Here is a 72,089-nt window from a genome sequence, read left to right on the forward strand (position 1 = left end):
AAACCCTGCCTTCCCCAGGCTGCAGGCTCAAGTGACCCCACCTGAGTCTAAGGTTTCCTCTTATTTTAAGCATTCATTTTATTTCTTCTGTCTCAATAAAAATTTATATTACTGAGTACTCTCTACTCTGTTGGATCTGATCAAAGTGATTCGCATCAAAGCATAAATGGGTTTAAAATAGAATTTGCTACACCAAATTGCTCTCTAGAGTAATTTGGGTAATTTGGGCTCAGTCTGGGAGATTTCTTTGCATCTGGGTCCCCAGGTCCCTTGCACATGCAAACCTGTCCCCTCCCCTGGTCTGGTCTGTGGCCAAGAGTGAATATTCTTGAACTGACCTTATAAAGTTGTTCTTGGCCTTTGTTTGGATAAAACTAATAGATGCCATTAGGATCTGTATATTTTGGGGTTAGCATTAATTAGTTCATTGCTGAAAAAATACCCCAAATTTCTATGAAACTAACATAGAGAATTATCTCTCCAGATTCAGAAGTCCAACGCATGCTCAACAGTTCTACTCAGAAATCTCAAGTCTCACCTGGAAAGGATTATGCTAAGAGAAATAAGTCAGAAGGAGAAAGATAAATACCAGATGGTGTTATTTGTACTTGGAATATAGAGAAACCAAAGGGTCAGATAAAGACAAACATTAAAACCAATCCTTGAAAGCTGACCATAGATGGAAGGCATTCAGAGAGGGGGTGGAGAGGTAAGAAGCAGGGAGAAGGAAGCACGATCCCCTGGTCCTCCAGTTCCCCTGTTCTCACCTCATTGATTTTTTCACAGAATCATCAGTTTTAATTTCTTCATATTTTCAGAATTTCTTAAACAATAAGAGAGTGAATGTGCGAAATTGGAGAAAATCAGTGGGGGGTCACAGGTCACCAGCTGCAGCACAAGCAGAGCTCCCAGCCATGCCAGCTTATGGGGAGGGGGTGGTGGCAGGGCTCCTGAGGGCCGGCAGCACTGTCCCGCTGGCTGAATCAGCAGGTTCATGAAGGAGGCAGCAGCTGAGACCCCAACCCTGAGTGTCCTTGGTAACTGTGAAAAAAAAAAAAAAAGCTATTCAATAACTACTGTTTGTCAGAAAACTTTGCTAAGTATTTTATATATTTCACTTTAGAAGCAAAATTATTATCTCATTTCACAGAGGAGGAAAAATAAGAGAAACTTACTAATTTGCCTAAGGGCATACAGTCCAGTAAATGGGAAGGTTGAATTTGAGTCCAGGCCATTTTACTCCAAAATCTATAATGGACTGTTTTGTAGTAGTTTTATAACAGCTCCACAAGATTCCAGTTCAATTGCATGAACCATTATAAATTTTCAAATATCTTTAAAGAAAAATGTCACAGTGCACTTTACTACATTGCTGTTGCTGTTCTAAAACTTCACTCATAATTAAAAAAGTACAATTGGGAAAAATTATAGCTTATTATATAGGACTGAAGGTTGTCGTCAAATGGCTGAAAAAGAAACATCTTTAACAGGAATAATCAGCATATCCTACTGAGACTTCATCCCGCTGAGTCATCTCTCCTGGATTCTTTTGGTCTTTGGGGTGGTATTGCAGTTCTCCCAAGTCAACACACGGTGGCACAATTTGCACATGCTTTTATAGCCAGTTTCCAACAAGTGATTATTGCTACTTTGAACTGTATTCAGATACTGGAAACATTTTTCATTCATAACTGAACTTTTCACATAAAAGTGATATATCTCACTATTTTGTACACAGAGTAGCCCCCAAATTCAGCATAGTGTAAAGTTAGATCTGTAGCATTAACATGTTTAATAACAGATATCTTTCACAACCACTTGAGAACACAATTATTTTGATGAACATTACTTTTCCAAAGAAACAGAAAGATATGGAACTTTTCCTCTAGTTACCTTTGAATGAAAGAGAAACCCATTCTACAAACTTGACTTAGTGAACTCCTAGTGTGTATTTTATTGGACTGCTTGCAGATGACTTGATTCCATCCTGTAAATGTTCTTTTTTTTTTTTTTTAAGATTTATTTATTTATTTATTTATTTATTTATTTATTTATTTATTTATTTATTTATACAAGCACTGGGTACAGTCAGAAGCGTGGGAGGGTGAGAGAATTCACCAGAGCCAGAGCGGGGAGCAGAGCAGGCAGAAGGACCAAAGTACACTGCTGAGGGGAGCAGCGGGCGGCAGGAGAGGTCTGCGCGCCATGTGGGACCCTCCTCCGGTGGCCGGGGAGCAGCCGGGGATCGAACCGGCGCCGCAGAGGCTGCGGGCAGCTTCGCAACCCAGCGCTCAACCGCTGCGCCACCGGGGAGGCCCCTGTAAATGTTCTTTTCATAACTATATCCCATTAATACACCCAGTTAGGAATAAAGAGTTGTGAACTGAATTTATACCATTCACTATTTGCACATTCATTCAACAAATATTTATGGAGTAGCTTCTCTGCACCAGAGTCTGGAGATATAGCCATGAACATAATAGACAGAACCCTATGACAGAATTTATATGCAAAGAGAGGGAAGTAAAGGAGTAAAGGAGTAAAGAAGTGGCCAATGTGCAGGAAATAAGTCATTGCTGATGTAATATTAGATGGGATCTAGAACTGGAGAATATCCAGGACAAGAGTCTGAGACAGTACCAGGGTAAGATTGGGCAGCTACCTCACTGGGCAGGGGGCAAATAAAGGCCTGGAGACAAGACGGACTGGTCAGGGGCTTTCTGGAAAAACAGCACTGTTGATAAAAAGTAGCAAGACATGTTTGGGATAGTTCAGGGAGTGTAAGGGGCCAGAGAGGAAGGAAGGATGGAGATACTGTCTAGACGAGTGAGACCAAGACTCTCCTTCCTTTATAAAGATCCATCCCAAACCAGGCAATGTTCTCATGTGTCTGAAAGTCTTCAGGGGCACATCTCTTGCTTAAATACAGCTTGCATTGACCGGTGAGATTGGAAGTTCAACAAATGTTAATGAAGAGGATAAAGTAGTCACAGGCTATAAGGTCATTTTCCAGTCCACCATTGCACTCAGGTTGCAAAGGCAGCGGCAAGACCCATTTTCTCCAGATTCTCATGGAGGTGAATAGATAGGCAGAATAACAACACCTTGGTAGGATCACATGCTAGGCAAGAGATACAAATGATAAGTCAGATGGAGAAAGAATTTAATAAAACAAAAAGTAAACTTTTTTTAAAGATTTATTTATTTATGCATACAAGAGCTGGGGGTACAGGCCAGAGATGCGGGAGGGGGAGAGGACTCACCAGAGACAGAATGGGGGACAGAACAGGCAGATTGACCTGCTGAGGGGAGCAACGGGTGAGTCAGGAGAGGTCTGCTTCTCCATGTGGGGGATCGAACTCATGCTGCAGAGGCTGCGGATTGCTTCATAATGCGTTGCTTAACCCCTTGAACCACCAGGAAAGCCCACAAAAAGTAAACTTTAGGGCTATAAGACCAACTTATGGTTACCAGAAGGGGAAGAGGGAGGGGAAGCATTGGGTAGCAAAGGCTTCAATGGTATGATGAAGGATAGAATTGAACTTTAAGGGTAAACGTAATGTGATATATACAGTCATTGATAAATAATGATGCACAGAAACTTATATAATGTTATAATGCAATTGCATTTTGATTTAAAAAAAAAAGATTTAAAAACTAAACAAGATCACGAGAGAACCTCAATCACAAACATCCGGTAGTAGGGTCCAGCAAATCCCAGATGCGAGCCAGCAGCCCCTGTCCTGCACTTCCCTCTCCTGCCACTGCGGGGAGCTCTAGGCACACAGCTGTGCTGGAGGAGGGTGCAGACTCAGAAACGGGGTGGAATAAGAAAGCATTTAGCACTGCTCACATTTGAAAAGAGACCTTCCAGGTCTGAAAAAAGTAAAAACCAAAAACAAACAAAAAATCTCTTCTTCCCAGTCCCCAACAAAATCAGGGATGAAAGAAGATGGTTTTAGCCCGGCAAATAAGAAAATAAACAAGAGCTTGCAATGGATAAGTTTTTCCTTTTCAATTTGTTTTTGCAAAGGGTTTTTCTTCCTTGAAAAACAAAATACTAAAATAGCAAGCTATGTTTTCATTTATAAATCCTTCTCAAGAGGAAATCTAATAATAACAAAGGGTTCCCATTGGATTCCAGCTTATTTCAAAATGTAAATCTATTTCTATCCTCTGGGGGAAAGAAATCTATCCTGAGCCAGGTAGTTCTCATTTAAATTGGTGATTTTATTCATTTGTCATTTTTTTCCTCTCTTTCCCTAAAAGAACCTCTTAAACTGAAGAGAAGTTTTAGGTTCTACTGCTGTATATTGGACCTGGCCTCTGCAATTAGTGATGCAAAGTCAGGAATGATGGTGACCACGTGATTTGCTGTGCTTTATTCTACATCCTGTCAGGAAAGCAGTTTGCCTCTCAACACAATTGATCTTATTATACCAAATGTTCCATGTTGAGAGAGAAGCGCTGTGTACTGGAAAGAGAGAAGGTTAAGTTAGAGTTAATACTTTCCAACCTCAGGTGTGTTTCTTATATGATATAATGGATTTGGTTTCTCTGGTTCCTCTTCCATTAATAAGAATAATAAAAATGTGGTGGACTAGAAAATGGTGGTTGAGGGCCTCCCAGGTGGCGCAGCGGTTTGAGGCAGCGCTGTGAATCTGTCTGCAGCCTCTGCAGTGCCTGTTTGATTCCCAACCCGGCCAGGGAAATTCCCACATGGTAGGGCAGACCTCTCCTGTCGCGCCCGATGCTCCCCTCAGCAGTGTATTTCATCAGTCTGCCTGTTCTGTTCCCCTCTCTGTCTCTGGTGAATCCTTTCACCCTCCCACGCATCTGGCATATACCCCAGCTCTTGTATAAATAAAAATAAAAATCTTTAAAAAAAATGGTGGTTCAATCTCTGACAACCCTCCACTAAGAGTTGGGGTAGGTCACTGCTCCCCTGAACCTGAATGAGTCCTGCGACTGCTTTGACCAATAAGATGTGGAAGAAATGATGCTGTCCTAGGGCACAGACAGTTGCCTGTTCTGCCACACTTGGAACCCTGAGCAGCTCCACTGCCCTGAGGCAGCCATGCTGTAGGGATACAGCTACAGCTGTATCCCTAAGCTAACCAGGAGAGGATTCGTGCTTGGAAGCAAAGAGCCAGCCCTCAGCTTCTGTACATGGCCGATCATGCCGGCCATCTCAGCAGAACCTCTGGATATTATGAAGAAGTGAGCTCCTCTGACTGTGTCCCATCCAAGTTCCTACCTACACTGTCATGCGATATAATAACAGCAAATTGTAATTTCAAGTCACTGAGCTTGAACATTGGTAAGTGCTCAAGTGCATCTTGTGGCACTACCATCAATTCTACAAATAATACCTCCAAGTCTTCTAGTCCAGCGGTGACACAGAGTGAGCACTCCTTAAATAGTAGCCACCATCATGATGGCTATTTTTATTTTCTTTCCATAAGACAGCTTTTTAGAAATGTGGGCCGAGAATCCTCTCCAAGCTTTCAGAAGATATTGAAATCCCTTGCAGCTGACTCATGTGAGAGCCCAGGGGCTTCAGGATTGTAAAGCCTCTCTGGCCTACACAAGTCAGATGCAAGGAGAATCATTAAGTCCAGCCACTGCTGGCACCTCCACCAAACACGTGCTTTCATGAGCAAGACGTGCTAGGTCCCGCATTCCAGGGACATCACCGCTCATGTGGTACAGCTCCACACTCATCTTTATTTTTCTCCTATAAATCTCCCTAACTACCTAAAGCCAGGAACTAGACACAATTGGTTTAAAGAAGGCACTGTGGCCTAAGAGATCTCCAGATGCAGCTGCTGATGTCAGATTGAGAGCCTCTCAGCACTCATGGTCCCCAAAAGACCTCATCTTCTGGTCACTTCCAGTGATGCCACTAGATCCTGGTACTACTGAGGCACTGGTAATATTAGAATAGAAAATATTTTGAATGTATTGAACTTTCGGACTCAGAATGCCAAGAAAAGGTGCTTGCCCATTCCCTGAGCTCCCCAGTCGGCCTGTTCTTGCATTGCCATTGCCCTCCTGAGCCATCTGCTTGGACTCCTGGGCTATCTGCTGTTACTGGTCAGCCCTGGGTCCCCACTGTGACTCTGTAGAAGCCATTGTCCACTCTGCAGCACAGTCTCTTCGAACACAAATGTCACTTTGTGATGACAACACACCTGCCCCAGCTGCTCCAGTGGCTCCCTGTGGACAGAAGAAAGTGCAGCAACCCCAGAGAGCTGGGGCCTCAGCCTCCCAGGCCTACGTCCTGTTTCACCCCTACCTGCTCTGACCGATGGCGTGGTTCCATGCTTTGCCCATCCCCAGAGAGGAGGGAATTCTGGAAAAGTGGGGGATGAAGGTGAGGATGGCGCAACCCAAAGGTGACAGAATCAGAGAGATCAGTTGGGGGCCAGGGGTAGGGAGGATCTGTTGCTTAAGGACTCCTTAATGTCTCTCAGAGTGCTCCTATGGGTCCTGACCTGAGAATGTCCAGGTAGGTTAAAGCTACCAGAACGAGGTCAGATATGATGTCTTCCCTGCTATTGATAGTTCTTTAATTTATTTATTTTTTACAGATTTATTTATTTATACAAGCATTGGGTACAGTCAGAAGTGTGGGAGGGTAAGAGAATTCACCAGAGCCAGAGCAGGGAGCAGAACAGACAGACCGATGAAATACACTGCTGAGGGGAGCAGCGGGCGGCAGGAGAGGTCTGTGCTCCATGTGGGACCCTCACCCTGTGGCCGGGGATCCAAACGGCGCTGCAGAGGCTGCAGGCAGCTTCGCAGCCCAGTGCTCAACTGCTGTGCCACCGGGAAGGCCCTATTGATAGTTCTGCTTGAAAAAAGAAAGAAAGAGCTGAAAGCAAAATGTATAAAATCCAAAACTGGGAGAGGAGAGACTTCTAGTCAAGATTCATGTATTGCCAGCCAAGCTGGAACCTGTGCTTTAGTTCCTGTGCAGATGCTTCAAACATCTCTGCTCCCCAAGGCATCAACTCTGCCCCAGGGACCCCATGCAGTCACGGTGACCTTCCACTCCCACCTGCGAACCAGACTTCTCTTCCCTGCTCTGCTCCTCCCATTGTTTTGTTCTCCCTGTTTCAGGTTTCCGCCCATCATTCTGGCTAATGTTCCGCCTTCCTATCCACAGCTCACACCTCCAAGTCCCCACAAGGCTGACTGTGGTTTCTGTTGTCTACTTGGCTAGCAGGCCCAGCTCACTTTGTTCTCCCGCTGGCCTCATTACCTTAGGAAGGACTCTTCCCATGTGGCTTTGTGTTGCCCTTGCTTGGCTTTCTGCCACCCACCAAGTGTTCCCGGAGACAGAAAGGCAGATGAGCCGGCAGCTTCCATGTAGTGGATGACGCAGGCAACACTGAGCGCCCAGCTCAGATGGGCTGATAGGAGGGTGTGCTGTGCTCATGGAGGGTTCTGGGTAAAGCTTCTACCTTAGCAATGATTTATTCAAACTCTCTCCAACTCCAGAGATCAATGCTGAACCTGCACACAGAGGAAGCGCCTGCTCTGGCGGTGCAGTGTGAGGAAGCAGCAGAGTCTTCTGAACATGCAGGGCTCCCCTGAGCACGCCTGGAGCTTCCACTTTAGAGTCGCTCCCCAGCATCTGTGACACCATCGCAGAATTTTAATTTTATGGTTTTTGACTTTTAAGCCCATGACTGGCTCTATAATTTAGATAAACATCAACCCAGAAGAGAATCTCAAGTCTAAATCACAGGGTACATCTTTGATGTTCTAAATTGTCTTTCAAATTAACCCTCTTATTGAATTATAATCTATATATCATTTATTAAAAATAAAGATTATAAAAGAGGAAAACACTAAGATTAAGTGTAACATAAGTATCAGTTTCTTAAGACTTTTGCGTGTCAGCAGAAGCCTTTACTGTTCGCGTGGCCCTTGCCTTGGACTGTCAAGTTCGACAGGGCTAGAGCGCTTTGTTCTTTGGGCATTGAATAAAAGAGACATAGATCTCCTGGGACTATCTGTGTGTGATTTTCCCAGACAAGATTCTTCTCTCTGCCTCCTGAGGAAAGGATCATCACTGTGTTTCTTGGGCATGCACTGGATGTCTTTGTAGAGAGGAGCACTTCCAATTAACTTTGTTTCTGACAAGGGTTTCAGATGAACAATTATAGTAACATTCTCCTTAGCCAAAAAAGTCTATATGTTTTATACATACCCCAACATACTGAATTGAATCAAAAGAGTTTCTTGAAGCTAGGATTCTCTTGATTATATTGCCAGAGCTATGGGGAAATCTGTTAACTTGATGTTCAAATTTTGTGATATTCTGTAACCGTGAATTCAATCTAGGGCGGTTTTTAATGAAACCGGGCACTACCATTGCTGGGAGGAAACAGATAGCACATTGGATGTTTACTTTCTGCTCTAGAACATGTTTGCAAAGCACTGGCTCCATGGTGGGGACCCACGCTGGGTGAGTAGACATGGTCCTTTCCTTGGAGGCGCTCACTCTGTATCAAAGTGACAGATATGAAATAGCATCCAAAAAAAAAAAAAAAAAAGATGAAAAATGCCTCCAAAGAGGTGGAGCTTGCCAGGGGGAGGCTGTGAAGTGGGTTTGGGTGGGACAGGGCAGTTGTAATCTCAGATCAGTTAGGGAGAGGAGGCTCTGGTAAGATGCCCGTGAGCGCCATCTATACTTCAGGAGTGGAAATGGAACACTGCACCAGGCCCCCAAGTGAAGGACATTTTGTTAGCAGATTACAGGTTACACCCCAAATCCTGAAAAGTTGGAAGAAAAGGAATAACAATATAAGAATAATTATGTTACATATAATAATTTATAAGGATAATAAATAAAAGAAGTAGGGGGATATTATATAAGAAATAGAAATAATAATATAAGAAATAGGAATGATAATATAAGAAATGAAGGAAAGATATATTCAGCTAAATTAGTATGTTTTACAGTGGAAGTTTGTTTTTTTTAGAACAATTGATATTTGAGTGACTCGTAGGTAATTCCTATGTGGCTCTTGTAATTTACACAAGATGAACTGGGACATGTATTGGGGGAAGGGAATAGAGGAGGGCGACTGGAAAGACTGGAAAGAAAATGGGCTTTTTTGGTTTGACTCTTGGATTTTTTTTGCAATTCCAGAGAAGGGGCATGAGATGTATCCTAACACTACTAAAAAGAAAAACACAGTGCTCGCAGCATGCCTGCTTCTAGTGATGAGATCCTCCCTCGTTCAGGCCGTGCCAGTGCAGAAACGGAGGAGGATGTGAAGAACTCACTTTTCAAGTCATTTTGAACTCATTTGGGTCCATTCCCCAGCCACTCAGCTCCTGTTTGGGAGCGAACGGTGAGCTAGCCAAGAACGAACCTGCTACTATAGCCCAAGACAGTAGTTTGTAGGACAAAGGGCAAGTTTTATGATGCAAAACACACACACACAATACACACACGTATTGCAATATAGATACATAGCACATTATACACAGAATAAAACATATTATACACAGACACATTATGCACATAACCCAATACACATATGCATGACACACAGGCACACGTACATGCATTACACAGAGACACACATCACACATAACACACATGTATTACACATGCCCATTACAGGAACACATTACACACATTATCTATTCACACACCACATGTGAATGTGCACGCGCATCACACACATATTTAACAAACACACATGCACACATAAATACCCTTTTCCCAATGAAGAACAAGGATTTCCCAGAGAAGTTGGCCTGGATTGAGGACGTTAAAAAAACCTCTCTGCAAGAAAAGAGAATTAAAGAAAGGGAAAAGATAGGAAAGCCAGGAGAAGCAGAGACGAGGGCTTGATTCTAGAAGTCCCATCATTTACTGTGTAGTACAAATTAGTGTTTCTGATATTCATCACTTTTCTGAGACGCACCTGTGTCTTCTTTTTATTATTATTATTTATTTATACAAGCACTGGGTACAGTCAGAAGCACGGGAGCTTGGGAGAATTCACCAGAGCCAGAGCGGGGAACAGAACAGGCAGACTGACGAAACACACTGCTGAGGGGAGCAGTGGGTGTGGCAGGAGAGGTCTGTCATGCCATGTGGGACACTTGCAGACACCTGGGGATCGAACCAGTGCTTCAGAGGCCGCGGGCAGCCTCGCAGCCCAGTGCTCAACCACTGTGCCACCAGGGGAGGCCCCTCACCTGTGTCTTCATAAGGAGGTAACATCATGCTTTGAGAAAATGGATCAATCAGGGTTAGACCATCTCAGCAGGAGCCATTTGGAGAAAACCTGACTCCCCACTGCCAACCACTTTATGAGAGGTCGAAGACGGGACACCCACACCCACACAGTTCACCATCTGGAGAGAAGGAGGCCAGAGGCTGGCCAGTGCAAAACCCACCTGGCTGAGATGAACCCCAACTCCTCCCTCCACAGTGGAATATATCTACAAAGGCATACATACCTCTGCTTGGAGGTTACACAATAAATGGTTTTTCTATAAAGATGTCAAGCAGTTTAGGGCTTGGTACATGGATAGGCTTAACAAAAAACACCAGATCAAATGCCCAGACTGTACTTGCTGCTTTATGCTTCGGACTGCCTATTTTGGCATTTATTGACACCTGATAATAGCTGACTGTAATTATGGGAAAGCTCTGGGGACAGATAATTAAGAGCCTTTGATGGGAATGCAGCCTCCTGTTTATGACTTGTGTAACTGGGAGACAACCTGCCTTTCATTAGCACATAATAATGTCGCACTTTTATGGGGCATTTCTTCAGCTGATTTTCTTAATTAGATTTAACTGAAGGATGAAAGTCAAATCTTGCTGCACAAAGAAAGGAAGGCTGCTGTGTTTACCATGGTAATTGAACACGAAAGCCACATACATCAAAGGTACACACAAATGAGAGAACTATGTTTTCCAAAGATGCGTGGACCAGTGAGGGCTAATTTCAGAGGGGCCCTGGCTTTTAAAATGGAAGTAAAAACTTCCACACTTGGACTGACTGCACAGCAGACATCCTTACTGCACCTTCTAAAAAATACATCCACAGCATCCAGCTCAGTGTCATGTGCAAAGATTATTAAATCTCTGCATTCCTGAATGGAAATGAGGAATAAATAGGTGCATTCTTACTTATTAAAGAAATTTCCAGGAGGAGACTCTGCTTTCAGATTCAGATTTTCTTTTTCCTGAGAAATTAAAATTATTCAAGTCAGATGGAGATTTGTCATGTTACCACTTTGACTTCTAGAAAGCCTGACGTTAAATATGGTTCTTCTCCATCACAAAGCCAGGCTTTGCCATCACATCCTGAGAGCTCCAGGTCATGTCTGGATTGTTCTTGTATATTTTACATTTTGTTTGCCCAGATGTACTCTGCAATTTTTATGTTCTATTTGGGTTCATTGAATTGTAGTTATTTCCATAAACTGCCTTGAATCATTTTTGGAATAAAGAGCAATATAAATAAGTAAATAAAGAAATGTTAATTGTAAATTAAAGAACTCAAACAATGCTTGAGTCATATTAAACTAACATTAAACTAACTTTCAGAGCACAAGCAATAAAGCACTAAGATAAGCAAGATATATGTTACTGACCACTTCTCTATGCTAAATGAAACACTTGCTATTAGATCAAAATGATATCCCCTATTTATCTTACCTTGAAAAGATATAAAATTCTTGAAACTTCCTGATCCTTCACGAAATGAAACCCAGTGGTCCTACCTCTGGTGATTCTCAAACATGCCTAATATCTTGTCCTGCACACCAAGTTGGTTGTTCCATTGCAATCAATTATCTTCTGCAGCCTTTGATTTGCCAAAGGTAAAATATTGTAACAAGTATCTTCAGGCAGTGTCCATAATTTTGTGCATAATATATTACATATGCCTTAGTTGCCAGACATGAGGGAGGTAAAGAAGAGATTGCATTGGAATAGCTTCTAAATAGACATAATTCACATGCAAATCATTCTTTATGAAACATATTAAATCTTCTCAAGTTGCTTCTTCTTGCAATGGTATGTTGAGTCCTGACACTTCTATGGTGTGTGACACAAAAGAGACTTTAGTTTCTAAATTTCTTAATCCAAATTGAATGTAAGTCTTTTTTTTAAAAAGATTTATTTATTTATACAAGAACCGGGTACAGGCCAGATGCGCGGGAGGGTGAGAGGATTCACCAGAGACAGAGTGGGATACAGAACAGGCAGATTGATGAAATACACTGCTGAAGGGAGCAGTGGACGAGACAGGAGATGTCTGCCACTTCATGTGGGATTCTTGCCAGCCAGCTGGCCGGGATCAAACCCACGCTGCAGAGGCTGCGGACAGCTTCACTGTGGGGCGCTCAATCACCTGTGCCACCAGGGAGGCCCTGAATGTACATCTTATTCTTAAAATTATGACTTATTGATTCCACCAGAACTGGTCCAATAAAAGGGAAAAGGGTGGTACTAATATTATTTGCATTGGTCTACGTATGGTATTTTCTCAACATTTTAAAAGCAATGTTAATTTGTCAAACTGGAGATTGGCTAAAATGGAGTGATTTGAGGCATTGCTTTCCAAAGCAATACAAAAGTGAGAAGAAACTTTAACAAAGAACAAAATTTGGAAGAATGGTTTTTGGAAGTCTAGCAAGTGAAGGAAGAATCTAATTTATTCTACCAGAACTAGAGCCATGGGTGGAAACTGACTGATTTCAATCAAGTTTAGGAAGACTTTTTAAAGAATGGCCAGTGTTCAGAAATGGAATCACATGTCTTGGAGATTTGAGCAATGTATGTGGAAGTGTTCAAGCCAACACCGCATGTCCTTCTCTGGCATGAGGAGATCACTGTGTTGGCTCTAGAGTAGGGCTAGGAAAATTTGAATGTTCTTTGAGTATAAAATCCTCTATTTGTTGCAATGTCCTTGCTCTTCCCAGTGGTGGAAAAGCTTAATCTAAACATTCATCTTACTTAATGTTGGTCATGTAAAAATAAGTGACTAGCTATTAAAATAAATATTTGAACTTTAGAATAATTGATTTGGCCCCATCTAGGAATATATTTTTGTAAGGAAATAGCTATCAAAATGCATAGGTAACAGCTTGATAATTATTTCCATTACTTTATCAATACTCAGCTGCAAACTCTGGGAAGCCAAAATCAGGGTATTGATAATTTTACTTAATAATTTTCCTTTTTTTAAATATCAGCTCTGAAATTATTTACACAACTACAGCAAAAAGAACAGTAAGTTTGGGAATTAAATTTATTATTCATGGCCATATACCTCAGCTGGTGGTGGCAGAAATTTGAGGTGTGCTATCGAGTAGAATAAAGTCACACCTCTCCAACTGTAATGCACGCAAATCACCTAGAGGAAGATCTTGAAATGCAGGCTCTGACTCAGAGGGCTGGAATAGGACCTGAACATGCATTTCTAACAAACTCCCAGGTGACACAGGGCTTCTACTCAGGGGTCAGTGGAACAAGGCAAGGATGCCAGGCATGGGCATCAAAAGGCTTGTTTGCCTTGGGGAATGAGAGCTTCCAAAAATGCAGGTCTATTGTGATAGCTCCTGTTCCACTGGGTTATAATTCTCATTAGGTAAGTAAGGAAGTTGAGCACAGTGAAGCTGAAGGACTTACCCAAGAGGGCAAGTGAGCAACAGACAAGCAGGAATCCAGATGCAGATGCATTTGTTTCCAAAGCCCATGCTAGCTCCTCTGAAGGCCTAGGGAGGCTGAGCAGAGAGCACAGGAGCCTGTGGAAGGGCTGTGGGAGGCCATGGGGATTCTGTACAACTTGCTCAGTTGGTGCAACAAAGGTAAAAGAATTTTCCAAGGCAAGGTCTGTGACATTCTGACCTTCTTACAAATCATTAAAAGGGTCTGCTAAAGGTAGGACACTTTACATTCTCTTCCTGAAACTTCCATGTTGTCCCTAGGACTCGAGTTTCCAGAATTCTTATTCCATTTTATTTATTTTTATCACCACCAATGTCACTAACATCTGGGTGTTCTTCAGGTGAGTTGAAACTGAAAAGTGAACTTATTGGGTCTCTGCTGCCTGGAAAAATGATCAGAAACAAGTAAACAACTGGGTAAAGTAGGTATGTTAGTGCCTTAATCTTTCCCTAAGAGAAAGGTTGCTCCAGAAATAGAAAGTATTGTTTTTTGTTTTTTAAATCAGGTTGCTCATTTGAATTCATATTCACTGCTTCATTATGTTGAAAATTGCACATGACTTCTTTGGATCTTTGGCTCAATAATCACTTTGATGTTTTATTTATTGATGCAAAAAAGCACTTGCCTTTCAAGTTTGTTATCTCTCATTTCAATTGAATTTTTCAAAGTATTAAGAAACTAGCTCCATAGGATTGTCTACCCAGTTTGAAATTGGCACAAGATTCTGAAGTGTTATTGGTGCCCCTGGGTGTTTCCTGCCATTTAGTTTCAAGCTAATAAGGAAATGCAGAAGTTGGCTAGAATTTGCTATGAATACTGTAGATAGACATTTGTGCTGGAACACATTCAAAGAAGGTTCTTTAGAGAATGTATTTTATCGTACCAGGGCTTTGTTTTCTTGGCTATAGAAATGATTTGTATTTGGAAATCAGAGCTATTTCTCATCTTTGACCAACTCTTTTGTGAAGTCTGAACTTCCATGTTTATGCAATCCATCTGTGACATCATATATTTTGTTTCCATGGCTAAAAAGTAGTAAAGGGAGAGAGCATAAAATACAATATTTTGAGAAATATCTATTCCAGTCCTTTGTGTATTTTAACAACTGAATTATTTGCTTTTTGAAAATTGACTTCTAGGACTTGCTTTTATATTTTGAACATTAACTTCTTTTTAGATACTTGATTTGCAGAATTTTCCGTTTCATAGGTGCTTTTTCACCAACTGATGGTTTTCTTTACTATGTATAAAGCTGATAGTTTCCTTTGCTATGTATAAGCTTATTTAATTTGATGTAGCCTTACTTGTTTATTTTTGCTTTGTTGCCTGTGCTTTTGGAGTCTGATCCAAAAACTCATTGCCAAGATCAAAGTTACTAAAGCTTTCCCCTGACATTCTTCTTAGGAGTTTTACAGTTTCAGGTCTTATGTTTAAGCTTTTAATCTATTTTGACTTGATCTTTGTAATAGTGGAAGAGTCCAATTTCATTATTTTGTGTATGGATATCCACTTTTCCCAACACCATCTTTTGAAGATACCATCTTTGTGTATTCTTGGCATCTGTGTCAAAGACCAGTTGACTATAAAGTAGGGGATTATTCCTGTACTCTTTCTTCTGTTCCATTATCTGTGGGTATGTCTTCATGCCAGTACCACACTGTTTTAATTACTGTGACTTTGCAATATATTTTGAAATCGGGAAAATATGATGCCTCCAGCTTTGTTCTTCTTTTCCCAGATAACTTTGGCTATTCAGGGTGCTTTGTGATTCCATATAAATTTTAGGATTTCTGTTTCATATTTATGAAAAAAATGCCATTGAAATGTTAATAGAAATTGCATTGACTCTGTAGATCTCTTTGGGTAGTATGGACAATTTGACAATATTAATTCTTCTAATATTGCATGAGTTGGCATTGAACTTTTCATGTTGAAAATAAGAGTTCCAATTAGTTCAAAGTAATAGCGACTACTTATTTATGGGAAATTGATAGAAAATGGCAAATATAGAAAATAGCATGGGGTAAAAATAAAAAATACATGATATGAATTAAATTATCAGCTATATTCCTCCCCCAAATGAAGAGTGAAATCTGTATAATATGGAAAATATTTTTCCTTTAACAAGCTTTCACAGAATCTCAGCAGCTTGGCTTCTTGTTTATACCTTCCTTTCTCATTTGTTCATGCGCTTGTCCAGCAGCTAACCACAGAAACAGAGTCTGTGTGTGAAGGAAGACCATGCTTGTGAGCATCCAGTCAGTGAAAAGACTTTACTGTTTGTAAAAGGAAATACCTCCTCAGAAAGAGAGCCACCAAAGATGATTGGATGTCCTAGAAGCATTAAGGCATTATCTGAAAAGTTAATTCATAATCATATTTATCTGTTCATTTTATTTAGATTGATGTGGTACAGTGAGAGATTCAAAAACTGATCAAGAGGGGAAAATGAAGATTATTCATTAAAACATTACCAAAAATGTGGGAAAAGCAACAAGAGTCACCCGTCAGCCTGAAGGTGACGGACAGTATGGTTACTGTAGCCCAGACAGGGCAACTGCTTGACAGGAGCTGTGGCTTCACCCAGACAGGGCAACTGCTTGACAGGAGCTGTGGCTTCTTGCAGTCAACCGATGGTGACCCAGCAGCTGAAGGCAAGAAGATAAATACCCCTCCTCATCTCCTCCTGCCTCTGGGCCAAGAGTACCTACAATTTCCCAGTTAGCTGACAGGGCAGAAAGGCCAGGGAGACCACGGCTGCAGTCTGTGTGGGGAAGCAGTGGACTGACCAACTGGGCTGACCAACGGAAGATAGGCCTGGAGTGCTTCTCTGGATTTCCCTCTTTGCCTGTTCAGCAGAGTGTGGCTCCACCTTCTGAGCACTTCATTCTCAAGATGGAAACAAACCTATATTGAAATGACAAGATTATGATCTGGCTGACACCACCCCATACATGGATACCAGGGCTAAACTTTTGACTTGGGTATAAAACTTGGGAGAAACTATGGAGAGCCTGGTGCCTTATGGACTGGGCAGTGGGTGAGTTTATTAACCACATGCAAAGTGGCTTTACTTGGATGATGTGATAAGCCAGGGTCAAGGTAGTAGTGTATGATAACCTCAACTCAATGACATATACTGCTAGCGTGCAAGTGTAGAGACACTAGTACACACACTTCCATCCAGAGGATAACTCACTGGCACACATGAAGTCATCTACACAGTTTCACTGAGCACATGACATCTCTCTGCAGCTTGACCCAAGGTGCTCAAATTACTGTCAAGTAAGCTTGGGATATCAAGGTGTGCACTGGGCAGGAACCAGCCAGACAACACCTTTAATCACTGGTTTAGGGACTGAGGACCAGGAATGATCTGGAAGAAACACTTGTATTAAATGAGCAACTGAGGATCACTAATGCCTGAGAATATCTGGAATTTGAACTTGTAGCCTGTTGCAAAGAGGGCACTTGTTCTCCCCACATGATTCCCAAAGCCTTCTGGAGGAAAGAGATTCTCCTGGCCTTCCTAAATATGGGTGGGGAGAGTAGTATTAGGGTGGGGGGTTTCTTCTATGTAACTGAAAACCAAAGATCTACATCTTGCTAGTGTCTGCTTTCCTGAAGTCGGGAACTAGATATAAGCTTTATAAGTCTTGCTGTCTCTCTCTGTTCTGAAGGGTGGTTGATAAAGGCCTTCAAGGAGTTAAACTGAGCACACTATAAACCATAACTGGAGTTTTCTGTAAGAATTCTAAACTGTAAAGTACCACACTAGATTCTTGGGAAAATTAAAGAAGATAATGCACATTTAGAACCAAGTAGGGTGCTACTTATTTAGCATGGTAAGGTGGAAAGTCAGGCTGAAATTCTAGGGATTAAAAGGTAAATAATAGCACTTGGGTTACCTAATCCTAAACCTGAAGCAGCTTCCCTCCTATCATCTATAAAGTGAAATGTGTAATACTTTCTTGGTTTTCATTAGAGTAAGCAAAAGCTTCCAAAGAATTTAATGCTCCATTAATTAGCCTTATTTTAGTAAACATTTTTACAAGTAGTCAGATTTCTTGGGCAATGCAATCTGGAACATGTACTGGGGAAGGAGACTTGATCTGTGCATTGACAAAATACATGCATAATTGCGAAACAAAAAGATCTTCAAGTTGATATGGTGCTAAAAATGTACTGAAAATAGGTAAAGGTTTAAACTGGAGAGTAGATACTGATTGCTTCTCTTTCTACATAAATGGCAGAGAACTCTATAAAGTACTGTTTTGCTTTTTTAGCTGACCATGGACTTGCAGTGCATAGCAGGGGAGGAGGAAGGGCCAGAATAGGGAAGGGAAGAGCACAAGGGATTGTGGTGATAGGTCAGGTGGTGGGAGAACTACGGGGACTACACCTGAGGGGAGAAATCAAATATTATACAAAAATGAACAACAATGTAAGAAAATACATTATTAAAAAATATAATTGTTTTTTAATAGATTTTAAGTTCTGGTCTTGTGCTCTCCATTAGGAAAAAAAAAATCATCTCAAAAGCTTAACATGTGCAAAGGCTTTTTAAGGCAAGTCAGCCCTGTTTTACGAAGGTCCCTTTATTTCCAGTTATATTAAGGCAGCTGTAGTGGAGGAATAAACACTATGTTCTCATTACAATTCACAGGATTCATTCATTCATTCCATAGAATTCTGGTCTACCTTATTTTACCCTGCCAAGCTGCTTGCTTCTAATACAATCCACATTTACTTAATGCTGTACTTACAAAGCTATAAGGGAGCATCAATCTATAGATTGTTTACTTTGTATCAGAAACACTCATTTGAAGAATCAGTGTTTCAGACATATAAATCTCCTGCTGGTGAGAAAAGAATGCATATGTTTCTCCCCTCAACTCTAGAAATTTGTGGAAGGCATTGCAGCTACCTTTGTTTTTTGATGCAAATGTATGCTTAGGAAAATTTCTCAAAAGAGCCAGAAGAGTCTATGTGGGGCAGAGGACTCTGTGTTGTAGCAGACACCCTCTCCTTCCAGCCCATTCAATACTCCCTTCTCAAGAACCTACCTCTGGCTGTCCAGCATTTCCCTCGAGGACAGTGTCCTGAGATGCCTAATTACATGCTATGTATCTGCTGGTCTTATCTTCCACTGCCATGTACCTCCTATGTCTTATAGGGCTCGGATGTACCTTTTAAAATAAAACACCACAATGTCTGTGAGGACTATTATGAACATCATCTTTGTTTTCAAGAATATGTTTAAAGAGTTGGCAGAATAGAGAAAGACTCTTTTATTATCATTTAAGCTTTCCTTCAACCAGGAACTGCAAGAGTCTGACATTGAAGTCGTATCATAAATTGTTTGGGGTGAGGCTGAGCTACCCTTTAGAGGCCACAGCCCTCTGATACTGCAGTGGGCTTAAGGATGCACATCAGCTGGATGCCACAGATAGTGAAGATGAGGTGCTGTCCCCCTGCAGCCCATGGTTTGAACAAACTACCTTCTCCTGTACTGGGTAGACTGAGATTCCAAGGAGCTCCTTTGTGAGCCATCGGGATTTGTAGGCTTTAGGGTGCGTGAAGCCTAGATTATATCCAGATTTTATTTTTGTTCAAGAATAGCTTGTAGTTCCAGGAGGCCACCAAGGATTCTCAGAGCCACCAATTTTGTGCTCACTACTTTCATCTAGTATTTACCAGAACTCAGGGTTTACTTGCCCGCACCTGGGTGCCTATTATGGACTGATCTAATTATAAAATACTCTAATCAGTCATGCTTTCCTCAGAAATGTCATGGGCTTAAGTTAAACTTCTGATTCTAAAACTTGAATGGATTTTAAAAACAGATCAACTGGTCCCAGGTTTCTTCAGGGTAATGGGTTATTTATGAAGATTTTCAAGGGCTTATTCAGGCAGTTTACTTTTAGAACCCCTTACTCATGTTAACATGACATAACCAAGATAAGATACAAAATACATGAAACAGTAAGCAAGAGGCATAAATCTAAAAATGTCAGAAATTTGTGAATTAATTATAATGGTCACTCTAATTTACAGTGTGTCCAAAAACGATGTGAATTTCATATCATCCTTAAATATATATTTAATAAAACATTGTGTACATGTCAATAACTATATACTTGACTGTATGTATGTACATGTCATTTTATTAGGTATGACCAGCTAGGTCTAAATGAAAGCTTTGAATTAAGTGGCTATTAACTTATCATTTTTACAGTAAATCACTGAGGTATCCCTTAGCAGTGAACATAGTTTTTCATATAATTTTATTAGAGCCTTTAAAGACAAAATTAGTATTAATTAAATAGATCCACAGGTAAAATGTATTTTGTGGGAGTATTTTTGACATCTTTGTTTATTTAACTTGGCAGACAGACATTAAGTTAGTATTTGCATTTGAATAAACCCCCTCAATATGCACCACAACTTAAAATATAATCTAAAGATAAAGCACTTTGGTACTCCATGCCGTCTGTCCTTATTATAACTTAACACCACACTGAATGCTACAGCATTTTATAAAGTTAATTCTTAAATACAAGTATGACTCTTGACCTTGATCCTAGTTTCCATGTTTGCTTTTCAGGACATCCAGGCTTTCGGTCACCACTTCTTCCCTCCAGTAGTCTCCACCCGCACTAGCACTCAGTGTTCAGAGAGCACCATCTCCAATAATCCAAAGCAAGGGCAGACATGCCTCAAGCACCCTCCCAATGCCGGTGAGGAAGAAAGTCACGGGCTCTGTCCAAGGGGACCCTGAGACACTGCGTGACAGAGCCAAGGCAACAGCAGGACAGAGACCGAGTCAAACTGGCATGTCCGGCGACCAGGGGCTTTCACAGGAAGCCTGAGTGTTACATAAGTGCAGGGCCTAACGCAGCACCCAACTTGGCTACCCTGACTGCTCTGTCTGCAAGCCAAGCGTGGTGCGCGTAGTCATCAGTGAAGGTAGCAGAGATGCCAGGGTAAAGCTCCCTCTGCCCAGCCCTAATCAGACACGCATGGGCCAGGGCAAGGGTCGCATGCAGAGGAAACTTCAAAGTGAAGGGCATTGGCACTTAACTCACGGTCCCAAGCCAGGGCACCGCTGCTTGCAAGCCGGGCTGCTTTTGGCATCTGCTTGACCGTTCTTATCTACCACCACCCAGAACCAGCACTAACAAATGTCTCTTTTCCCAACAAGTTAAAACAACAATAGTTTAAATTACTTTGAAATTTTAATTACAGAAACATTTCTACTCAACATTTGAAGTTTGGATTCTCTCCTTTTTCTGCATGAAGGCTGTCACGGTGGCTACACTAAGCTTTGTGTCTTTTCCTATGTACATATCTACACCCACGTCTCTTCTTTATTAACAAAAGGTATCTTATGTGATCCCAAACCAACTCTGTACTAGGTTCTGGATTGCAAATCTCAGAGTAAAACAGTTTCACAAAAGGGTAGGAAGCAACTGCGGTAAAGTGGCAGGAAGAGCTGCAGCTTGATAACTGTTTCTTCTAAGTTCAACTCAGAAAGACAGTAACTCAGAGGAAGTGAAGAAGAAGACCTAGTTTTCACCCCTGCTCCCTATACCCAAACACACTAGCCCAAAACCCTCTGGTCTTAAAGTGCAAGGACTACTGTAAAGGCCCCTAGGCCAGGGATCCCACTGGGTGTTGTTCAGAGTAGAGACTTCAAACAGTGCTCTCATGACTCAGGCGGGGGTGGGGGTGGGTGGGAAGGCTGAAGAAAATAGGGCCATTCCAAACATTCAAGTGCATCATAATATCCTTTCTTTTGTTAAAAACACAGAGCTGTCAAATTGTAAGGAATCCTGACTTGGAAAAATAAAACTTTTTAAAAACTTCTATCTGAAGATGTTCCAGTGCAGCAGAGTCAAAAGGCCGGTGAGCAAGGTGAGGAGCAGAGGGTGAGCACTCCCCACCGAGGCCCTGCTCCCATACTGGGAGCCCCTGTGGTCTTCGGGGAAGTCCTCAGCTCTGGGCACGGAAGACGCACACTGGACCAAGGGCATCTGGTAGGATGTAGCTCTCTTCTCGGGCCTGTCTGGACTGGACCCGTCACTGGGCCTCTGGCCATTGAAGAGCAGGTAGCGGCCGCGGGTGTCCTGCTCCATTTTGAAGATCTCATACTCTGTGTGAGGTAGTTTGATTCCCAGCGCCACGCAGCCATTGGTGTGTGTCACGTCCTGCTGGACACCCACCTGCCAGGAGCCCTCGGCCCCACATTCATTCCCGTTGAAGACATTAAGCAACGAGGCCGTGGCAGCATCCATGGGGGTCACCTTCATGTGGTTCACTGTGAGGGAGAGAGAGTGGCTTTGTGACTTAGAGGGAGTTTGCAGGCAGCACAGAAAGCCCACAGAGAAAACACAGGTAGCACCTATCTCCGCACACTTCCCCACCACCCCAAAACACCCAACGGCCACGGTCTTCTTAAGCATGCTCACGGAGAAAGAGTCCCTCGTGTTCATTCAAATGGGGGTCAGACCAGGTGTACTGCAGGTGTGAGCAAAAGAAAGTCTACATTTAGCTCATAAACACTGAGCTGTCATGTCTGTTACACACAGACAAACACAAAAGTGTCTCCAAGGAGTTGTCTTTGGTAACACTGACTCTTTGGGACTGACAAAATATTCACCAAAAACGGGCATCCTATTTTTATAAAAAGGCTTTAAGGTTTGATTTTTTTTTTAATTGTTAAGGTGTCTTAGACTAGTTAACATTTTTGCAAATTAATACTGGTCTATGAATCAGATATCTAAAACAAATTAGGCTGCAAGCAAAAAAATGTGAGTAAATATAGAAAATAAGATCCCAGCACTTGCACAGTGAAGCTATTGAAGTCCCTCTGCAGGCACTACATTCTGTGTCTACCACAGGGCTTGGGGTAGAGTTAGATAAAGTTGGCTATTTTCTAGGCCACTTTCTTCCTGGCGTGAATCTTCCTAAGAAAAGGGCCAGATTAGCTGGGACTTAGCTGCGTTGCAGAAATAGTTTATACTATATAGACTGAACCACAAAATGCTATCCCAGGAAGGGTCCCAGCCAGCATCTAGGATACCCCACTTTATTTGGCCATGACAGGGCAACCACAAGACCTCCCTGGCTGACCACAGCCCAAAGAACCTCATCCCTCACCACTCTCATGCAGGTCATTATTAGGTAGCCTGAACTTCCATCGTCGAGCACAAGACAACTTTCCAAGAACATGACAAACTCTAGAAATGACAACTCCGAGGTGTAACTAATACCTGCTGTGTTCCCCACTGAGAAAAGCATACTCTAGTCTCCAAGTGTGAGGGCACCTTAGGGGCAGCTCAGGACCAGCCATTATTAAAACATGCAGACTTGAGATTCCCTTCCCGGGAACACTCTCCGTGGCCACACCCACGGGTGAGCAGGAGGACTCCTGGTCACTGGTATCGGGCTGAGCCATCCATCCCCTGGCCCCACCCACAGTGAGAAACTCAAAGGACAGCCTTGAGGCAGAGGGTTCTCCAGAATCTTTCCCCCACACCTCAGGCAGAAAGAAGGCCCGAGGCTCTGCTTCATCAAAAAAACCTCACATCACTGCTCCCTGCCCCAACCGTTGGCTGTGACCCGGAGATCTGAGGCCAGAGTCCTACCTTTGAAGACAAACTCCGTTCCTCCCATGACTCTGGATGAGTGCACGCCCCGGCTGTAGCGGCCTTTGGCGTAGATGGTAAAGGTGGGGTGCTTGCAGATGGGGTCAGAATAGTGGTAGTAGTGCCCCTCCCAGGTGTTGTTGTTGTCATGGAAGATGAAGTGGCGTGTGAGAAAGAGAACTTCGGGCCGCACCTCACAGCGCTGGCTCACCCACTCGCCGTGCAGCCCAACAGTCAGGTCGGCCTTGGGGGGCAGCAGGGGCGGGCGGTGCTCGTCTGAGCGGTGGATGATGCGGCAGGCTATGCAGGCGTGGTCGTGGTTCTGAAGCCAAGAAACAAACACACTGAGACTGTTGTCATTAAGGGAGAGACGTGTCCATGTGTTTCCCTCTAGGGGCTCACCCCGAGGCCTGGGCAAGCCCTACCCCCCGCACTGGCATGGACATTCAGGGTATTGCTGAGGCACCTGGGCACACAGAAGAGGGGCAAGCAGTGTGCATGTGCTTGCGTGAGTGCTCACATGTGCTTGGCTGACTTTAGAGCCTGCCTAATGTCCTGCAATGATATGGAATCTCTTTAGAATTCTTTACACTTTCACTCCTAGGTATCTCCCAAAGAACACAAAAACGCGAAGTTGAAAGGAAACCTGCACTCTATGTTTACAGAAGCACTATTTCCAATGGTCAAGATACAGAAACAACCTAAGCACCCAAAACAGATGTGGTATATACACACACAGTGGACTACTACTCAACAATCAAAAAAGATAACTTGTTCCATTTATGACATAGAAATGAGCCAAAGAGAAAGAGAAATACTGGATAGTTTCACTTATATGTGGAATCCAGAGAAACCAAGCAAAGGATTAGACACAGATGAACTTTAAGACAGATCCGTGAAAGCCAACCATAGATCTGAGGCTTTCAGGAGGGGAGGGGAGCAGACGGGGTCGGGGAGAACACAGTGGACTATGGTGGAAGACTAAGGGTGGGAAAAGTATGGCAACCAGACCTCAGGGGAGAAACCCTATATTGTGAAAAGATAAACAAGGACGTAAGATAATGATACTTGTTAATAAAAATAATAAATAAAATTAGAGAAAAAGATCCCATTCCATTTTGAGACCACAAGTGCTGGACACTAGATTTCAAAATGAAAGGTCACCTCAAGCTGTAAAAAGTTCTATAAATAGACCTCACTCTCATTAGGATGGTTACTATAAAAGGAAAAAAAAAACCCCAAAATCCAGAAAATAACAGTGTTGGGGAGGATGTGGAGATATTGGAGCCTTTGTGCTGCTGCTGGTGGGAATGTGAAACTGTGCAGCTGCTGTGGAAAAGTTAACACGTGACCAGGGATTCTACTTCTGGTTCATGCCCAAAAGAATTGAAATCGGTCTCAAAGAGATATTCAAACAGCCATGTACACCAGCATTATTCACAATCAGCCAAAAGCACCCAGTGCCCATCAACAGATGAATGAATAAACAAAATGTGGCGTATCTACAGAATGGAATATTATTCAGCTTCCAAAAAAGAAATTCTGACATCCTACAGCATGGATGAGCCTTGCATTCACCATGCTAAGGGAGATAAGCCAGTCACGACAGGGAAATACCATGGGGTTCTGCTTACAGGAGGCACCCAGAGTGGTCAAATTCACAGAGAAGAGAGCGGAATGGAAGCTGCCAGAGGTAAGGGGTGGGGAGTTAGTGCTGAGTGGGTGCGGAGCTTTGGTTAGGGAAGATGAACAGTTCCAGGCACTGAGGGTGCACTGAAGCCGTACAACTAGCACTGGCTGAGATGGCAAGTGTTACATGTATTTTCTCACAATTAATTTTCCATGAAATTATGAGATGAACATGCAAAAGGATGGCCTCCTAGCTGCTGTGAATGAAGGGGTGGCTAGAAAGGCAGGGGTCTGCTCAAAGGAAGGGTGGAAGGGGGCCTTAAAGAAGGCCCAAGGTCACTGAGAAGCTGGTGTGCACACCAGCCACCCATGTGTGTCTGCTGGCCTCGAGGGTTAGAAGGCTTCACGGGCTTGAATTTGCTTCTGGTTTTATAGTTTCAAGCCATTTAATTAGTGCATGATAGTGGTGGCTCTGTCTCAGGAGGCCTCTCACTCAGTCATTTCCATAATGTTAACAAATCCTGGAACCAGGGTTATGCAGGTTTTGAGCTAGCCAGGTAGCTATACAGGCGGGGTCGTGGTTCTACAGGCAGCAAAGACACTGAGCATGGGTCCTCACGGTAGAGCAGTGTCCACGTGCTTCCCCTACAGAGGCTTATGTAAATGCTGTTTGGAAAAGTCAATGCTTGGAAAGCAGGAGTGGGTCCTTGACCTCAATGTCACTGTCAGCTGTCTGGCCTGTTATAGGGCCTATGAGCCAGGGGCTGCCTCCCCTGAATTGGGGGGGGGGGGCATCCATCCACTCTTCCCTCTCTCACGTGAGGTGCTGTGAGGCGGACTGTGCTCATACACACACTGTGGTCCTAGTGCATTTGGTGGCCTGTGGTTTCCTACAAAGGACTCTGGGGGCACATGGAGAAAGTGGCCTGCAGCATTGTGGTCAGCACTGAGGTACTACATGCAAGCTACTGGGAGGAAACAGGGAAAAGCACCTGCACACAGGACAATGGCATTCTGGCTGGTCCCAGTGAGCAAGAATGCTCAGATGTGCAGAAGACCCTGGGGAAGAGAGAGGACTTCCTAGGAACACACTCAAGTCAGTATTAGAAGTGCGGTGCCAGAAGATGTCCATGTTACCCCTGAGGACCCACACTGGCAGCTTGCTAACTGTTGCTCCTGCTCACCTACCAAACAGCCCAAGGAGACTGCCAGCCCGGCTTCCCCACCCCCTCCGGCTTCCACACCTGGTTTACTATAGGTAATTTGGGAATTTAGAAACATCAGTTGTGATCATTTCATTCCTGGTCCTTCTAGAAAGGTGTGAGTCTTAATCCTTGAAGAGATGTTTTTGTTTCCTCAATACCAATAAATCACTTTAGGAATTTCCCAGAAAGCTTTTAGGTAGGGTGGGAGGACAGGAGGGGGAGAACAGAAGGTCATAATTTTTGTAAGAGCTGCTTCTGGGGTAACCGCAGGGATCAGCTGCTCTTTGGTTAGTCAAGAAACAGGCTTGGTGAGGAAAGGTGGGCACAGGCGCCAGGTCCACGCTGTTCCAGAAGGCGCCATGCCCAGGGCATAGCATATGGTGTTCTATGGGTGCCTTTCTTTAAGAACAACAAGGCGTGGTCCTAAATCCCAAGATGAAAATCCAGTACTGACTGGTTTCAGGAGCATGGCGGTCCTGAGGAAAGAGCAGAGGCAGCAGAGGAAAGCATGCTAGGCAGTCCTCATTTGGGTCTGTGAGAATTCAGCAAGGGCAGGGAGCTACTGGGTGCTCAGGTATTGGTCTTGCCAAATTCCTGTACTGGTTATGTCATTTAATCTTGGTAAAATACACCTCGGATAAACCATCTTAACCATCTCAGGTGTTAAGGTTCAGTGGCATTCAGGACACTCACATGGTGGAGCCATCAGCACCACCCTCTCCAAAACTCCTTCCCCTCCTGAAACTCTCCATCCATTAAACACTAGCTCCCCTCCCTCCACCCCACCCGCCAGCTACCCCCATCCTACTGTCTCTGCGAACCTGACCACTCTAGGTCCCTCACATAAGTGGAATCATACAGTACTTGTTCTTTTTTTGTGACAGGCTCATATCACTTAGCATAATGTCCTCCAGGCTCACTCATGTTGTAACATGTCAAAATTTCCTTCCTTTTAAAAGCTGTTATATATACACCTTACACCACATTTTGTTTATCCATTCATCTATTGATGAATACTTGGTTTGCTCCCACATTTTTATGGCTATAGTGAATAATATGTATTACCAGCATGGGTGGACAGATATCTTTTCAAGACCCTGCTTTCAATTCAGTTGAGTGGATACCCAGAAAAGGAATGGCCAGTAAATCACATGGCAATTCTATTTTTCACTTTTTGAAGAACGACCACAATATTTTCCGTAGTGACTACACACCGCTTGATAATTCCACCAGCAGAGTGCAAGGTTTCCAATTTCTCTACATCTTCACTGACAACTGTGATTTTCTTTTCTTTTTCTTTTTTTTTTTTTTTTTTGATAGCAGCCATTCTAATGGATGTGATGTGGTCTCCCACAGTGGTTCTGATTTGCATTTCCTTAGTGCTGAGCGATGCTGATATCTTTTCATGAGTTTGTGGGCTATTTATATATCTTCTATGGAGAAATATAGTCAAGTCATTAATGTCAGGTTTTGTTGTTGGTTAATTATTTGTTTTTAAAGAATTTACTTTTTATACATACAAGAACTGGGGTACAGGCCAGAGGTGTGGGGGGTGAGAGGATTCACCAGAGACAGAGTGGGGAACAGGAGGATTGGCTGAAATACACTGTTGAGGGGAGCAGTGGGCGAGACAGGAGAGGTCTGCTGAGCCATGTGGGTAGCTCCCTGACCTGGCATTGAACTCGTGCTGCAGTAGCTGTGGATTGCTTCATAGGTTGCGTCTAAACCCCTTGTGGCACCAGGGAGGGCCTGATTAATTACTTTTGAAAACAAATCTTTAGCTGGTTTTAAGAAACAAAAGATGCCAAAGCAAGGGTGGAAGTTCTGAACTTCCCGTGGAAATTGTGAGTGAGGGAACCTATTTAGCCATGGTTGGTAAGGAGGACACTATTCTGTTTTATAGAAAGATTTTTTTCAAATGCAATTTGTGCTTTTAATTACTACCATCCTTGGCTTGTATTAACACTAAATCACCTACAGGAACAACAATGGGAAAGTAGAAATTAATCCCTATACATTGTATTGGCTGTAAGATTTCTCCTTTCCAAGATGTTTTCCTTAAGTGGTAGTCTTTCAGTGTGTGGAGTTTTTCAACATGAACAGTGATTTGTACTATGAAATATCATTTGTTCAGGAAGTATCTCTTTTTTTTTTTTGCCCAAGCTCTAATACCTGGTTCTCATCTTAACAGATATCCTCTCTCAGATCCTCCAACTGTATTTCACCATCACTTGCTTTCTCTAAAGCTCAGAAAGAGCTATCTAAGGTCAGGGTTATTATACAAAAAAGATCTGAAGGTTAAAGCAGAGGGACCAGAATGTGTGTTCTTGTTTCTGTTCTTTACATCAACTATAAAAAGTTTTAATTCAAAGGGGAGAGGACAGCAAAGAGCCTATAGAATTAATTTCTTAAAAGACAAAAAAAACAAAACAAAACTCAAGCTCATTCTAAAAATGAAAAATCAATCTGAAACTTTTTAAGTCAGCAATGTAGCAGACACAGTAATGTTTTTACCCACTCTGCTTTCTGATCACACCCAGCGCCCTGGTCACACTGAGTAACCACAGCTTGTGAGTAAGGGGCACGTTATTCTAAGGAGTTCAAGTGCATCAACTCCTGACCTTTACAATCTCCCAAAGGGGTCATGGGTACTCCACAGATGAGGTTGCCAAGGCACAGAGACAGAATAATGTGGTTCCAAGACTTTATAAGCCCAAAGCAAAATCCGAGTATCATTTAATCAGCGGGCTTGCTGCGTGCTGTCCCCAGCCCCAGGCTGCCTCAGGCTGAGGACCTGCAAAGATAGTGTCTCCTCAGCAAGGACTCTGATCCCTTGAAAAGGTCTTCTCTGGCCAATGACTGACAGGGATCCTCCAGGCTCTCTCTTGCTCCCGGCCAATATTTATTTCTGGAAAGGTGGTTCATAACAACATTTGCTGACAGTCTCCACTTGTTTCCAGACTTTCCCAGATTGGAAGAAATTACTTAATATGATCATGTGAATAAATCAACTAGAGAAGCAAATTGAATTAAACATTTCCTGGGTTGAAGCTTTGTTCAAGGATGAGGAGAAATGGGAACAGATGATGGAAACTTCCTAGAGTTTTGTTTCATGGGATTAAAAACACATTAATATTTCTCAGGAAGAAACCTGCTGTGGCCAGTGACCAATGTTGAAAGCTTTTGTTTACAAGTATAATTCTCTACATGTTTGATTAAGTTTCTACTGTACGTATTCTTTGGCCCTCTCTGTTTCATTATAAATACCTGAAGCCAAGATCAAAGTGTTCTTCTTCTTGTTTCTCAAGATATCTTGAGAAGGGTAGGAAGAAGACACAAGACTGACAGACTGACTGAAAGAAAGCTGTCTTTGAATATTTAAAAATATCAATATGGTGGTCAGCACTTACCACTTATGATGAGATGGCTCCACCTTCAGGCAGGGACTCATGGGGTTCTTCCTGATATGCAATTCTAGGAGTTTTAGTAACTCAGGCTTAAATGGACCATCATAATTCCACTTTCAGCAGGAAGCACAGTGAAAAGCTTTGACCATGTATGCTGGTCTCCACCTGCAGGGCAGGAGCCACCAGCGGGGCTGGCAGTCAGTGCTGTAACCCAGCATCTTCTCCCACTGGCAGGGGCACCAATACACAGCAGGCCCTGACCCTGCTCAGCTAGGTGCTGCCTGCCAGGAGGCAGAGGGCTTAGGAAGCCTCACTGTGTAGCAACCCACAGTCTGATAGTTACTCACAAAAGGGCCTGAGCCACAGGATTGGAGAAGGCAAGAAAGGTGGGCTGCTGAGTCCTCGGGTTTTGTATTTGGCTACCAAACACACAGGCAGCCAAAGTCAACTGAACTCTCTTCTGCACCTGGAAGTTAAGCAGCAGCACTTGGTGGATCTGGGGAAACATTACATCTCTAGAAATGATTTTTCTAAGAAGTTTAGGAACCAAGAAGTCCGCTTACGGAGGTCTTTCCAGCTTTATGAAATATTTTTCAGTAAATCATGAAAAAAGATAATTTTGCCTTCACCATGCCTGTATATACAATGAGGAGATGTGAACAGTTAGATAAAAACACCACAAGACACTGGGTCTCGGGGCCTCCCCTGGTGGTGCAGGCGGTTGAGCGCAGCACTATGAAGCTGTCCGCAGCCTCTGCAACGCTGGTTCAATCCCAGCCGGCTGGCCAGCGAGGGTCCCACATGGCGCGGCAGACCTCTCCTGTTGTGCCCACTGCTCCCCTCAGCAGTGTATTTCGCCAACTGCCTATTCTGTTCCCTGCTCTGTCTCTGGTGAGTCTTCTCACCCTCCCGCGAATCTGGCCTGTACCCTGGTTCTTGTATAAATAAAATAAATCAATCTTAAAAAAAAACCAAAACACTGGGTCTTTAGTAAATCTCACTTTAAAAATGGTTTCATAAGATTTTAATTTATTTTTACTTGTTTCTTCCACTTCTATTAATTTTAATTTATTTAAATAGTCAAAGTAGACTCATTTTAATAAATGAATTAAACTGGCTGGAAATCCATTGGGCTCCATGGTTTGGACCATTTCTCCCTTTCTCCCCATACCACAGAGTCAGGACTCCCATACAGTAGGGTTAGTACAACTTCCAGAATGGCAGATATCCTGCGTGCCCAGCCTTCACCCTGTCCTCTCTGCTTTCTTGCCTTTTAAGGGATGAAATGTTTACCATCTGCATTGTCCCTGACAAGTATTTCCTGGTCTGCTAACTCCTTAAATAAAGCAACCTTGCATGCCTGTTTACTGGAATATGCTGGGAATCAAGAAATATAAGGAACTAGTTCTGCAATTAAAATGCACAACAGCAGCTATGCAGTGTGGCAGTGGTGTGATTCTTCATACCTTGGCCCAAATAAAATATCCACACAGCATGGCTTTCCAGCCCAAGCCCATCATTCTGCCCCAATTCCCAGCTCCATCTTTTTCACATAATGTACATTTGCTGCTTTATAGTAAACACCCAGCCTCAGTGAGTGAGGCCACAATTTTCTTTAAGGTGGGCTTCTGAAACTGTTCTAGGTCATGACTCCTTGAAATTCCTCCTCCACCTGTTCCATCTACCATTGCCTCGTGAACCACTCACCTTTCCTGCTGGCAGAAGAGAAACAACAGGAATTTTTTGATAAGCAGCAGGTTCCTTCTACTGTTAGTCCAGGACACACACTCCCCTGCCCATGCAGGAGCCATGCCAGGCACATGCCTAAGCAGAGACCCCTTCCTGAAGCAGACCCGTGGCCCCAGCTAGGCTGGCCTAAAGCTCCCCTGATGTCACAGAGATCAGGAAGTCTCATTGCTAATATAGGATTTTCACATTCTTTGAAAAGACTTGGAAAGTAAGCTCCCCAAAAACAAATGCTAGTTTACAGTCTAGCGATTTCTACAGAATTCAAGAGAGAAAGCACTCGAGTATTTTTTTCCTCATTTACAAGGCTCAGCTCCTCTGAAAAACACTGGTGCTTTTCTCCTTCCGACAGGCAGCCCCGCTGCTGTAGAATATTCAAGATACAGGACTTGGGGAAAGTTGTCTGGTTTTCAGGCAACCCCTGTGATTTATGACTCTGTGGCTAAATCAGTACAGCGTTTGGAGAAAGACCAATTCTATTTGCTTACAAGTCTGATCCTGAGGCGCTAGTGTTTCCAGCGACCCTAGCAATCATTTGCTTTTAATTATTTGATTCTACCACTGAAAGAATAAGCCTCAATAACCCATCAGCTGCCTAAGAATCCAAGCAGAGTAATGGCTATCCTGACGAAAAATTCAGGCAGGCAAACCATCTTCCTTCAAGGTTCTTTTAGGCGGTCTTGATTTCTTTTAATGAAGAGTAGCCAAATTTCATCCTGAAAGAATCCTCCCAGCACACCTGATTCTCTTCAAACATAATTTATTTGCCAAAGGACTATGAACCTCACAGCAAAGCTGTATAAAGCTTAGAAAAACAAGTTGATTTAAAGTTTCTATTTTTACATGGTGTCCCATTTCCAGAGGGGTCGAGACTAGTGGTTTCAAACTTAATTTAGCATTTAAACTAATTTTCAGCCAGGTCTCTGTGGACCTGCAATTAGGGAAGGCAAAGTTCAAAGAAGGGGGCGGCTGGCTTGTGGATCTTTCCGGATGTGTGCCCGGCCTCCCTCCAGCCTGTTCCCAGTGGGATGGCCAACCTGACCTGTCAGGCAGCAAGGGCAGGGATCACCTGCGGCTTTGAGCTTGCTGTGTCTGGAAAGACACCAGTGACCAATCCCATTAATTCCTTCTCTTAGCTATACCTGGAAGGCTCTAAAAAATCCCTGGGACTCTGATGTGCACTGCAGGCCAAGACTACAGGCCGGGGACAGCAAGAGAAGAAGGGGTCCTTTCAGCTCCCAGAGACACACAGGCCTCAGGCCCTGCATGCCTGCCTGTGTGCTTCAGCCCGGCTACCAGCTTCATCTGTAACCATAGCACTCCTTGAGCCTAAGAGTCCTTGCTTTGTTAAGTTTATTTTAATTTTGATGGTGTTTAGATAATATATTGGACCATGGTGCAAACTGCAAAAGGTACAAAGAGGTACTACAGTGCCAAGTCTGCTCCACTGCCCCCTCCTCAGCCGCAATCACTGTTGTTTCCTACGTGTCCTTCCAGAAATAGTGATTCCATTGTAATTTCATTTTGAGTTTTACAGAATGGTACTAGGATATTCGTGCTCGTCTGTTCCTTGTTTTTTTTTTTTTTTTTCTTTTTCACTTAACTATATGTCCTCCATGAGTTCTAAGCTCCTACAGTTTTTTCCAGCCTTAGTATTTCTTAAATCAGGGAGTTAGGCCCAGCATTTATCAGATTCTGGTTAATATTCCCCAACTGCCTCAGCATAATAGAGAGCAAAGAGGGGAAAACGGGAGGAAACGCTTTACAGCTGGGCATCACAAAACGCCCAACACCCCATAGCTGAGACTGCAGTGTAGGGGGGGAAAGCCTTTTCAACTTTTTGTTTATAAGAATTCTAAGAAGGTCAGTCTTACAACTGTCATCTTTAATTCCCATGCCAATGTTTAATAACTCACTTTCAAGACAGTTTTCCCTCAAGAGACACAAGTGTGTGGCTTTGCTCTCCCCACTGACAGGCTCTGTTTAGCGAGAGACGCTGACCAGCATGAGAAGTAGGGGTGTGAACAGGAGAGAATCATCTGGAGCTGCAAGTCTCAGGAATATGAATTTTACCTTTTAGGCTTCTTCCTGAAGAACCTCACCACAAGCAGTATAAGAGTGGAGGGTAGAGAGAAAGAAAAGAAAGGTGGTTATGCATAATCCTTTTTAATTTTTTTCAGTACTAACAGTGTTCAAGTGGGCATCTGCAGGTGAGGAAACAGAATTTGACCTGAGTGTGAGCAAACGACTTGCCTAAGGTCAGGGATGGAGCAGGTGAGTGGGGAGCAGTCAGACTCCAGCCCAGGCAAATTCCTCCTCGCACAGTTTGCATTCCCATCCCTCCTCCCTCCCTCACCTCCTGCTCAGAAGTTTGGACTGTTTTGTTGCTCATTAGTGTCCCTCTTGAAGGGTGAGCCAGGCTGAAAGGCCTCTGCTTGCCTAGCAGATTTCAGAAGAGGTTCAGCATGAGGCAGGGGCTGGTGATCTTGAGGTTTCTGCCTTATCTATGCACCATTTTTATTCATGACATTCTTACCTCCCATTACAGAGGCCAGTTAAAAGTTGGCTAGATGATGCTCCAAGGAAGCCAAAGGCATGTAAACCCCCCTTCCCCAGTGTTATCTCACACTAGGGATTTCAGAAGTGTCGTTTAGGTTTAGCTACAGCATCAATGCCAGCTTGCTGACTCTGGACAATGCTAACGACTGGAAACGCCCCACGATGGAGCTGGAAGCCCAAAATTCCGTTTTCCCACTACAGCCTCCCCAGACACCACTTGCCCAGGAGCCAGACTGTAGCCACCTCCCCTCAACCATCTTTGTGCATGGACAGGCAGAACTCCACCCTGACCTGAGAGGGGAACTGGGATGGAGGTGGGCAAGCCACCCTCCCTTACTGCACTGACTCCCCTGTTCTCATGGTGCCTGGAGTTTAAAGACAGAAGGAACACTGAAGACTTGGCTCTGGTTCTGCATGGGGACCTCCCCCCAGTGGCTTCAAGAACAGCCAGAGTGCAGCGCCCAGGGAGAGTGGGGTCCAGGCCTTCAGCCTTCAGTTGCTTCACCTCACACTGGGGGCTAGGACCATCCCAGCAAGCTGATTCCACAGGAAGCAGCCTCCGCCAAGCTAGCTTCCTCAGCAGATTTCCCACAATTATAATAAAGGCGACTTTCATTACACGAGCTCACAATAACACAGATAAAAAGAAGATAACACCAGTGGTCTTTGGCAGGGGAAATACCCTGTGATATCTCCACCAGTCATGAATGAGCTCAAAGGACTTAAAAAAAAAAATTAAAAACCACCAAACTGTTCCAGAGGATTCCACAAAAGCCAGTCTGATGGTCAGGGAGCCCCTCCAGGAAAACTCCCTGCCCATCCTGCCCCCCTGTGACCAGAGCCCTCACACCTCCCTGCCTTGAACTTCCCAGCTCCCATGGTGGGAAGGATCGAGTTACATGCTGACATGGAGTCTCAGTCTGTGGGAAGGAAATGCTTTGTGAATTCCAAATATAATTACTGGACTATCATTCAAGAAAAGAACATTATAAGGTTTTAATTGTTTCCTGCCCGCTCTGTCTTCCCTTCTGATCACAGTGACTTCACATTTCACTTAGTCAAATGGAAAGAGTGTGGGGTCCAGTAAAAGTTTGGGGTTCAAATGTCAGTACTGAAACTCACTAGCCAAGGGACATTGGGCAGGACCCCTTGAACCTTTCTGCTTCTTCTGCCTAAGAGGGTGGTGGTATTGGCCTCACAGGTCCATGTGAGGACTGAAAGCTGCCCAGATGTCTCCCTTTATGGCTGGGACATGTCCCAAGAATCCCCTCACCCGTACTGATACTGAGACCCAGCTTAGCACTGAAGCCTGTAAATATCATGTAATATCCTATATACACCTACCTAGAATAAGGTTGAATTTATAAATTACGCACACTATGAGATTAATGGCAGTAACTAGTAATAAAATAGAACAATTATAACAATATACTGTAATAAGTATTATGTGGTCTGTCTCTCTCAAAATATCTTACCGTATATAAATATTTTCAGAGCTTGGAAGATTGTAACTGGAACCACAGAAAGCTAAATCACCAGTAAGGGTGTGTCATGTGAACAAAGATCTTTACAGGGGCTGTGGCCTCTGGTCCAGGATCGAGAACACAATTGTTATTCCACTGTCTTTCCCCACTGTGATTAGAACATCTCCGTGTTTTCTTCAAGCTTTCCTCTCATATTCATAGAAGAGATTCCTACAATATTAGAACTGAAGCAAGCCCTAGGAACTAGGAAGTTCCTAAGTAGATCCTGAAAGCATGGCTAGTACTGAACCACAGCAAGCTTGACCCCCACCAACTCCGTTACCACCACCCAAGTCAGAAAGGAAATCAGAGGCCCATGTCATAGTGCAAGCTGGTGGCCAACCCGTAGCCTGACTCTGGCTCCACATTTGTGCCCCAGAGCTGTCTCCTCTCTGCTCATCCCCAATAGAGAGCGAGGGCTCTGCCTCTCTGAGGTCCCCCTGATATCTGACATGCCTTCCTGCAGGGTCACCCATTTCACTTAATGGTGAAGAGGCTGCAGGGTGGGCAGCTACAGCAAGTACCTGTGCATTCTGCAGGGGTGGCTGGTAGCTGGATGGCCGGTAGAACATCCTCTGGGCGGCGTCAGTGTGAATGTCACCAAGGAAGAGCTCCTCCACCAGGCGGTCCAGGTTGTGTTGGAGGTACTGCTTCTCCACGCGGATGAGCTGCAGCTCGTGCATGGCGAAATTCATGGCCTTGGTACACTCGCAGCCATTCTCCTCCCGCCACAGGTCATAGGGCACGTCCTGTACCCAGGCGGCCCCGGCAGGGATGAAGCCTGGGCACGTGCGGTTCACCAGCTGGCTGAGTCTCTCGGCCACAGCCTCTGTGTGGCAGATAACCTGGACATTGTGGAGTTGGTAGTCAGCTTCCGTGCCCCCACGGATGATCCAGGAGGCCTGGCGTAGGCGGATCTTACCCCGGATGATGAGGGTGTAGGTGGGGCTTGTGCAGCGGTTGCCACCATAATAGAACTGGTAGGCCTTGAAGGTGTTGTTATGGTAGAATCTGTAAGACCTTGTGATAAACTCTGGGCCTGACCTCACTTCACAGCTGAAGAAGAAGAAAAGGAGAAAGAAGACTTTTCCTTAGCCCACAGGCTGGAAGAAGAGATTCATTACAGTAGTAAGTAAGAATAATCATAATAAAATGCCTATGCTGGGCCAGACACTGTTTTGAGTTCTTTATAAACACCAGTTGAATGAATCCGCACAGCAAGCTATGAACTAGGTAGGTACCATGATCATTCACATTTCATAGATAGAGAAACTGAGGCACAAGAAATTAGTTAACACACCATGGTCACATAACCACCCAGCTCTGGCCAGACTCTGAACTAGGACATTCCAGCTCTAGCCCCTATGCTAAGTAATCACTTGACCCCAGAAGTTCTTTCATTCATTCTATGAACAATCCAAAGAGCAGAAACCCACCATACCCATTTTCACCTGTGGGCCCAACTTACAGTGATATTTCTTTCTTTCTGGTAGGAAGAAAAACATAGTCGAGCCCATAAAATAAGTGCCCTGATGCTAGTTTTAAAAAGGTTGCCTTCCTGGACACTTCCATTTTGTGCACCTTGTCCACAGCAGGGCAGTGCCCGATGTCTCTTATCCTAAAACAGGCTATTCTTGGGGAGGTGTCACTTGGAGGCAATCAGAACCTCAACCTCACCCAGTCAAAATGAATTTTCTTTGAGCAGAAAAACAAAAAGGGAATTAGGGAATGAAAAACCACCATAACAGAAATAGCACCTCTATTGTTTGTGTTGCGGAAAATGACAACTTTTTTTTTTTTCCTGTGGCTTAGGTAAAGGCTGGATTCCTAGGCCAAAGACACTTGGGCTGTGTCTACAGAGCACAGAGAGCTCAGTGGGCTTTGACTCAATACAGTCCTCCCAGGGGTGTAACTGACTTGTATCCATGCAGCACAGCCCACAGGAGAAAGGCAGGGCTTTTCTTTGACACACTGGCCAGAGACCTTATCCATTCCCAACCTGGCACTAGATCCTACTCTCAGTGACATCATGATTTCCATCTCATTAATTCTGACCTTATAACTCTGCTTTTGTCCATAGTAAATTATACAGAATACATACATTTAACATAGCACATAGAATACATATATATCACATACAATACATCTGTTTCATACCCACCCAGCACTACTAAATCAAGCAACAGGGCTGAAATTTCAAAGGCCAGTACTGCTCAAAATTACTAGCATTTCTACATTTTAGTTAATAAACTGGTGAAACAATATTATTTCAGAGTGGATACCTTTCATTGGGTAAAGGTTGTCCACTGATGTCAAATAACACTATTTGGATATAAAGCCAGGCTTTGAGCATCCCTCATCTATGAAAAAGGAGTGAAAGGAGACTCAGGATTCCCCTGCCATCAAGAAAAGGGAAGTTTAGTGTGAGCCTAATGATTAATGCCTGATAATATCACTTATTTTTAAGTAATAAGATCACTTTAGATAAGCAGATCATTTTAGTGTTTGATGTAATAAACACTGATGGTTGATTTTGCCTTCTCCAAGGCTCAGCATGTCTCAAATCCATTGCAGCCCCACCTCCACCCTCACCTAAGACTCCTGCATCTGGAGCCAGAACTGTTGCAACAGACTTTTAATTGGTCATCCCCAAATCGCTTTTTCTGCTATCCACTTTCCATGGAGCAGCCAAAGTGCTTTTAATGAAGTTGAATTATGCCTTAAGCATGGTTGCTGTTGAAAATTCTTCAATGACTTTCTAGTTCTCTTAGATTAAAAGCCAAACTCATGATGAGACCTGGCCTGCAAGATGTCCTGAAGCCCTATCCTCCTCGCAGGCTTCTTGGGGGTTGTTCTTCCCTGGTATACTGCGGCCCAGGTATAGGGCTCTGGGTCAGTGATTTTGCCAATCCAGCATTTGCTAGTTCTTCCAGAGGAAAGCTCTTCCGTCAGGCTTTGGAGAGCCAAGGACATCTCAGCTCAAGTGTCCTCTTCTTTGGTAGCCTTTCCTAACCCCACCCCATCCTAAAATAGGGTCTCCTGGTCTCCTCCTTTAGCACCTGTTGTTTTCCCCTCTTCAGGGTGCTACTTTGTGTGTTTATTTGTAAAATTTCTAAAAAAGGGGTTGTGTCTGTTCTGTTCACAGCCTATACAGGAACCTAGAATAGTTCTTGGCACACAGTATATGTTTGTATACACTTGATAAATATTTGCTGAATAAAACGATAAATTATTTAAAAGAACATCACATTAAGACTATGCAAAGATCCATCATCTGGCTATTCTGAGAAAGCCCATTTTTAGAAGAAAAAAGTCTGGGTATTCATCGTCTTATAAAATTTGTCTTTTTCTGTATTCACTTGATCCCTCCCTAAGGTATCTGGAGGCTGCTCAGTAGAAGGATCAGATCCCACAGTTAGCCTCGTTAATTCTCAACAATTTAAGGAGTAGAATAAAATCTGCAGGTCTGTCTCTAGGCTATTTTTAAAAGTTCTAATGGAAGATAAGCCAGTGTTCAAATGGATAAATCTCAGCTCTACAGCTTGGAAAAGAATCCAAGAACTATGCCCTGGCTACTAAAGGTAGTTTGAGTACCTTTTAATTTACTATTAGAACCCTGAAGCCATATAAAATTACCAGAACATGGCTATAATATCTGGACCATCATAAACTCATAAGTCACGTTTCAGAGTTGTTGAAACACAGACTCCTGATTTTCCTTGCTAATGGTTTCTTTTTAAACACAAGTGGTCCCACAGTTTGGTAAACAAGGACCCATTCACTCACACCTCATGGTGAACAGTGGCACAGTATCATCTCTGCTTTAGCTAAGACTTCTACAGCACTGAGCTGTTTCTTTACTAAGCAGAATTTCAAAAAGTTGCTTGCCATTTAGAACTCAGACAAATCTAAATCACTTACATCTAAATCATACAGTCCTCCCTTCGTATCTGAGGGGGACTGGTTTCAGGACACTCGGGATTCCAAAGTCTGAGGATACTCAAGCCTCTTACCTATGATGGTGTTGTATTTTCACATAACCTACACACATCTTTCCTAAACCACCTCTACATTACTTATAATACCTAATACAATGTAAATGTTGTGCAGTTAACATACTATATTGTTTAGGGAATAATGACAAGAGAGTAAAATCTGTACAGGTTCAGTACAGACACAACCCCCACAGATCTAACTACACGGATTTTCTAGCCATGGCTGGTTGAATCCACAGATACACAGATATAGAGGGCCAGGCATGTATATATATAGTGTCTAGGCATCTGAGAAGCCCCAAGGAGCTTCCATAGAAACATGCCCTCTGGTCCCACCCTGCCACCTCCTGTCCTGGTCCTCTTACCCAGTGGACACCCAGTGGCCTTCGATCGCAGGTGGCATCTGCACAGTGATCCTGGCGCCATTGTGGAGATGTTTCAGCATGTGATGACACTGTGACTCCTTGAAAGCCCTCCAGGCACTTTTCTCTAAGGACCTTGGGTGGGATCTGCTATCTGGATGAAGGAGGGCAGACCCCTCTCCCAGCCCTGGAATAGAAAAATGGAAATTAGCCAAAAGGAAAGCTAGCGGCAGATAGGAATCAAGCTGGAGAAGCACCTTTTGGCAGGGAAAAGAATGTGTAGGAAACACACCCTACTATACTGGCTTTATCACTGTCTTTGTTCTCAGAGGATTCAGTTGAAAGTGGACAGTGTCCAGGGATATGTGGACATAACAAATATGACTTGCATGATGTCACTTGGCTAGTTCTTGGCATAGTCTGAGTCAATTCCATGCACCTCTGAAATGGCAAATAAGGTCATGCATCTCCACACAGTTGTAGGGTAGAGGCAAATGAATGTAACAGGGGTTGTAAAAGAGAAAAATGGACATCAGTGACAGCCGACATCTAGATTTGGAGATGGGACTGAGGGGAGAGGTAAGAAAGGCATCATTAGGAAGGACAGACTTGTGCATGGCACATGTAGATGAGAAAGGGAGAGCATCACTGATCAGGGCAGAGCTGGAGAGTTGTTCAGGGAGCACCTCAAAAGACTCCCAGCTGTGATCTGCTGCCTAGTGTGGATCCTACCTGCTCACATCAAGCCATGCATCTTCTGCTTCTCTAGGTATCCAAATCAATGACCTCCAATTAGCTGCCCAGCAAAGATTTGTGTGTCTTACATCTGCTCAACAATGAGGCGGGGGGGGGGGGGGGACTGTGACATTTTTCCAGTTCCTCGTTCCAACAGTGTTGGTGACAAACTAAACATACATTATAGAGTTTACAATTAAGGGTAATTACAAGAAGCTCGCTTATTTTTATTTTCCATGGGTAAAAGGAAACTAGGAATAAATAGCTTAGGTTGGCCAAAATTTATACAGGCAGCCAGCCTCATGATCAGAAGAAAGCAATGCAAACAAATGAGGTATTAATCTGAAAGCCCAGCTTCCTCTGTGAATCACTCTTGAAGTAATTAATAAATCAGTAGGTTTTATTGTGGCTGTACTATGTTTTCAGCAAAAAGACACTAGACAAATGTACACAAATAAAATCAAAATACATGTAACATAAATTAAAATGCACCTGTTAGAATGCTAACTATGAGGAGGTAATTATATATTTTTTAAGGTCAATACCTGAGAAACTTCATACATAAACCATGGCCTATTTGAAAATGAAAAAATAGACCCAGAATATAGTGACTTACAATAACATGATAAAAATCTAGTAGAGAAGCTCAGACGCAGGGGTTGATAACATTTTGACATGTGTGAAATAATTCAGGTATTTGCCAGGATCCATAGGGTGAAACTAATCTTTTATCACATGTCTTTGGCAGCAGTCAATGAGATTTGGAATCTCTTTAGGCTTTCCCAAGTAGAAAAGTAGGTTGCTTTTATTCTTGCAAATCTTAAGTAAAATGAAACGGAATTTGGAAAAGATACCAATGGAATGGGAATAATTCAACTAAATGAAAACTGCAAAGAGATTCTAAACAAGATGATGGTGCCCTGTTCAAATTAAATGCAACCTCACCACCAACCCCCCTCAGTCCAATCATGTGATTTGAATCTGAGCCAGAACAAAGGAAATGATACAGATCGGCAGTCTGTGCCCAGTGGTGTTGACATTAACGCTTGTGGTTATTAGGGAGAACCCCTCTCCTGTGACCTATACTTTCCATGAGGGTCAGCACTTCCCCAGACTGAGATCCCAGCTACCCTCTCCCTATTCCGCATTTAAGCCTCCCCAGCATAGTGGTGTATATGTGCGATGGAGCAGGAAACAGCATGCTTGAGTTGGTCATTTTTCTTTCTTTTGCAAAACTAGGCTGTTTACACACATTTTTGATCAGTTCCCCTAGCCTCAAAGTTTGAAAAATTTAGGGGGGAACTATTAGCCGCCTAATCTGGATCTATATCTATACTGTCTTCTAATGGAGTTATTTATCATGATTCTGATGTTTCAATCCCCATTTGTATGACACCTGTGTTAATCTCTTTCAGCTTTGAAACAGGGGTAAGAACAGGGAAATAGTCTGTACCTCTGCCAACCCCAATAGTTGGACTTATTTGATGATGGGAAGCATTTCTTATTTTTCCCATTAGAAATCAGGGACTGAAACACAATACAAGTTGCTGTCTGGTGGGTCAGTTGTGTGATTGATTATGATGTGGCTAACTTAAAATACATACCAATTCAGGTCACGAGGCATGGGAAGCTGGAGAGGATTCTGCTTTAAGTGTGACACTCATTAATCAGCCATCACTCACTATTAACCAAGCTATGTTCCAAAAATCGATTTGTAAACTCCTTTAAACCCTGCAAATGTTTTCCCATGAAGATAATAAAAGCCAGGAGGCAGTGGATCTAGGTGAAATCTCCAAGCTAGGCTGCTTGAGTTCAAAACTGGATCTGCTACTTAATGAACTTCATTGATTCAAGACTTCAATGATTGTTAAGATGCATCATTATATTATTACCAGTGACAAAAACACTTGCATTTAAATGATGACACAATGTCCTGACAACAGTTCTGAGATCCCCATGAATCATGCACAACAGCCTCCAATTGCGCTGACCTTTTTTTTTTTTTAATCTACTTAGTGATTTGGCAGCATCTCGGCTCTTCTTGACAAGGCAGTGCCGTCACATGCGCCTGGTAGTCCCTTTGCTTTGCACGTATCTCCATAATAAAATACGACAGAGGCTCATCTCTTTGTGATTATCTTCCTTTCCAAGCAGTTGATTGAAGTTATGTGAGAAAATATGGAATTAATTACCCCTCCCATGATAAATATTTGCCTCACTAAAGTGACAAGCACACTCCACTTCTCTCTTACCAGACCTGTCTGATATTCAGTGGTTTCACAGTGCTGAGAGTCTAATTTATAAGTGACTTATAGAGAGAAAAACCAAGCATGTTTGGCTCAAACATTTACTCTATTTTCAAAACCAGCCTATGTGTAACTAAACTCAAGATACAGAGCACCAGGAAAGTAAGTAAAAGAAGTAACGTATGACAGTATGAGCAGCTGTGTCCAGGTAGACACAGCCAAAGCCAGTGCCATCCATCATGGCTCCTCTCATGCTCCCATAGCCCATTAGATGCACATTCACTACCAACATTTTAAGAAAAAAAAAAAATACATGCTTACAATCGATGAAATACACTTAGTTTTGTGACCAAAAATAAATCACTTAACCTTCTATAAAGAGGGGATACCACTACCTACCTATTAGTATTGGTGTCAGGATTAGTTCTTTAGCACAATGTCTGGCACATGTTTTTTATTAAATGTTAGCAGCAATTATTTTAAACAATGACTAGGGTTTTAGACTGGCCTCAAGAAGGCCTTCATAATTAATAGCAAAGTTAGAATAACGTGAAAAGTTATCCAGAGCTAGGCTCACTCTGAGTTCAGACTTTAGACAAGGGGCCTGTAGACAAAATTAACTGGTCACCCTGATATAGAAGAGGGTGGGACCCAAAGTAGCAGACTCTGTGGTTGTCAACAAGTTCTACTCAGTTTAACACCTATACACTGTTACTGTCAAAGTTTTAGGAGCCTGAAGGATAAAAGATAAAGTAAGTTTTCTGACCTTGAGAGTATTTCAATCTCACTGGCCTGGATGTCAAAGAACAAGGGTAGAGATGATGAAGGAGGGCTTGGGGAGGAAGCTGGGAGTTGAAGACAGAGGAAGAGGAAGTAGTGATCATATGCATGTACTTTAAGGCTGGATTCACACAGGAAGAAGCCTACAGGTATGCTTTTTAACCAGGAGTGGAAGAAGTAAGATCCCAAACCCACCAAAATGCAAATCATCAGAAATCAGACAAAAGATTAAGTTATTCCGGGCTTCTAAAGTCAAATTTTCATTTTGCTACTGCTTTTTTTTTTAAAGGCTTATTTATTTATACATACAAGAACTGGGGTACAGGTCAGAGGTGTGAGGGAGTGAGAGGATTCACCAGAGACAGAATGGGGAGCAGTGCAGGTGGACAGATGAAATACAATGTTGAGGGGAGCAGCAGGCGCAACAGGAGAGGTCTGCTGCGCCATGTAGGTCACCCCTCTGGCCAGGGATGGAACTCGTGCTGCAGTAGCTTTGGATTGCTTCATAGTGCTGAGACTTAACCCCTTGTGTCACCAGGTGGGTCCCTGCTACTGCTTTTACTTGAAAACCCGCGAACCAGGCAAGACTATCAATGCAGAAGAGCATCAGAGTGGAGAGGAACTCGACCCTTCACACAGTTCCCTCAGGACAGAGTGATTTATGGTTCGCACATTAGGTGTGTGATTTCACCCTAGGTAAAAAAAAAAATGGGGTTAGCATGTTCCCCTTTTTACCTTTTTCCTTTGAAGTACCCACCTTGATTACTCTGAGGGGTCAAAGTAGATAGATAAACAGATCAAGAGAAAACAGGAGTTGCTGTAAGGTAGGAGAACTGTCTCTTAGGTCTGCAATCAATTACTGACAGTGATCTCCAATACTTACTTGGCTTCACTGGTGTGGAAAATGTGGACTCCCTTCTTGTGAGTGCCACTTCTACTAAATGACAGATAATTCAAAGGTCATTTGAAGAACCAAGTTCAATTTCACAGAGGTCAAGGGTAACAGCTATATTTTTATATCCCAAGTCTTCCTTCTCAGAATCAACCTATTATTTATCATACTAAGTATGCTTATTATATATAATATCTTCTAAAAAATGCCGCTTAATTGGATTATTTGTGTAATTGAAAGTTTTTCCTAATCACAATATTTGGTTGTTGAAAATTCTGCCACTGTAAGTAAAAAGCAGATCTTTGATGCCCTCCAAGGAGGCCAGCCTTAGACTTCTGGTCAAGCCAGGGACCCCATGTTCACTGCATCAGGGAGAGTGTGTCAATTCCAAATATGGAACAGGAATTAGCAACCCATTCATTCAAACACCAGGAAGGCTCTGAGGGTCAAACACTGTTTAGGTGCATAGACTACAAACATTATGCTTCCTGGGAGTCTCAGTTAAGTGATGAACCAGGTCCCCAGTAGGCTTATAAAAACTCATAAGGACAGAAAAAGAGGTTCTGAATGCATCCTTGGATATGTGGCTTCAGGAGGAAGTGGAGATGTGTTCTAGGCAGAGGATACACAATCAAACATAAGAACGCAGGCAGGAGACGTTCATGGTGGAGGAACTGGAGAGGCTCCGGGAGGGGGAAGCAGCAAAAGAGAAGTAGGGTTGTTACCAAGAGCACCAGGTGTGTCACAGTAAGTGTACATTTGACTGACGTGAAACCACCAAAAGACTTTGAGCAATGTAACGGCTTGATAAGAATTCCACTTTGGAAAGATCACTTTTCCCCTTTTTGGAAGGATGAGAAGCAGACTGGAAGTAGGAAGATTGATTACGATACTTCTGCAATGACTTAGTGTATCACCTTTACCTGAATAAATGAGAAAGAGGAGAGGATCTCCTATCAAATAGCAGTAAATCCTTTTTGTAGTCTTAGATCATTACCCACCATCTTTTGCATGTTTTGAGGGGGGAGGTATTATCAAGAAATCATACTAAAAGAAAGGAAAGGAGGAAGGTGCAGAGGGCAAAAAAGAGAAAGCAAAGTTGGAACGTGTACTAAGTTGGAGTCTACACTGTATCTTAAAAGAAACTTTTGCAAAATATTTGTAGTCCTACTTTAAAACATCTTAAATTGTGCAAATCAGTCATCCTGGAACTTAGCAATGCAATACACAAGCATGAAGACTAACTATAATAACTGTTCCTATCTGAGTACACCTATTATTTATCACAGTAAGTGTGCTTATTATATATAATAACTTCTAAAAACCTCTACTTAATTGGATTATTTGTGTAATTGAAAGTGTTTCCTAATCACAATATTTGGTTGTTGAAAATTTTGCCATTGTAAGTTAAAGGCAGATCTTTGATGACTCAGATTCTCCTACTAACTCAAAGTCATTATCAGGAACACCAGCCCCCGTAGGTCAGCACTCTGGATACAGAGGAACTGGAGTAAACAGGTAACAACCCTGAGTAAGCTAGGAAAGGTTTTGTCCCTCCTTATTTTTCTTATGACATAAGAAAGGAAAAGTATATACATATGAGTACACTTACAAATAACATTGACATTTTGGTTAATTAAGGATTCTAGACATCTTGGTTAATTGAAGAGTTAATTGGGTTCCCATTCATTAAGATTTCGCTGTAATTAAATCCAAGGAAAGAGTATCTCAAAGGTTGAAACAACAACCATACAGTAAGAAAGTGGCTGTGACTTTTCAGTCTTCAAGGTTGATTTGGATAAGTCTTCTAATATGCACCTTTTTCATAATTATGTTATAATTATATATGTTATAATTATAATAATGGTTATAGTAATTGATGTTTGTATAACACTCAACAACTCACTTTACGCATTTGTTATCTCATTTATCATATGCTAGTTTCTACAAAGGTACAGGAAAAAGTAACTAGAGATGCAGACCTTAATGTGAAGTATTCTTAAACAGCCAGTTGGTGATACCAACCCAACTGGAAGCACTCCATAGCACTTTCCCATGTCCCCTGCCCATGGAATGCAAATAAGTTTATCAAAATGACTTCACTATAATAGGCCTCCAACATCAGGTGTCTGTGGCCCAAGTCCAGATAATAGTATTATAGTTAGGGGGAAGTTCTTTTCAAGTGAGTGTGAGAGGAAAAATGGAGACTCTGGAAGGAAAATGTTAACCTGTTAAAAACATTAATTCCTGAAGGACTTTGGGAACAGTGTTATAGATTGCCACTTCCAGAGAAATAAATGAGATCCTGGGGCTCTGAAGGGTTTATTCACATGCATGTGCACATGTGCATGATGTGTGTGTATGAGCCATTTACTCCCAAGAAATAAAGCACTCTGCAACAGTAATCCTAAATGACTGCAGAGCGATCTTGAAGATATAACTGTAGCAGTCTGCTGTTCAGAGAGTGAAAATTGCAAGTGTTATCAAATAAAATATATTGAAAAATATAAGACTTCTGGAAGTGAAAGGAAGTAAAGGGTTGACCATTCTATAGAGATATAAGCCCTAAATACAAGGCCTATGTGGCCAGGTGGTTGTTTACATCACTGAGTTCACCAGAGTTACAGCACTGAATGCATGCAGAGAAGTCCTAAACACAACTTTCAAAGGAGACAAGTATTTCTGCTGCAGTCGTCCACATTCCAGTTTATTCCAAAAACCCATGGTGTTCTCAATAAGCAAGTAGGTGCCTTCGCAGGGACCAGAGCCTTTTGAAGGGAGAGGGAGACAGAAGGGTTGAAGGGACTTCTTGGATTTATGAAAGTCATTAGTCAAGAAAGGTTAGAGGCACAGACCACTGTTGACATTTGAATGTAAAAGTGAAGCAGAAGTTCCAAGTTCCTGATTTTTCAATAGTATTTTAAAATTCTGAATTATCTAGATCTATTCCACAGATTTCCACCTGTTATTTAGATTGAGAACCAATAGTTTCAAAAGTGTTTTACACACAATAAAATTTAAAAGGGAAGAAAACAATTTTCAAGCACACTTGGGACTGAAATAATCTTTGATCAGGCTGGTCTCTATTTTATTCTCTATTGTATTGCTTTACCAAAAAAAGGGTGAATAAGTATTATGTCAAAATATTAATAATGGTTGTCTCTAGCTAGATAGAGAGTTTGGGCTATTTTAGACAATATAACATGTATTATTTTGGTAATCAGAGAGAGAAAGTGCTCTTAATTCAGAATGGGGGAGCAGGTAGTACAACTTAAATAATGAGAAGCAGATAAAATGTGACTGATTAGATTAAATGCAGGTAATTACTTAGCCATGAAATTGCCCTGCCCAATTAAATAAGCAGTCATTACTGTAAATGTGTGCTTTGAAGTGGATGCTGCTAGATAAACTCCAGCACAGCTTTCCATGTTTTGGAATAAAAACAAGTGTGTATCGCCAACACACTGGATTTTACAACCTGTGTTTACCAAGCTTTTGTTTTTATTTACCGTATTTTAGATAAAACTAAGAGAACTACTTTTGCTGACCTTTAAGCTTTTCTCTTTACAGGAAATACAATAAAGATTTCAAATTCCTGGCTCCATCTAGTTTTAGTTGAAAATGTGGTAATCTTCTATCCTTTTAATGCCATAGTCCCCAGCCAGAGACTGGGGCTGAATCCAGACTGGAACATTTGTGTGCTGGGTCTCTAACTTACTGCTGCTGCTGAACCCATGTTCTTTAGCACAGTTCACAGTGTGTGCATTGGGTGTGTTGGGTATGGTGAGTGCAGTGTGTGATAACATAGTGCGTGTACGCACATATGGTCTGCGTGCACAGTGTGTGTATGGTGTGTGTGTGCACAGTGTGTGTAAGCAGGGTGTGTGCATGTCGGTGTCAGTGTGGATCTGGTGTGGTGTGCTGGGACCTCTGGCAGGGAAAATATTGCAGGCAACTGCAGTATGCCATCCTCCCAACTCTGGGGCTTTACAATAAGCCTATCTCACTCACCCCTAAATATTCTTTCGAACACTTCAAGGGTAGGGGAATGCTTTCTCACAACCCCTGTCCCGAGTAAGCAGTGGCACTTGCCACATAGTAGGGCTTTATAAACTTATTTATTGAATGAATGGTTAGCTGAATGAATGAAACTGGAAAACCCGGACAGAAAAGAAGACCATTAACAATTTCAGGGTAGCACCATACCCTTTCTCTAGCCTGTATAACTATCACATAACTTTCCAGGAGAGTTTCTCCCAAATTGGAGAGAACTCAACAACGACCTGTGCTCAAAAGTCTTGACAGTGTGAGGTCATGCTTGGACAATGATGGTGGGTTTTTAATTGAAGTTTTCTCTGCCACCAAGCTTTAAGTAGATGTATACAACCACTACATCTTTTTATATTTCTAGTCTTAAATGTTTCATGCTTTACTTTGATTGAGTCTATCAACTTGCCATCAGTCCATCACTAAACAGTATGCAATTACAGTTACATATCTTAGCTCTTTTCTCATGAAGGGAGAAAAAGAGTGACCATGGCTTAGTCACATGCTGGAAGCTAGTTAATTTACTTCTTAGAGAATAGTTAACATCGTTCTAATGTTCTTGCTCCCTGTTATGTACAGGTGAGTCATATAATTTTTTCAAGATTTCATTTTATGACTAAGAGGCAACGGGTGCAGAAATTGTTCTCTTGATTACAAAAACTGTCTTCAACAAAATGATATTTCACAGATTTCTATTTAACCCAATTTAAATGTTTTCTCACATTTTGTTGTTTATCATTTGGTAATCTATAGCTTTTTAACATTTAAAGTTTTAATAGAACATGCTTGAATCAAAAGATATTTTCACCTTTCAGAAAAAGTCAATGAATTCTATCAAAGTAGACAGCATTGGAGAATAGAACATTTCTCTAAACATCAGCTCCAAAAGTTAAAACCAAACATTCCCATTAGCAAAGAGAATTAGCACTTTGCTGTGCATTAAAGCACCACTTATTCTGGCATACCTCAGGCTAATCTGTGTTTCTGAAGCTGAATGATTTTTGTGGTTTTTCATCTAAGTAAAGAAAACAGTGATAATGGACATTTTCCAGCTGCATACCTTCATGACATTCAATAGGTTTTATTTGGATTAAGAAATGCAATTGTTTTCAGAAGTTGAAGGGGTGGGAAATAAAACTGGCATGCACATTTTTACACCATCAAATTCTGAACTTGGGCCTTACACTACATTTACCATGTTAAAAAATAAACAACAGGCTGGAGTCTTGTCTGATTTACTCATCAATGGAACCTGGGGGAGATTTATGACCTGAGTAGAGTAGAAATAAAAGCAACCAACCAATTGAACAAAGATTGGATGCCAAATATCATAAATCTATAGCATCTTCCTACAAAATCTTCATGGAGACACTTATTAATCTTATTAAAGTGACTTGTTACAAGTAACTAATAAATGATGCCTGAAACTAAGCTTATTAATGTTTGTCACAAATACATTCATAAGCTTAGATAATTTGTTTTTACTCACTGATACCACAGACAAATGGCATTCTAGCATTAGCAAAATAAAATGCCTATTTACCAGAAAAAAAATTATCAAGTCATTCTAAAATATTTCAGGTAATTTCCTTCACACAACTGCTACTAAAATATATGATCCAGGTCCATCTGTTACTACAGAATTTTTAAGATCATAGCAAAACCATTAACTATCAAGTAGTAAACACTCATCAAGGTATTCTTTTGAGTTAGGTCATTTAATATCCATTTTCTGATAAAACTACTTCACTCAATTAAAAATTGAAAGGAAAAGGGGAAAGGGTGAATACCCAATTCTTTCCTGGTGTTTTACATTATCCTAACAAATTATAACAAGGCTTTCTGAAATCCTGAGGATTTATACACTGAATAACTATTCCCTGTTATTAACATTGGAGTTCCAATATGTACTGCTGGATTGAAGTACATCTTCGGACAACTTCAGGGTTAATTTTGCCATGACAAATTCATTTTGAAATTGGAAAACTTTTTATAGGATTATCCCTATCATCCAATTAAACCTTGCAAACTTCCTTTTTTATCTTATCTCCTCATCACATACATGTACACAGTGTGCATAACGTGCACACACATGCACACAGGCACAGGGTCTGGCCCCTACTATCCTACCACCACCATGTGTAATAGCCCTTCTCCATCCCCTCCACGCTGCTCTGTCCAGAGCCTACTACAGGTCTTGGTAAATCCCCCTTCCTAGATCTCAGAGAATTTTTAGGTCAACTCAAACTAGAATCTGGAGATTGGAGGCCATACTCAAACCTCACTAAGGACATACTTGGGCTCTTGTTACCAGCCATTATATCCCAGCTTGGATTGGGGGTGAAGTCTCATTACAACACTCACCTCTCAAAAAAGGTCAATAAAAGCTGTCTGAGTTGGCCCAGGCCACATCTCAGAGGGCTGTCTTTGTAGTCTAGAAGGCAATGATTTTATGTAAAAATTTGTTTATGCCAAAATTTAAAGTAAGTTTTAACTTTGAAGTGACTTGATCATATTATCATTTTTTTACCTCACAGATATTAAAACAGATTTTTTTTAAGGGGACAATTTTCCCTGTTTCATTTCTCTTGCCCTCTTTTTTCTGGTGTGTGTGGCAGCTGCTGTTTGATCTGCTCATTGGCTCTGATTTGTTTCATGTTTCAGCCAAAGATTAAAACTGCTCTGTAATTCTAAGCAGATGGGCCTAGGAGTGCAGCCCTATAATTATACCTTCTTTCTCTGGCCCTAGAACTGCAAGTCTTCCATCCTGACTTTTAAAGTCTGGGATCACCCAGGCTCGGAGTGCACCTTGGCAATCAGGCAGGACAAGTCCCACCCCACAGGTTGTCTGCAAGGCTCTGGGAGCTCTGCTGTGTCCCAGAGCAGGAACCTAAAGAAAGACCCCTAAGGCTCCTACAGTGCTGGGCACTGATGTCTCTCCCTTTTCTCCAGTGTAGGGATCAAAGCCTGATGCTGAGTGCTTGCTATAATGAATTCTGACACTCCCCTTGGTACTGGTCCTTCCTGCCCAGAAACTCTGAGCACCCTGAGAGTGCTGATCTCATTTGGGGAGGTTTGGGGTTGCCCAGGTGGGTGTTGAGGAAGGAGAGTCATGCTCCTGGTGGAGACACTTGGCTGCAATGTCTGATGTCCACCATCAAGGGAAAGTTAGCTCAGGACATCTGAGTCAGCACACTGTTCTGTCATCACCTGTCCTGACTAGCCACACCAATTAACCACAGAAACATGTCCTGGTGACCCCATACAATTCTGTCTTATTTTTCTCAGTCAATTTCTGGAGCTCTTAAAAGCGCTGATGTTTTCTGGCAAAGGGTTTACTAGAGCCCCTGAGAAAATGTGGCACATGAAGCACAGAAACGAAACGACCAAGCCAGAGCACGAGAGTAATAAGGAGTCAAGTTCCGGAGAACCGAGGAGACTGGTTTTAATTAGTACACCTTGGCCACGATAAGTCCCCTGCTCAGTGAAACTGCATCCAGTCCACTTGGGAGAAAACCCCATCACCACCCCTTCAGCAAACACTAGTCCTCAGAAGGGCAGAGAGAGCCCAGAACTGTTTTTCCCCTTACAAGATCATAGTTTCTCTTTACAGCCCCATAAAAACTTGGACCACATCAAGTGCCTCTCCTGCACGCTGACACTTTGCAAAAAGAATTACAAAGCCTGCGATTCCCCGACAGCCTACAGCCTGAAAATCCAACGGTGCGAATAAGAACTTTCCCGGGGACTTGAAGCCACAGATTCGGGGGCCAGAAGGGGGGTGTGTGTGAGCGCTTGCACCCCTCCAGAAAGAAAAGCCCAGTCACAAGATAGCTCGGGGCGCGGCTGGGAAGAGGGGGCTCGGCGTCTAGGGAAAAACCGCCTCCGACTAGGGCGAGCAGGAGGAAGCCGGGCTCGGACCGGCCCTACGGGGGGCGGCGGGGGATCCGGGAGGCAGGAGCTCCGGGCGCTGGAGACCCGGCCCCGCGGGGCACGACTGCCGGCCGCCCCCCCCCACCCCCGCGCTAGGCGGCACTCACCGTGAAGCAGCAGGGCCGGGAACAGGTACGTGAGCAGGAGGCGGCCCGGCCCGGACATCTCCAGTCCTCCTCCGGGACCTCCGCGCGCGCCGAACCGCCCGGGTCGCTCGCCGTCGCGGGACCGACACCCCGGGAGCCGCCGCGGCGCCGCGCGCGCTCGGCCCTCCCGCCCGCCGCCCGGGGGACGCGGCCAGGCGGCGGCGGCGCCGAGAGGGGCGAGCGGGACGAGCGCTCCGGCGCGGGCACCCGGGGCCGCGCCGCTCCTCCGCCAGCGCCCGAAGCGGCCGGGCCAGGCCCGCGCTTCAGGCGGCCGCGGCGCGCCCCATGCCCGGGGGGCGCGGCGCAGGGGCTGCGGGGCGCGCACTCCCTCCGCGCCGTCGGGCCCCGCGCGCCCGGCCCGGCCCTCTCCGCGTTCCCGGCCCCCGCGCGCTCGGCCGCCCCGCGCCCGGCCCCCGCGAGCCCGACCCCCGCGCGTCCCGCCCCGGTCGCCGCGCGCGCCGCTCCGAGCTGCCGTGGCCGCCCGCGCCGCCGCCGCGTCTCTTCATATTTCCAGGGCGCCGCCAGCGGGGCGGCCGGGCCGCGGGCCGGGGGCGGGGCCGGGGCGGGGGGCGCCCCGGGAGGGGGCGCGGGGACTTGAAAGGGGTTCGGGCCCCGCCTCCCCCCTCGCGCCTCGCCTCCTCCCCCTTCCTCCCCCGCCCCGACCCCCCAGCCTTCAGCCCCCCCCCCCCGCCGCCCCTGCCGCGCTGGGCGGGGTCTCCATCCCGGGCCTCCGCTCCGCGCTGCCCTCTGCCCCCCGCTCCCGGGCTCTGCGCCCCCTTTCTCTCCGGTCCACCGCCGCCCACTCGGAGGGATCTTTCCGGAGGGGCTTACAGCCCTCGGCGCCCGGACCCTCCGGCAAGGAAAGAGAAGTTGCTTTCACGCTCCGCGCCTCCTCTTCCTTCACTTGTGGAAAGTGTTCCGAAGGGCCGAGGGGCGGTGAGGGGCGGCCGGCCTGGGCGTCTCAAGTGGGGTCGGAGAAAAGTCGGCGGGCAAAGATTTTAGAGCGTGTGTTGGGGGCCGGGCGGCGGGGGAGGGGGTTGCAGGAAGGGAGGGAGGGAGAGAAGAGGGAGGGAGACTAAGAGGAAGAGTTGGGTCCTGGACAGTTGCTCTGGGTGGGGACGCTGCCCTGCTCCGCTCCCCCGGGTGCGTGAGTGTCACAGCTGAAAGTCGCTGCTGGGGTGAGTGCCGGGGCTCCCCTGGTGGGCACAGGAGCCCTCCCTGTCACAGGCCCCAACCTGTGCAGGGAACAGGGTAGGCAGCTGGAGCGCTTGCTTTTTCCTCCCCCGTCCAGAAAGCAAATGACTTGTTGAAACCTGGGAGATTCTGGGAAACAGTCTCCAAGAAAGTGCACCAGGGCCCTTTTCTGATTGCTCCTCTCTGCCGATCCAAATCATTAATTTATGTCCTGTGGGTCTTTTGGAGGTATGTTCAATTTTGTATTGACTTTTAAGATCCGAGGGCAGGGACAGCTTCCAGGCTCTTCCCTACTTCCCTGGGGCTCTGGTACAGACTGCTTTGTGGAGTCGTGGCTCCTGTGGGGCTGCTGTGCCCAGGACTCCAAGATTCTTCTGGGGGTTCCTCCCTCTGAAGACCCTCCTTGGGCCATTGACCCACTTCAAGGAGGAGGTTCATCCATTCTCCTATGCTAAAGGTCACCTCCTCCTCACTGTGGGATAAAAAGCAGCCTGGGACCAGATGGAATCAAGAGAACATTTCTTTACTAATTCTGCTGGTGTTTTTCATAAATAAAACACTTAAAAAAGAATCCCTGTCTCCCAAGAGAGTTTTCTGCCCCCTTAAATAATAATTCAACTCCGTATGCTTTAGACTTTCAAAACTACTCAAACATTAACATTGGAGTAAAAAAGATGAGAGTACATTTGACAGTTTTTTTTTCTTTTTTTTTTTTTTGTTTCATGGAAAGTCATGGATCTTTTAATGTGATGGTACTGATACTGTTTGATGTGCTTTAATTTTTATCACCATCATTATCATCTTTCCATCTTTAATATGAAGGATCATAACACATACCACCTGCCTAGCTCACAAGAATGTTGTGAGGATTCATGTGCCAGTTTTTGCAAGTCTGGAAGATGAAAGACACTCTGTGTGTGATAAAAGAAAGCTCTCCTGGAAGCAGGAACGTTATTTTGACTTGATCTTTCTCTGCAGCATCTCTCTGGATGGACTTTTTTTTCTGGTCTCTTGCTTTTCCCTGTTACAAGGTTTGGGTAGCAGATTGCGACTTGCAGGATTTGAATGTTGCCAAGGGTCAATTGGGTTTAAAGCAGGAACTTGATTTCCTCACCCATGCTGGGCAGTTAGAACTGATGTAAACAGCATAGTTGGCTGCTTAAGCAGAACATTAACCTTGTCATCAAGAACACATTCTAGGTGGAGTTCAGCTGTTTTAGTCATGTGATATCTTTTATTCTATCAGGGAATATTTGAAACAAGCAAATAAGAGTGTCTATGCACAAGCATCTGGGTTGATAGTACTTAGAAGCTGTTAAGGTCATTCACTTGTTAGTGGAACAGTGGGGTGATATATTGCTTTAAACAATTATTTGATTTTGTTTTCAAAAGATAAAAAAAGAGTAAAACCAACAAGCCAGCCAGAATTTGGTGCCATCTTGAGAGTCAAGTTCATTTAATTTTTGTTTTTCCAACTGGTTTTACTGTTATGGTATAAACATAGCCCAAATGATGTCACCAGTTTGAAATTTGTTTTGCCAGTTTATTGACATGTGGTGTCAAAGACAAATGCTCAGCCCCTCACTAACATCCTGCTGGAGTCACTACTCCCAGAAATGCCCCCCTCACCTTCTGTGCCTAGAAGGTTTGGACTGCAGCTACAGGGCTCACTTGCTGCATCATTTTTCACTGTTGCTAGTGTACTAGAGTACTCATTCTGGAGAAGAGTGAGGAAGAAAAAAAAAAAATTTTTGCCCGGTAGTGATTTTATGTGGATATATGCTAAAAGTAGTACAACTGGGAAAAAGACATTTCCAGAGACATAAAAGGGTCGTTATTCATGAGCTTTGACTCAGAATCTGGTCCCCTGAAAATGATGCAGAGAGCCGCACTCAAGGGTGCTGATTACTTGGTCACCAGCTCACAGGACCACACATGTTTACTGAGTGGTCTTTTTCCCATGAGACTGTTGATCCTAATGAAGAGCCTCTACCGTTGGCTTAGCTTTCGGTCAGAACCAGCCCCTTGCTCTTCCATAGGAACTCTGAATCACAAGCAACATTTCTAGAATGTAATGCTGGGCACAGAGCTTGTGTGATTACCCTGGCTTGATTTTCTTAGGAGGGTGCCTTGATTTTCAGCAGATAAAGAGGTAGGGAGCTCGGTTGCAACTTCAACCATGTAAAAACGGGATAAATACAGATGAGGGTCATTCAGCTGAGGATCCAGTCACCCTCAGGCCTAAGCTTGGAAGGGCTAATAAGAAAACTGAGGACCCGTAGCACTGAGAGAGTATGTGAGGCCAGCCAGGGGCAGGAGAAAATAAAGGACCTCAGTCCCATTTTTGTCTGTGCTTTCCTGGGACTCATTCTCTCTCATAGTGCTGCTTGCCTTGTATGCATCTAACTGTTTTATCTGCTTAGATCATTTGGCTCTTTGAAGGCAGGAAGAAAATTGAGTATTATGTTTGCATCTCCTCCCCCAGGAGAGTAGAAGGCCTTCACAAGTCCTTCCATAATGGGCATTTGTTGGGCTGGTAGATGAGGCGGATAAGATCAGCCCATCAAGAAAGTCTATATGAAGCCGATACCACCCTAAACTACTGCAGCATACAAAGCCAGAAGAAGGGAAAACACAACTCCGTGTTGAATGGGAGCACCCCCAGGTGGTTAGGGCACAGGGAGCAAGGAGCAAGGTTCAAACACACTGACAAATGAGGGCAGGATGGTGTCCTGGTGAAGGAGCCAGAGTTTCTAGGCTCAAATCTCGCAGTTATAGGACTTTGGGTGAATTACTCTGCTCAGCTGTGAAGTGGGAGTTATATTCCCATTTTGCAGTTGGGAATTGTGTTCCCATTTTACAATTCCCTACATTAGCATAGTCAAGCATTGTGTGCCCTAAAAAATTATCTCACTAACTAGATGACTTCAGACTAGACCATACATTCTCAATAATGACAAAATTTCCCCCATCAGGATGAAGATTGATTCTTGGAAGGAGAATGTATGAAAAAAAATCTGTGGCCTTAAAGTGGACACAGTGCTTGTACAGATAGATACAAAGCACATGTGTCCAGGTCACCTGCATTTTAACAATGTAGAAAGGTTGAAAAACAGTGCGCTAGGGGAACAGAGTACACAATAAGTCCTATTATAATTAATCATATATCAAACAAATAACTTAATTTCATTAATTCACTGGATTTGTTTTAATTCTATGAAAGCAGATATTTCTTACTTCCGTTGACCACCTGGGGTGGCATTCTTCCATCTGAGTAATTCACACAAGCAATATTGTTTGCCTTTGGTTTAGATCATTTAGATATTATTAGTGACTCTTTTCAGATGGGAAAATGAAGGCCAAGGAGAGTTACTTTATAGGGATAGAATTATGTGTTTTTGAACTCCCACTAAGGTTCTATTTTAAGCTCTAAGGCCACACCAAAAGAATGGCTTTTACCTCTCAGCCGTATAAAGTTGGTTTTGATGTGTTTTGAGTCATTCAAGCTAAAAGGAAATGTTGTATAAGCTAGTGGGACACTTAGAGCAGTTGGCATCTGGCTGCTTGTTGCGACAGCTCACTGTTTTATATGTAAAATACCCAGTTTATTATTTAGAACACTTGTGGTCTAAGATGTTGCCATCACACATGCTATCTGTGGACGCTCTGGACTCAGCAGGTGGGCCAGCCCTCCATTCCCACTTCGTTGTCCTGAATGCAGGCTGGTGGGCAACTCTAAATGGTCAGAAGGGAAACAACTGTCCATAAAAAGGATGGGAGAAATGGGTACTTGAAAACTCAGGGAGACTATGCCTGCCTGTGACAGGTGGCAGAGAGCCTGGGCTTGCAGCCCAGAGGCTTCAGAGCTACAAGGATCGTGAAGCCTCTTGAGGTCGGACTTTCCAAAGGCATAGTCTTAGGGATTAGGTCTGAAGATGGTACCAGATTTGAGGTCACCCCATCTCATTCCATCACATCTTCCACTTCCATCTTGTGTATATTTTCTCTTTCACAATGATTAAAACTTCAGAAAGCAGACCCTCATGTAGCATTACATTTGTTAAATGAACCATGTTCTGTATTTCCTCTTGAATATATGCCTTCATTGCTACTCTGTCCTTCATTGCATTGATTCTGCCTCAGCTGCTTCTGGGGTCCTGATAGATACTTCTGGCCCATACCCAAGAATTTTCTACTTCACAACAAACTCCCAGGTTTCAGATACTATATAAGTTCTAACTGTAAACTCCATGATTCAACCTTATCCATGTTTCTTGTGATTTTGGGGGGTGGTGTCTCCATTCCAACAGCAGTCTTTGTATGCCTCTGTGATTCTGTGAAGGTGGGGGTGAGTAGATGTACTGAAGTCTTCATGCATGCTATAGGGCAGGCCTAGGGAGCAATGAGGCTGCATTTTGATATATGCATTGCAATATACATGTTTCACACCTGTCCAGATCCTCTGATCCATCCTTTCAGTATTTATTGCAAAATGAAGTACAGAGACATTCCCTGGCCATTGCATCGCTGGATATGCTGAGTTTGCAAGACTTCACAGCTCTCGAAGAACATGGCGGGTGGGGAGCGGAGCCCCTGTGTTCCATGCTTCACAGAGGAGGCTAAGGCGTTCTCCCTGTGGACTTAACATGGTGTGATGTTGTCATCAACTCCATGGCAGACAGACCACAAGAGGCCACACACTTTTTGAGGTGGGTCAGCTACCTAGAAGGTCATTTGAGAGGTCTGACTCCACATAGTATACTAAGTTCAGTAACTTAGCTTTAAAATTTTGACCCAAATCAACCCCCTGCACAAAACTTTGCATGGAAGACTCTCCCTCTCCTACATACTCATGTTCCATTATGCCCTAGAGAAATGTCACTGCTGTAGAGTCTAGGCATTAGTGCAGGGCCAAGGCTGGGTGGAGACAGTGGGCATTGGAGCAGAAGAGCTATAAAACATCACAGACAGACAGAAGTAGTTGCCACAGCTATTGCCAGGGAGCAAGTCCACACAAGCATTTTCTGACTCCAACACTTAAAATCCTCACTTTGGATAATAAACGAGGCTGATGTAGATGTTCTATTGTTGGCCAGTTAATTCAAGGGGATCACTTGATAGTCAGCATGTCTATGGTCAGAGACCTCCACACACTGGTCCCTGTTGACCCACAGTAGCCCTGACCCAACCAACAGCTCTGAGTGACACTGGTTCACTAGATGGATGGCTATGGGAAGGCAGAACCTCAAGTTCCCATCCAGGACAAGGCGTGGCACACTTAGGCATTAAATAAATGTTCACCGAATGAGTACTGTGTTCCAGACATCAACCTGTATGCTAGAACTAGAAATGTGAATCAAATAGTATCTTGCCCCTCTACACACCGAGTGTGTAGAGTGTGTTGAAAATCATGTCTTATCCTGGTCATATTTTGTTGATAGCCTAAGAAGAGGCTACATGGGACCACGGGGAAAGCCAGCAGTTGATAAGGAAGTAAATAGAGGATTTTCTACTTTGCTCCTAAAAATTAATGGTCCCCATTTCTCCCTTTGTGAGATGAGTGCTTTCAAAGGCCCTTTCAGGCACTGAGTCCTGAAAGAGGAGCAGAAGGATACTTATAGCAGCATGGCTTAGGAGGGAGAAAAAATGTGGAACCAAGAGTAATTCTGATATCATTTGTTAATTTCCCAGCACTGTGCAGAAAACTCTTAGAAAGTCTTTGAAGGTATAACTCTTTCAACCCTTCTAATTTAGAATCAATGATATATGTGGCTAGGGTATGTATATTAGATAAAGAAAATGTATAACCCCATATGATGGTGGTTGAATGTCTAGTACCTGTCCTAACCTTTTGATTAGCTTTAGCATCCTTCTACGAGGAGTAGAAATCTACCAGCTGAACTGCTGTGTTTCCAGTGTCCCTGTCAGAGAGGAGTGCAGTGAGACTTCAGTCTGGGAACTTGTCCTTCAACTCTGTCCCTTGTCCTTCATGTTCCTCTGGATGCCCAGCACCAGCTACACTTGAAGTAGCTCATCTAATGTTTATAACCGGTGAGTTGTGAGCTGTTATTTTCTCCATCTTGTGTACAAAGAAATTCGGAGTGATAATTACTTAAGGTTCCAAGGTTAGAAAGTGGCTAGACCAGGATTCAGATCCAGGTATTTCGGATTCCAGATCTTAACTGTGGCATTATACTGGGCTCAGTGCATGAAGAAGCAGAGCTAGTGACACAGAGAATAAAGGGACCAGAGGTGGTCAGGAAAAGTCTCACCAAAGAGGTGTGAGTGGGGCTGGTATAAGAGACTTCAAGCACTTGAACAGGTATGTGCTTCTTCCCAGGAGATGGGCAAGGTCACTCCCATGTGCAGAGCAGCAAGGACCAGAGCGCACTTGGGAGACTTGGGGCAGAGATGCAGGAGGCTGCTGGGGGACAGGACAGAGCAGAGCCAAAGATCACCCAGGAGAACAGCCATGCATACGCCACCCCATCCTGACGTGTCTGCAGATATTAGTTGTGAAAAAGGTACAAAGATACAGCATGTGTTGTACCCAGTGGCACAGTAACATCTGCTCTCTCTGCTCCTGCCCCCCCCCCACTTTTCATACACAATCAGAAGCATGCATGCATACACACATAACTGCATATTTTCACTTTTTCAACAACAGAGACTACATAACCTTGTGGTTAGGACTGGGACTCTGTCAGAACCAAACTAAAATCCTGACTACCACTTACTGTCTGTGAGCCCTAGACAGCCCTAGACGTCTCATCTGTGAAATGGGCATAATATTGAAATTGCTGACTTGAGGAACTGGTGGGTGGATTCAGGACATGGATGACACCAAGTCCTCTGAAGAATCTCACAGATGTTAAGGCACTGGGATCCTGGGGGGATGGACCTGATCTTCCTTCCTCTCATATCTCACATTCTGGGCCTCCAGTGGTGACAATTGCTGGACACACACTAGCAGGCTGAGGGAGAGCCTTCTGAGTCTGCTTGAATGCATTTGTTCATTCAGTAAGTATTTGTTTATGACCTACAGAGTTTTAGCCACTATCTGCATAAATATACCACTACTTTTACCAAAACCACAAAGAAGCACCAAGACTAGAAGAAGGATCCTCAACATCCACCTGGCTGGGCTTCCTGCTTTGTTCCATCCTCCCCTGAGACACCCAGGTGCCCTCAGACCCTCTGCTCTTCTTCCCTAAACCAAATAAGAATCAGTCTCACAAACTCATTCCTACATAAATGTAAATAATCAGTAAATCTGAAGTGTCAACCTTTAAACTGAAGATGAAGCCTCGAGCTAGAATGAAACTGGAAAGGTGGAATTTTCAGGGTGTTTGGAAGTACAGAGAGCACTCCAAGCACTGGCACAACCATGCCTACTCCAGGGCACTGTCCCTTTGCTGAGCTTTGCATTACCTGGAGCCTCTGTGCTGAAATCTAAAAGGTTGTTAGCCCCCAACCCCCTGGGGGGGGGGGTGTGAGTGAGGAGGGAGTGGTGGAGACTTGGCCTTGCTGTGTTTATTTTGAATTTGAATTTCGAGGCCAGATTTCTCTTTCATTTACATTGAGGCTCTGGTTGTTTTATTTATTATTTTTAGCTGGGGGTGGAGAATTTAGTAATACCATCAGAGGGTTGTCGTTTGGTTCTGTTCTAACTTGTAAACGTTATCTAGTTCTATTCTGTTTTCCACCTTATGTATATAATATAAATTCAGTATCTAAGCTATTGAAACCATGAATCAGGTTGCAAAATCTTTCCCTTTTCCCTGTGAAAGGCAGGAGGAGGCGTGGGACTTGACTGCAGACAATCCCCACACACATGCTGTTAGATGATAGAACTATTTGCTTTTCATAGTGATTCTCTCTCCTCTCCTCCTTTCTATCTCCTTCCCTTCCTTACTTCTGTCCAGCCCTTCCTCTCCCTCCTCATCTCTTTTCCCTGTCCCCTCTCCCCTATCTTCCCTTCTACTCTCCTCCCTCCCCTCCCTTCCTCTCTCTCTTATTAAACTATCCCTTGGCTAATAACTATATCTCCCATAAGGTATTATTGAGGAAACGACAACGCAAGGGGTAGTAACTTAAAAATCTACTTAATTTTTATCCCATGCTCTGCCCTGATGCCTCTCACATTTTCTGGTGTCGGTCCCTCTATCATCAGCAAGTTGGGAATCTGAAATTTCTGTCTTCTGTTCCTACTGGCTAATAGGCACACATCTGACTGGTCTCCTATAATAGATGGGAAATTGGTACATTTCAAGAGCTGGACCATGAGTTGATAAAATTGTATATGTTGATGGTAATTCAAGTTGTCCAAGAACACTTTATGGGATGGGGACATGACAGACTTTACGTTTGTGACATGGTGGAATTTGCAGGCTCTTGGCAGATCTCAGGTGGGTAAAAGACTCAGAAAGCAGTGATCGTGGTTAGGACTGGAGTATGGGATGGCCCCAGACCCAAGAAAATTAATCTAAGAATTATTATTGCCTAAGGAAAAGATAAGTAGTTTACTTTTACATTCGGGATTTTGGTATCAGAAATGTCAGTTACAACTAACTTATAAACTAGTGTATCTGGCTTAAATGAATAAATAGTAAATAGAATGGATTCTAACAGATGTGTCATGATCACTTATTTTACTTTGGAAAGAGGTTTCTGTTATTGCATAAGAAAATAAAGACATCTTTGGACTAGAGCTCCAAAGCAATTTTTCACAATTTCTACTGCCTTAAGACAAAATCCTTTAAAGTTAAAATAAATAGAAATAAAAAGACAGAAAATAAACAGTAAACCAAAAGCATTTATGTAGAGAGCAGTAAACCTGACTCTTTAAGAGATAGGAAATGCAAAAAAAAAACTTTTCCTTAGTCCTACTGAGAGGTGGGCTGTCCATGTTTATTTAAAAATTTCCCCCTGTTTATTTTCTTCTTTCAAAGTGGAACAACTTCTAGTAACATGAAGATGTAGCATCTTCAATGCATTAAGTTAATTTCATTTCAAGTAGAGACAGAAGGATTTACAAAGGAGAAATGGAATAATTTAGCTTTAACTCGTTTGCTTTTGGGGATGAAGTTTTACTTATAGTCCATAACATATACAGGATGGCTGAAAACCGGACTGAAATTATGCACACAAAGAACAATGATAATAGCATTAAACAACATTATATCTTACTATACAATGAAGCCATCTTTAGGCAATTGCTAACCAATCAGACTTGGGGGTGTGTGTGTGTGTGTGTGTGTAGAAAATTTCCATTAGTCCTACTAACGTGTGTGTGTAGGGTGTCTGCTTAGTACTTTCACAGAATACACATGGTAATATGATCGAACTGGAAAAAAAAAAAAAACCAGAACTGCAGCCAGTTGACAATATCCTGTGAGTATTTGAACACTAACATTCAGACAAAAAGGGAAAATATTAAAACCATATCATACAGAACCAACTCCTTCTATGAAGTGCACAAAGGATGGATGGTGTCACTGGATGAAGCAACATGACTTTGTAAAACTAACCTAAACCATCTGCTCAAGGCCAATGCTCAGGGAGCGTGAATGGGACTTGCATCTGCCTTGAATGAGCATTCAGTGTGCTCTGATTGACTATTGTCCCTGCTCCAGGGATGGCTTCACCCAGTCCCAAGACACACAACAAAAGAAATGTTGTTTGGTAATGCCCACTGGTTATGACCAGCTGGAATTTAGAAAACCTAAATAAGGGACCAGGAAAAAGACTAATTAATACAAAGTTAAAATCAAAATCACCAAGCAACTATAAACCAGAGACACACTACCGGGTGGGGGGAGGGAAAAGGGAGAGGAAGGACTAGGGTCAAAATAAGGGGGGGTGCAATTGTATGGGGAATATAACCAAAATGATAATGTATACATTGTGCAAAAATGAAAAATGATGTAAGAATTATATAAAATAAAATATTAATTAAAAAAAAAGACCAGGCAAGGTCTTCCTGGGACAAGGCGGGAAGACTCTTGATCAGATGCTTCAGATGACCCATAAGCTCAGCATACAGTGCCTGTTCCAGTGACTGTCAATGAATGCGTGCTTAGTGATGATTGCTGAGGTAAGTTTGAGATAAGCTCCTATGGTGCTACCCTGTGCTGGAGCCAGTCCTGAGAATTGATTGCAGTTCTTCCCATTTGCCTTGAATTAACTTATTTGAAATAACTAGCTAAGGTTCTTCGCTATAAAGCAATAAAAACCTACTGTAGCTCATTTAGAGTGAAAGCATGGAGCTGGGGTGGCAAATACAAGGCCATTGCTGCCACTGGCCCCACTGGACCACTTGTGCAGACCATCCTGTGGGCACATCCACACCAGACACTGGAACAGCCACTACAACCATTGTCCCTGTTCCCTCTGAAGTGGGGACTCACCCACACCAGAATGGATTCCAGAAAACCCTCTTGTCACCCTGAGCTTCAGCCACAAACATGAGGGAGGTGAGATGGTTTGAATCCTTGGGATCCCTTGAAGTTATTCTCTGCAGAAAGTTGGTCACTTCTTATTCAGAGTGTCTACAGTAGTACCTGCTGGGTTCTGCCTGATTCTGCCTTCCAGGAATAGAACCTATTCCAGCATCTGGGAGCTGTGACCGAAGTAAAGTCTGAGGACTGGAGGGTGGCCCGGATTAGATACCCCACATGTTTTACATGGCCCACTTACCAGTGGGCCAACAGCCTCAGCCATCCCAGAAACTCAGAAGGCAGATACTCATTAGCCTTCTTATAGAGGGCATCTAGGGGGTTATATTAGAAAAAAAATGGGAATAGAAAGCAATATGATGGGGTAAGAATATGGAAGAACAGATTACTGGCTGTTGAGAAGAGAGGTCTGTGGTGAGAATTTACTCAAATCCAAAAGCCCCATGGGTCTGTATTTCTGACATGTGAGCACCTGGGTCTCGGGGAGCTCAGCGAGAGCAGTGTTCCTTGTCATGTATCTCTGGCTTGGAATCTGAGTTCCAATCCTATGTTCTGGTGAGGGTCGAAGAAGTGCCTTGTGTCCCTACCAGGTGGGTGATCATGAGACTTTTACTCCCAGTTACCAACCAGGAAAGTCCATGAAAAGTCTTTAATGTTTCTCTTGTCCTTACATGAAGGGGATAGAGTTGTCACTGTCAGCTTTTTCCAGATGCAACTGGCATGTGCTCATTCTACATTGTGCAATGTGGTTACATGTTTGCCTGTTCCCAATATTAGATTGGAAACAGGAGAATGGACCCTCAGGAACAGTATTGATTTCCAAAGTGGGACTTGACTTGCTTTTTGCATTGCCTCCTTCATATATTCTATACAGAAGGAAGAAAATAGAAGTACTTATACTTCAATTTATTCTTATTTAAAAATAAGGACACAGGACTCCCTGGTGGCACAAGGGGTTATGATGCAATCTATGAAGCTATCCGCAGCCACTGCAGCATGAGTTGGATCCCCGGTCAGGGAGGTGACCCACATGGCATTGCTCACCTCTCCTGCCTTGCCCGCTGCTCCCCTCAGCAGTGTATTTCAGTCAATCCTCCTGTTTTGTTCCCCACTCTGTTTCTGGTGAATCCTCTCTCCCCCCACACCTCTGACCTGTACCCCAGCTCTTGTATACATAAATAAATAAATCTTTTTTTAAAAAATCTTTATTTCTAAAAAAAAAAAAAGGACAAAAGGTTTCCCTAATTTTTGTCTAGAGCTGACTCATCACCCTCATTTGATCTGTGCAACAGGGGCTTCAAGTCACAGAGCAAAGACATAGCCCTTGCAGGACCCTTGCAGGCCAGACCTCTGTCCTAGTTTCCCTTTCAGTCCCTTGCAACCAGGAAGTGTGTGTCCCAGGATGCCTTCAATGTGCTATTTCCACAAACTAAGACCTTTAAATGGGAAATATTTACACAATTTTGTAATGCAATTAATTATGAGTTACTGTGAAAATCTTTTGTACCACCTGAGGTTTGCTGGTATCTTATGGTAAACTTCTTAGGAGAGTTGTTGAATATAAAATAAGTAGTACATACTTTCTTATTAATAAAAGGCAACATCTTGGGCCTCCCCGGTGGCGCAGCGGTTGAGCGCTGGGTTGCGAAACTGCGCGCGGCCTCTGCGGCGCCGGTTCGATCCCCGGCTGCTCCCCGGCCACCAGAGGAGGGTCCCACATGGCGTGCAGACCTCTCCTGCCGCCCGCTGCTCCCCTCAGCAGTGTACTTCGGTCCTTCTGCCTGCTCTGCTCCCCGCTCTGGCTCTGGTGAATTCTCTCACCCTCCCGCGCTTCTGACTGTACCCAGTGCATGTATAAACAAAACAAACAAACAAACAAACCAGCAAACAAATAAATAAAGCATGCCTCTATAAAAAAAAAAAAAAAGGCAACATCTTTAGAAATTCAGACCTTCTCTGTAATACAAGCATGTATCAGTGGAAAGCACCCTAAGACAGTTTTTTTTTTTTGGGGGGTGAGGGAAGGAGGTACAGAGAGAACAATCTCTTAGATCACGAGGGCTCAAAAATAAAGCAATTATCTAGTAACTTACTCTCAAAGTAAATGTGACTTAAAATGAAAATGAAGCTTAAATGAAATGAAAATGAAACTTAAAGTGAAAATGAAAAAGAAATTGGTTTTCAGCAGAAATTTTTGCTACCAAGAAAAATTGAAAATAGATGTTTCTTTAATACCTGATTTTATTGCTTACATAATAAAAATACATAAAACACTTTGAAAGAAACTTTTCTAAACTTTCCAATTTAATGTCCAAACATTAAAGTATAAAACCTTTTGATTCATTTGCAAAGAAACAGAATGGTACAAAATCTTGATTGACGTAAGGAAATGGAAATATTTCTAGCCAAGTCCAATGGAAACCTTGATAAACTTGGTGGATAGGTATTCATAAACTTGGTGGAGTATTGTCTTCTTAGCCCTCAGTCAAGAATCAAGACAAATATTGGACTCTTTATCACAAAGTACTAAAGTAACATTTTCAAAGGAAATATTTCATAAGTAAAATAGGATTGTGTATTATTAATCATGTTTAAGATGTTATTAAGTTTGTCTTTATTTCATCCTTTTCAAAAAACATAGTCTTTATGGGTGCTTTACTGAGGGCATAATAGAGTAATACTTTTTTTCTGAACATAACCTATAGAGATACAAGATATATAAAAAACAAAAAACTGCTAAGAGACCTTTATAAAAATCTTGGAGAAATTGTTTCCCTTCCAATAAGCGAGTGAGATAGAATCTAATCTTCCCTCCATTGGACAGAGCCTGCTTTCCTTGCACCATATAATGCTAAATTAAATCTCCTAAGGGAGATTATTGAACTTTGCAATTTTGTGTCTTAAGTTAAAGACAATAGAGTATTAATTTGAGAACATGTACGATATTACATGTTGAATTATTCATAAACATTTTAAATATTAGAAATATTTGAACATTACCAGAATAAGCAAGAGTCAAAAACAGCTGGTAGCAGCAGATTAAAAATGATAATAAAGAAGTTGTTGGCCAATTGAATAAAAGGAACTATGATCTGCTTAATTTGATTACTATTTATTGTACAAGACTTGTTCTTAGCCTCTAATACTGGTGCGTTTTAAACAATGGTTTACTAAATAATATCAATGTTTTCTTAAAGGGATCCTATAAATGATATGCTTTACCATGGGAACATATTAATACTGTATTAACTTTATCACAAAGATTTATATATTTTATGTGTTTAGTGAAATCTAGTTACTTTAACTGTGATTAATATCTTCGTTGATTTTAATTATATAACCCTATGGTGCTAATAATACAGAAGCATTTGAATTTTCAGTATATTTACATGTTTATTTTTGATCCCTTAATATACTGTGACTTCAAACTACTTTCTCATTAACCATCACCCCACATCTGAATGTTATTTTCACATCATGTCTTTGTAAATAACCAAGTCAGATAACCCTGAAAAATAAATTTTTGGTCTGTTCAACTCCTATACACAAATTTAAGTGAAAAAGGCAATATACTACAAATTACTATCTGTTAGAAATTTACAATAACTCCTGAACAAGTACTAAAATTTCCAATCGAGCATCCCTAATGAACCATTCTTTCAGTAATGAACCAGAAATTAAACCAATAAGTGAAATAGCTCATGTGATCCATCATAAGTATAGAACATTTTCTATCTGAACTATGTTGTAGGTAGTTATATGACTGTTTCTATTTAGCCAAATGGAACGACAGAGCTATTTTAACAAATATGATGAATACAACAGTCAAACTGAACAAATTCCAAACAAAATCACAAACTTTGTTATTGATGGCTTTAGGATAATTTAAAAGTTATTTTCAACTTATTGCCTTAAAAACATTTTACATTGTTTTGATCCTAAACTTTCTGAGTCTTTCAGAAATCCAGCTCCTAGGGTAGGATTTTCTTCCTACCGAGTATTGGGACAGTCTTGCCCTAATCGCTTCCAGATGCCTTTTCCTGACCCAAATGAGTGACTCTAGAACATGTGCACTTATTTGGGGAAGGGCATAATCTTTCTGGAGCAGAATCTGTTTTTTCAGTATGAAACTAGATTATTAAGGCTGGTATTTGTGATGTGGTCTAAATCACATCTCTTCTTATGTATTTAATGAATGTTAATTAGTTGTTTTATTTTTTCTTCTAATGATTTACTTTAAGAAATCTTCCCACATGTATATTCTTGCAAGACAATGCCATATAAAACATACATCAGAAGAATCACATGTGGTTTGCTGAAAACAATTATGTTTCTTCATTGAAAGTTTTTTTCTTTTTTTCATCGTTTCACTGACTCTTAAAATGTCAAGCAAAAATGCTAGAAAAAACAGATAAATTATATTCACATGAACAATAACAAGTTGCTCTGAAGGCAGAACTATTTATGAACCACAACATAAAAATATCAATATAAATATACATATACACATATGTTTAGATCTATATCTTCAGACACCAAGTGGCAATCACAAACTTTGAAGATTAAGTCTATTTTAAAAAACAAAAAGAGAAAAACTATAAAGGAGAAGAAAGCTTTGAAACATGTCTGTAAACCATGTGAAATACATTTAGGTTTTTCAAAGAGAATTGAAGGCTTTCAATTTCAACAGAAGTAAATTGCTGTCATTATTAATAGCAGACATGTGGCAGTGTTTTTAATTGAGACCAAAAGTGTGGGTTCTTCCTAGTACAAAGTCCATGTAAACTCAGAGGCTGTGAAATACACAAAATCCACCAGAGTTGGTGCTTTTTCAGGCCTAAAAATTCACTGTGCAGCCTTTGAGTGCAAGAGATAACATATTTTGAAAAGTGATGATCTTGTATTGAACAGAAAAAGATTGTCTATCATTACAATTAAATGTGAGTAGCCATGACCCATGACTTTTAATGAGAATTAGGCAGCATGTGAACACCTGCTCCTGTGCCATTCTCTGACATTCCCTCTCCTAGGATTGCACACTTCTCTGCAACATGGTTTGACTTAAGAAATGAAATATAATTTAAGAAGTCTGTTCTCTGAATAAAAAGTTAATAAAGTTGCCAAGGATTTATACATAGATTGACATTTCCTGAAAAGCAGCAGATAGTGGCAACACAGCATTCAAAGAACTTCGGTCAGTTTGGGGATAAATAGGTAAGCAAGTCAGGTCAACTGAATGTAATGGGGAAAATAACAGAAGTATGCAATGGGCTTGTGATGATGTGTAATGGGGAATAGGAAGGGCTGCTTGGGGAGGATCCATTGGACAGGAAAGCTTCCTGGTTGAACCTGTCACAATTCAGGGGGCATCAGAATCTCTCACCGCACTTGTTAAAACATAGAGTGATGGGCTCAGTCATATCTGACTCAGTGAGATTGGTGAAAGGTCCAGGGGTTTGCGTTTCTGATGAGTTCATGGGGTACCATTCCCTCTTCTCCTTTAAGAACCACTTTCCCAGAGGGTTAGTAGGAGGAAAGGGAACCATGCTACTCTTACAAAATAGCAAGGGCGAAGTCCCAGCTAGGGAACCTCCAGGGAGCTATAATTAGCCCTGAGGGGAATGGAGAAGGTTGGGGTAAGGGTATCAATGCTCTTGGTTTCCCAGGACGTGGGACTAAAGCCAGGACTGTCCTGGATATACCAGGATGGTTGTTCACCTGGGAACATCGGGATGAGACCAGACAGGTGGGCAGGTGACATCCCTCGGGACCATGTCAAAGGGCTTTTCCTGGATCCAGGAAACCACTAGCAGCCATAAAAGGACCCTCAGTGGATCAGAATTATATAATAAGGTTTAAATTTTAGGAAAATCACTTCTAAAGCACATGAATGATACATTAGAAGATGGTGAAACTCAGGCCAGGAGGAAGCTGCTGTTGAGTTTGGTGAGACTTCGTGGCTGGAGGCCAGGGACTTGAAATGTGATGGGTGAGGGGGAAAAGAAGCAAAATACACTAAGAGACAGAACTATCTAGATTGTTGACCTATTGAAGAATCAGGCATTGAAGACTAAGGGATGACTTCCATTTTGGGGATTTGGGGCTGAGTGGATGATGATGATGATGATATCATTTCACAGATGAAGAGACTGAGACTTTGGAAGTTTAAATGATTGGCTAAGGGTCAGCTGTCAACGAGTGGAAGAACTTAACTAAATGTTTCCTAACAGCACACGTGTTCTATTGCACTACTCCACCTCTTTTACTCATTACTAATATTTATATAGTATTTTTTAACATCCTCATAGGTGTTAGGCAAGTATGGTGTTTGTGTAGTGGTCTTTATAGGGACCATGAGGACAGAGTGGTAATGAGAAGCTGTTTCTAGCAGCTGCACTCAGGCCATGTCTTCAGTTCCCAACTTCCTTTAAGAGAGGCAGCTTGCCTCTTTTCACAGGGTGCACACCATTTATTATATTTCCTTCATGGCTTCTTACCCTAATCTACCCCTGTGCATGTCTGCTTTTTTTAGTCTTTGTTCCAAGTTTTACATCAGTGAGGCGGTGCGCATACTTGACCTTTGTCAGTCTTTGGGTATACTCTAAAATGACTAATACTGGTGTTTAGATGAATTTATACTGCTCAAAATTAATCCCTTCTCCATTTTTGGCCCACTGGTGAATAGTACTTCCAAATAATCTTTCTGAACTGTGTTGACACAATGGGAGTGTTTCAAGGCTGCCTGAGGAGCACCTTCTACTTAACATCCCTGCTAATTGGAAATAAATCCCGAGTTTCAGTGTGAGTCAGCCAGCTTAATAGGAGCTGGGTGCAATTTCTCTACTAGGGCTGTGCAAACAGAAGCCAAGCAGGCTTTTTACCTTCGGCTAGGGTGTACCAGTCTAAATGTCAGAAATAGGTGAGGGTCTTAGGAATGGATGTATGTGAGGAGTGTCCAGATCTGATATATCCCCTTGCCCTTATCCAAGGAGACCAGCTGCTTGGTGACTGAACAGATCTTTCCTAGTGACTAGTAGGTGACTTTTGTCTTGCTTAGTACAAGGGGTGTGTCCTGCAATTTCTAACAGGGGCAAGATGAGCAGATATTGGGGAAAGTGAGAAGACTATGAAATTAATCTTTGGGCTTACCCCTCCTTTCAAGGTTGCCCTGCACCCCATGCTCAGCAGAGATCAGCCTCTGGCTGTGCCCAGGGTACTTTGTGATCCCCTATGTGTTAGCCATTTCAGACCCAGACCGTGCCTACTATTTCAGCCTTATACACTTCCCAGGAGTCAAAAGCAGTACGCTGAACCTATGATGGGAACCAGGGGCTTCCCGAAGAGTCCAGCAAACTCCCCCAAAGGAAATTTTTCTTAGTGTCCCCACCTCATCTTTATTCTCCCATCATCTGACCTTTAGTTCTTACTTTGGTTCTCAAACTGATCTCCTTTTGTACAATCATCTTTGAGATGTCTAATTTGCACATACATGTTCCGTGCTACTTCTGCCCACCATCTCTGCTTTCTCCCACCCCAATTTGCCCATGTTTGCAGGCTCCAGCCCCACTGCTGGCCTTGGGTAAGACTCTCCCTGGCTCCGTCCAGTCTACCAGCATACATCTGCTATCCCTTTGGAACTTTGTCTTTTAGCTATTAGTAGATTATAAGGGAATCTGATAAATGAATTCATGTTGATGTAACCATCACTGATAATTCAAAGCAATAATAATTTTAGATGGGCTGATATGTTTTTGTATCCTTCAAATGATATGGTCTTGGGAAATGTGTTCCTAGCTTGTCTTTCTGGTTAGTTCTGTGTCCATGGAGCTCCTTTCATCTGACTGTTGCATAGAGGGTCCATAA

The 72,089-nt window shown here is 42.9% G+C and overlaps 1 protein-coding gene across 1 annotated transcript; it reads right to left on the reverse strand.

Moving 5' to 3' along the window:
* Window positions 1-21,588: 21,588 nt before the first annotated feature.
* APCDD1 (APC down-regulated 1) lies at window positions 21,589-52,594 on the reverse strand (the record flags this gene model as incomplete). The annotated part of the gene is made up of 5 exons (XM_084251758.1): window positions 21,589-22,040; window positions 23,371-23,692; window positions 35,964-36,495; window positions 39,800-39,983; window positions 52,537-52,594. The coding sequence occupies 5 exons, from the start codon at window positions 52,592-52,594 to the stop codon at window positions 21,589-21,591; spliced, it is 1,548 nt and encodes a 515-aa protein (XP_084107884.1).
* Between the last annotated feature and the right edge of the window lie 19,495 nt (window positions 52,595-72,089).

This window comes from Talpa europaea (genome assembly GCF_964194135.1).
Source record: "Talpa europaea genome assembly, chromosome: 13".
Classification (NCBI taxonomy): domain Eukaryota; kingdom Metazoa; phylum Chordata; class Mammalia; order Eulipotyphla; family Talpidae; genus Talpa; species Talpa europaea.